This window comes from Drosophila hydei, unplaced genomic scaffold (genome assembly GCF_003285905.1).
Source record: "Drosophila hydei strain 15085-1641.00,03,60 unplaced genomic scaffold, DhydRS2 tig00000063-arrow-pilon, whole genome shotgun sequence".
NCBI lineage: Eukaryota > Metazoa > Arthropoda > Insecta > Diptera > Drosophilidae > Drosophila > Drosophila hydei.
The window spans coordinates 4,099,158-4,170,623 of record NW_022045657.1 but is presented as its reverse complement, the minus strand read 5'-3'; the positions used below and the strand labels follow the sequence as shown (position 1 = coordinate 4,170,623).

At 40.3% G+C, this 71,466-nt stretch overlaps 3 protein-coding genes across 4 annotated transcripts; 1 reads left to right on the top strand and 2 right to left on the bottom strand.

The window, feature by feature from the left end:
* Positions 1-40,738: 40,738 nt before the first annotated feature.
* LOC111600270 (succinate dehydrogenase cytochrome b560 subunit, mitochondrial) lies at positions 40,739-41,766 on the bottom strand. The gene is made up of 2 exons (XM_023316318.2): positions 41,642-41,766; positions 40,739-41,586 (listed from the first exon to the last, which is right to left on the bottom strand). Exons 1-2 carry the CDS (start codon positions 41,650-41,652, stop codon positions 40,797-40,799), a joined length of 801 nt encoding a protein of 266 aa, XP_023172086.1. The 5' UTR covers positions 41,653-41,766; the 3' UTR covers positions 40,739-40,796.
* A 12,251-nt stretch (positions 41,767-54,017) lies between these two features.
* On the bottom strand, positions 54,018-55,809 carry LOC111600256 (UDP-glucuronosyltransferase 2B13). Of its 2 annotated transcripts, none has more exons than XM_023316303.2 (2): positions 55,240-55,294; positions 54,018-55,172 (listed from the first exon to the last, which is right to left on the bottom strand). In XM_023316303.2, the coding sequence occupies exon 2, from the start codon at positions 55,151-55,153 to the stop codon at positions 54,155-54,157; it is 999 nt and encodes a 332-aa protein (XP_023172071.2). In that variant the 5' UTR covers positions 55,154-55,172; positions 55,240-55,294; the 3' UTR covers positions 54,018-54,154. The 2 variants fall into 2 exon arrangements, with proteins under 2 accessions (XP_023172071.2, XP_023172069.2); XM_023316301.2 differs by adding an exon at positions 55,534-55,809 and having other exon boundaries at positions 54,022-55,467.
* A 7,657-nt stretch (positions 55,810-63,466) lies between these two features.
* Positions 63,467-65,968, top strand: LOC111600276 (probable aconitate hydratase, mitochondrial). The gene has a single exon (XM_023316324.2). It carries the CDS (start codon positions 63,590-63,592, stop codon positions 65,951-65,953), a length of 2,364 nt encoding a protein of 787 aa, XP_023172092.2. The 5' UTR covers positions 63,467-63,589; the 3' UTR covers positions 65,954-65,968.
* Positions 65,969-71,466: the final 5,498 nt, after the last annotated feature.

Genomic DNA, 71,466 nt, shown 5'->3' with positions numbered 1-71,466 from the left:
ACGACGTCGACGTCGGAAAGGACAACTAGGACGAGTCGAAGGTAGTGCAGTCAGCTGCCAACAACCTACAGCCCCCATCTCCATCTGCAGCTGTAGAAAATGCCCCACAGTGATTTATTGTAGCACTCAGCGTTGCTGGCGAGAAAGCTGCTACTTCAAACGGAACGCTGCGGTCGCTTGCAACTACATCATCGCCATCATCAGCTGCTGCTGCCACTGCCACTTCTAACACTTCCATCATCATCAGCATAATCAGGAGCTGATGATGAGCCGCCTGCACTTCTCGAATCGATTGCTTGTTGTCAACACACAAATAAATGTTATAGCCAGAGACGTCTCAACATGCGAAGAGATGCTCACTGACACGGGCAGATGCCACAACAATAGCAAAATCATTTTGCGAGTGAAGCATAGCTTAACACTGACAATCATACAAATGTTTTACGTACTTTAAATGCAATTAGTATCATTTAACAAATCTTTCAATTGCAAGGCAATATTAGATTATTAGATTCAATAACGGTGGGCAAATCTATCAATAATAGTTCAAACATTCAGAATTTGTCATTATTTTCATATTCAGGTAACCATTCAGCATAGTTGTTATGCCAAAAGGAGCAATAAAGCCACAAAAGCAATCTCTTTTGTTCACTGGCTTCGCTTTCATAGTTGATTTTTTTAAATATTCCTTAAGCAACACAGTAAAATTATGGCCATTCCAGTTGGCATTTTATTGATTGGCTGCCAGAGCAACAATAAATAAAAGTGCACTGGCTTATTGTCAGGCATAGCAATGGGAAAAGTTGCGCTATTTTTTTCCATTTGCTTTTCCCTAGCAATCAATTCGTTTTTTTCGCCTGTTGTTGCTTTGCTTCTTTTTGCTACTTCTATCAGTCTTTTGTGTGCGCACGTCTTTCAAGTCTAATCAAAAGCATTTCATCAGCGCAAAGTTTAATTAAAATAAATTACAAGAACAGACCAAAAAATTCGCCCTCAGCCGGCCCCTGAAAAGGGTTTTTGTGCGCGCAGGACAAGCTAAATGCCAGCTAATCATATTTTAGGACTTAGCTCATGCTGGGTGCCAAAGCGAGGGAGTTGGGCGTGGTCTGAAGAAGACAACTTTAAGCTGCAGCTCGCCGGAATACTCTGTTATTAGCAATGTCATAATTTCATTACTGTCAACGGTCGCTCGTCGTCGCGACGTCCTCGTTCACGAGCTCCCTAAAGATGCTGGTCGGAGTCCCCTCTAAATTACACACGCGTGGCAGGTCTATTTATTACCGTTAGCGGTAATCCTAAGCCACGACGGCGCCAAGCTGAAACAAAAGCAATAAGCGAACAATGACGACAACTGTGTATAACAGACCAGTAGATACCCTATCAGAAGCTAAAAATAAGAAGGAGTGCCTATAGCAGTATGAACAGATTCAGAGCAAAATTCAAATCGATTGTTGTTTTATGACAGCTGATCTGAGAAGTGTTGTAACACTTCAAATATCCTTGTAGGCGTTCTTAAGCAAATGTTGCCAAATTATAAACAACCACCTCTGTATGATCTCATCAGCTTCTCACTCATATCTCAGCCATCATCCATCTCTAATGTCTGGTAAGCAGAGCCGCCATTAGGCGTACGGCAAAAATTGTTGCCGTGCTCTCCTCTTTCAGTGGCGGCTGTCGCGCATTTCTTTCACAGCCGATATATCATTATAATTTGCATTTCCAGCGCGGGCGCAATATTGAGTAAGTAGCTAGCAGAAGCCAGCCGGAACGGCCCAGCAAAGACGAGAGAATACCAAAAAAGAGGAAACTCTCCTTTGCTGGCAGCTGTTGCCTCACAAATGTCTCAAGTGGCAATCACGGCGCTTCCATTCAAATTTACGTCGCAACAAATTACCGAGCATTTGTCAAGTTGTCACGCCCTTCCTCCCACATCCGCCCTACAACACTAGCACCCCCTGCCTCATAAAAAAAGAGGAAGCTAATCCACTAGTGTGAAAAATCTATGCTTGCTGCAAATGTGCCGCGAAAAATGTTCCGGAATAACAGCAAAAAAAGAAAAGGGCACAACTCACGCACTTTGATAAATTTTTGTGAAATGCTTCAGCCAAAAAGTGTTGACAGTCGACTAATGTGCTTATTTACATCAGCCAGCGCGAAATTAGTTCATTTGCAACATCAATTTCAAGAGTCTCACCTAATTAAATGAGTCCAACAACGAGTCGACAGTTGTCAGAGAATGAGTCATACGGAATTTGTCTTCACGAATTTCTTTTCATTAGATATAAACCTTTAATATCAGATGCTGTGACCAGCAGTCGGAGTTGCTTTTGTTCCTGCAAATTCAATTAGTTTGACTGCTCAGTGCAACTTTGTTGCTCGCTGTATATAATCAAATTTTCATTGCAAATATTTTTGGAAAAACTGCGTGAAACGAAGGCAACTGAAACATCAGAAGCTGCAACAAACTTAACAATTCTGTGGTCGTAGCAACAACTATTTGGTGAACAGCACTTGGCGCTTGGCACAGTTGAGCGCCTTCCCTGTTTTAACAGAACCGCAAGAAGTGATCAAGAAGAAGCAGCAGCAGCTGAAATGCCAAGACGTGGGCAACAATATTGCTTACTGGCCAAACAAACGGTAATTTCTCACCTATTTATGGGCGTAATAAACGTTTATGATGATGCCTTAAACCGCCCTCTGGTGTACACCGTCCAGTTCTTACATGCCCTCCGCTGACAGCTAGACAGAAGCGGGCCAGTGTTAGATTATGCAAGTGTGTGTGTGTGCCTGTCTGTCTGTATCTATGTGAATAACAACAATGTTGGCAATCACTAAACTTTAAACATTTCAGCACAGCTGCTAAAAAGACCCAACAGCACAAACATTTTTCTTGGTTTCTCGGTTGATATAAGGTCAATGTTGGCAGCTCGTACTCATATGTACTTTGGTAACTTTCCACTTGAACTTTGGCCATTGAATGTTTGCCGTAAACCAACACATATGAGCACGAGCACAGGTCCCTAGAGAGTGCCGCTTCAAAGTAGGCAAAGAAGTGAGAAAAGCAACTAACATAATTAAAAGAGTTTTCAAGGAACACTACAAGAACGAACTACACTAATATTCAAAACCAAAAACGAAATCAGAGTCTTAAGTTTTTGTTTGTTGTAAACAAATGTATGAATCAATTCAGCAAACATTATCTATGTGATAATGAGCGAAAGAGGAAAGTCGGGAAACTAAGATGCAATTTCATGTCAATCGAAGTATGAAAAATGAATTCTATTATTTTATTTAATTAATTAACATACACGATTCAAGTTAGATAAACAACAACAAAGTCCAAACGAATTGAATTGAACTAAAATATTTTATCAAATTTATGAAAATCAAATTTCAATGCAATCGAATGCATCCACATTTACAAAAGACTATATCAGTGCCAACAAACAATTGCCACAGTTGCATGCAACACTTCAAACAAACGACACATAGAAACGTATTGTGTATGTGACTTACGCATGTATAAATTGCTTTGCATTCAGAGCAATAATTAATTAGTTATATTGTCTCTGTATATGGAACTGAACTGCTAACCGCTGTCTAATATAGGCTAACTTTAGTCTTGGTCAGCTGCAAGAACAATAGCAAGCGATAGCAAGACGAATAATCAGTTAGGATCATATTTATTAAAGAAAATTATGTGCATAGCCGCAGCTCACATTGTGCATGATTTGTGTCCAGGGACAAACAAGCTTTAATTAATTAAAATTCATTGTTTTGCAAGGGCAGAGCCGGGCATTAGGACAGGACAAGTCAAATCACAACATTCAAATGGCATATTAACTTACTTAGATAAGCACAAGCAGAGTGTGCAGAATACATGCAGGTTAACTGGTCTTCTGTCTCTGTGTGGGTAACATCTCTCAGTCTGTGTTTGTCAAGCCATGTATGGACTGCAATTGTTGGTTTATGCATTGATGGCTCTCATATTGTGCTGCTGGGCCGTCTACGTAAAACCCACAACCGTCTGGCCAACCGAGTGCCTAACTAATGTTTATGCATGCCATATTTGCTCAATCGCCGACAGGACAACAGCACTAACTGACCAGGGCAAACAGAGCCGAAGCTGGGCAAAATTTAGGTCCATCACATAGTGACAGCGCCTGCAGATACCTGATTATTTGCTTTGTATTAACTTGCAACAACTTGAAACAACTTGACCAGCATCCAGCTAGAGTTTGGACAAACCAAAAACAGGATTACAGGACAAGATTACAAAATACCATTCGATTTGCAAGTCACCAGCTATGCCCGAAACATGTGTGTATAGAATGTCGATAATGTTCTGCATTTTGAGTAAGTTTAAGTTAATTCATCCAAATTCAAAAAACGTCGCAGTGAAGCAAACAGTGAAACAAAATTAATTTGTAAAATTTGGCGATTTTGTTATTTTAATTTTACATTTATTTTCGTTTTCACATTTATTTACGCTGAAGCGTAAAATGACCCAAAAAGAAAAGCGAAACTAAATAAGCCCGATAGCCAGATTACAAAACCGAATTGGCTAAAAATAGTTTTATTTCCGCACTAATTTGAGCAAAATTTTAATGATGATTTCGACCTAGTGCCCTTTTCAAACTGGTTGTTATTGTTGTTGAAAGGCAAACAAAAACGATTTGCGAGCGTGTTTGTGATTTTTGACCGAAATTTTAATTATTCATGCAGCTGTTGTCCTGTTGCCCACACCATTAATCACATTCTGAGCAAATCTTTAGGCCCCATAACCACAATAGTTGGCAGCTCGAAAAATACTCGTACTCAACAGCCACTAACTCCAGTTGCAACTCTTAAATGAATTTTGTGCTGCCTTGAAACATAAATTGTGGCAGGCAAAGGTTTCCAGTTGGGCTGCGGTTAGCCTGATTGAAGTGGAAGGTGCAGGGTTAGGGGCTGCTACATTTATGAGCCATGTGCGACAACTGTCGAAAAAGCCAACAGGCGACGTGCCTCGCACCCGAGTCAAGTCAACGCTTGACATGTGATTGAAAACTTTGACTTTGCTGCATATGGCAGGCAGTACCAAAGAAGGCCACAAAAACAAAAAATATATATACGAATGTATGGGTGGGTTGCCAAGGCAGTCGGACCACCAGGTTGCCAGCCAACAAGTACACAAAATCATTCTGCGGTTCTGTGAGAAAACTTGATACAGTCTCCAGTTGTGTGTTTGTGTGTGACGTACGTGTGTGTAGTAAGCATTTTATATTAAAAATATTTTTTATAGCAAATACCTGAAAAAAATAGAAACTGTAAATGTATCAACTGTAAATAAAGAATTCTGTTACAGTTCGTTATATAGTTTGTACAAAATAAATAAAATGTGTGCAGCAAAAGCAAACTTTCCATAAGCTCACTACTGAAAATGAGTAAAAGATTTCTAATTAAAAATAAAATGAGTTCATTACATACGTGATCAGAATTATAAGATTCAAAATAGTTTAATAAAGTAACTTAAGATTCGGTTCTATACAGTTTAATCGGAGCTGATTTACTAGTTGATCAACAATAATTTAATATTATCTATTTTATTAATTGTTTTATTATTTTTTTTTGGTATTAAAATTTTGCCTTTTTATATACTTTGTTGTAACATCTGTAAAAATATTAGGATATATAAAACTATATTGTGTAATTAAATTTAAAAAAACTACCTCCATTAAAAAGGTTCATTAGTTTTTCGTATAACCTTCTCTTTTAAATATATAATAGAAAAAATGTACTATTTATTGATTTTTACTGCATAAAACATTATTGAAAATTGTAAAATTTTAATTACAATAATTTTGCTCTTCAATGTTATTCAATAAAAGTGAATATAAAAAATTAAAATAATATGTATTTCAACGCTTAAGACCTTAAACAATAATTGGCAATTAATACTCGTCCATAAATCATTCAATGGCTGACAATTTGTCTGCAACGATGTTTATTTTTATATAATTTTTTAAACTAAAGACCTGCAACAATAATAAATAAATATTGGGTAACATTCAGAAATTCGTGTCAGTGGCTTTAATCAAGTTGATTAAAACAAACAAAAGGAGATACAGATGCGCGCATATTAAAAATGATTACAACAAAATTATGCAATTACAATAAATGCGACATTTAACTGGAATGTTTATCGGGGCGCAATTACAATGACAACGATGTGTCCAACAGTCACAACAATACCAACAGCAACGTCACCAACAAAAACAACAAGAACAAAATGAGAGACGACATTGGCTGGGCAGGCGATTCGCAGTAATGCGCATAAATATGAAATCATGCGTTAAGATCAACAATTCAACAATTAAAACTTAATTGCATTAACATGAAATGTGCATCATCAACAATGGAGCCGCAGCCCAAAACGTTGACCGTTGCCATTCCCTCGCATATAGCGACAGGGTCCAGTTTGTCGTAGCTCTGCGAAAGGCAATCACTTGCAAAAAATTATGCGATAAGCTCGCGGGCAGACGCTTGGAAAGAAATTTTCAATTATGCAGCAAATGGAATATATTACGAGTCCATCTGTGCTGCTGGAGGCTGGGTGGTGCGTCGTGTCATAAAGCTGGTTCGTATATGTATACATATATGGGTCGGGCAACACTTTCGCTCTATTAGTTTAATTTATATAAAATTGTTTTGTGCGGCATTAAAGCCATAAAAAAGTTTGGCTCAAAAGGTAACACACACTCGGGTATATATTAAAAGGGATCAGGGATATAGCACATAGTCTCAAACATACACACACACAGACACACATGGAGTGTGCGCTATAAAATTGTGAGGTTATACTCGTAAAACCAAACACACGCCCACTGCCAGCCGTTCGCCCCTAAAGGTAAGCCAAGAAGGGCAACAGCAGCACAGCTCGTCGCAGCTGGCATCGCTGTCGCTGGCGGCGTAGCCAACCTCAAAATGCTTAAATGGCTTTTTTGTTACACGTACCAAAATACTTTGTTGTCTCTATGTATGTGTGCGGGTAGTGTGTGTGCGAGTGTGAGTGGGTGGATGGCTGGCGGCCCACTGCGCAGCGTTTGGCATTGGCGTGCTGGTGTGAATTTATATTACAAACTATTACTGTCAAAAAACACGTTTACATAGCACAAATACACACGCGCACGCATACGTTCACACACACACACCCACACTGTCTTACATGTCAGACAGTCGTGCGCGCCCTCTCATAGCCCCCTGGGACAGTCTCGAACCGAAGACCTGAACTGCAGACCGATGGCATGGCAGTGTGTGCCTGGGATTTGCTGTACTTGTAGAAGGTTGTAGTATCTTTGGTGGTAACAACAACAAGTAAAAATGTTGCGGCCAACAGATGTGAGAGACTCACACGTACCCTATGAGATAAAACTTCGAAACAGAAGATTGGATAATTTCTAATATTGTGATTTGACTACTTTAATTTAAGTTAAATTCCCAAAAGAAATACTAAGCTTTCCTTTTTGCAATTGTTTAAATCTAAATTTTTACTTTAAAAATTAATTCAATTTTGTGATTCCCTCACAGCTGATTTCTTTGTCTTAAGAGAGAAAGCTCTCACTACTTAGATATCAACGGCTCGAACTTCTCGAAGTTCTCTGTCGTCATATTTACCCAGTGACATCGTTTGGCTTAGTGCTGGGCATAAAAATTGCTTTGCTGACACAGTTTGTGGCAATGGCTCTGAGCTTTGGCATTAGGCAACGTGGACGTGGCTGCTACAAGGTGTTAACGGGCGGCCTTATGGACTTGTCCATAAGCTTCTGTCTAAGACTCTTTGTCACTCACACTGCCGAACTTCCGACATGCTGTCTCTGTGTCTCTCGCTCTCTCTCTCCCACTTTCTTTCCAGCTATTTGCTGTTTGCCTAGCCTGATCTAGCGCTCTCTCAGACGTAGCATCAGCATTAGTTTTAATGCGTCTTCTCGCTGGGGGCAATAAACTGCGCAGCAAATGCACACGTTACTGTTACCTCCAAAGCCAATCCAACCCACTCGCAGTATCTCCTCTTTAAGCCTACACTTGTGCCACGCCCACGCCCAGTTCGGTGGTCCGTAATAATTTACATAAATTTCATTAGCACAGCTGGCAATCTGCAATGCTTTCAGCCTCAGCATTCCATTCATACACATGTGAGTGTGTGTGGGTGTGCGTGTGTGAATATTAAATTTCATTTAATTTGCAAGTTGTTTAATTTATTGCATGTTTACAATTTGCAATTTGTACAATTCGATTTAAAACAAGGGTAAAATAAAAAACAGACGCACGACAAAGTTGCCAAATGAAATTAAATGTGAAACAGAACTCGGCCTGGCCAAAAAACATGGCAGGCTTAACTGTATCTTGTTATTGCTTAACAGTTGTTATTATGGTTGTTGCTGTTGTTGCTGCTGCTGCTGCTGCTGTTGCTGGTGTATTGCGTGTCAACGCTCAACGCTTTCACTTAACTGTCTGTGTCATTTGGGGTCACGCCCCCATTTAAAGCATTTCGCCTCTGTTTGGCACTTGACTCGCTGCTGCCTTTGGCTTGGCCATTGCCTGCGGCTGGCCTGACAAACAAACCAGTTTGCCCTACCCCTCCTCCCGCACCGACCAACTACACTACAAGCCCCACATTTATACACACTTTAACTAGTTTCTGTCTGTTTGCTTCGCTTGTTTGATCCACCCACCACTGGCCGCCCGCTGTCGTGCCTGTCTCTGTCGCATGCAATTTTTGTGCATGTCCTCTTTATGGTAGCAGGCGAATGTATTTACCTCATATTTAATTAAATTGCCAACGCAACTGAAATTTCAATGCTTTATTTGCATAGTTTAGCATTTGAGTGCGCATTTCGTGCGTCCTGCACGCTACACAACAGCAAGCAAATTTTACGAAATTTTACGAAGTCTACATAAAAGTATATTAAATAGAAAATTGGAATATATAAGAAATTAAAGCAAAAGAATTCACGAAACTAATTTTACTTTGCATAGTAAATTTAAAATTTAAAGGAAACACGTATATACAACAACAATGCCTGGAGATTTTTATAATATAATTAAATGAATGCGTTGTTATTAAAGCAACACAGATCCTTAAGTGGCCTGAATAATGTGTAGCTCATGTACAATTTTCTTGCAGCCGAATCGTTTCACACTTACATTTTGCCTCAAAATCTTCTGGTTTGGTTTGCTATTTCGCCGGGTTATTTGTTATTATTTGGCCTGGTCGTAAATTAAACATGTTGCTGCAGTGGGCGTGTCTCGGCCAAAGTGGAATTACTATACGAAAATGAAAAGAAAATAATGGGCGTGGCGCAGCGTGGGCGTTTAGCTGTGTAGCAGCCAGACTGACACATTGAAAAATTCGCTGCATACTTTTTGGCGCCGCCGCAAACTTGGCAAATAAGCCAAGAATTTCTATCTCATCGTAATTTGGCTAATTTAACGGCACATTCGGCACACAAATAGCTGACAATCAGAAGGCCTCTGACGCTCCACACTGTGTGAGCATTCGCTCTCTTAATTTACCCCTGACCCGAATTTGCTTTTGTTGCTTTATGCAGCATGAACTTTTGGCCCAAACAACAATTTATGTGCACGTATACGTAATTTATTTATTAACCCCTTGAACGCTGAGTCTATGGCCACATTACACTGTTCGCAGCAGAGTAACGGTAGGGGATCAGGGGCCTGGCAAACATAACAGATAGACCCGAAAAATGTTTTTCTGCCCGCCTCAGCATCTTGGCAAATTTACACGAATGAAATAAATTTAAATTAGTTTTAACACATTAAGCGTAAAAGGCAGGCCCCGAAAGTCAGAAATCGACATTGTTGTTTTACTGCTTGTTGTTATCTGTCTCTATCACACACACAAATACATACCCACACACGCACCTACTTAGGTGCATGGGTGTGCGTGGGACGGGTCGCTGTAAAACTGTTGAAACATACGCAAACATAAACTTTAATGAATTTCACCAAAATCCAAATTCACGCACACAGTCGAGACATACATGTGTATGTGCTGGTGTGTGTGTGTGCATGTGTGTTTGTATAGCTTTTGTTGCGCTCTCGCGGCGCGTATGAAGTTATTTTGCTAACCTTTTGCCACCATTTCGTTGCCATAGAGCTAAATATTTGCATGAAGCGCGCAAGAAAAAAGTATTCGCTGTTTGCTGCTACCACCAAAAATATTTTAGTTTGGCGAGAAAATTAAACCCACGCTCACACACCCCCACACACCCACACACACGCACGCACTCACACACATGCTTAGGCTAGACAGTTATATTTTCGGGCTGCCGTTGACTGCAACTTTTTGGCACTTTTGCTGCCGACGGCGACGTCCTTGGTGCCCTGTCTCTTCAAACTTGTAAGCCACAGCCGAAACTTTCCACAGAGGCGTGGTCGCTCAAAGGGGTGGCAGGTGGTAGTGCGCAGGGTGCCCGGGTGACGCCCTCACATTACGCATAAATTTTGCACTTTACAAATTTGCCACGCACACGTTTGCGGCATTTTATGTTACATTTACACAACGACACCAAGAGGAGAAGGAACTGAGGATTGGAATTAGTTACGGGACGCCAGTGGCACGGGGCAAGTGTACATATGTAAAACGTGCGCCATTTGTCAGAATACAAACGCACAAGGTGACAGCGTGCATACTTAGCTGTTGTAAGTTAGTGTGTGAACATCTGTGTGTGTATGTGTGTGTGTGTAAGAGTAAAACTCTTAAATACTAGTTGTAAAAGCTAAGCACATGACAGCAAAAATAATACTTTCATTTTAGCATGGCCAACAAAATAGCTAAGAGACTTACACTTGTGCGAAACAAACTTTAACTAGTCCAAAAGTCGGGTCAAAATAATAAAAAATAGTCTCTTAATATTCAAAGATGAGCAATGTTTGACGCTAACTTTCTTTAATAGATTCAATATATATTTAGCGGAAAACCTTGTTTCTTAACCCAGCGATCTTTAATAATTATAGCTAACTCATTCTAGTTTTGTTTAATAGAATCTTAGTAAACCTATCGTTAAACATATATATCTCACATACCTGTCATCGACATACAATAGATTCATTTTGAGCAAATATGGCTCCTGCAGATACACAAATGAATAGAGCAAATGTAAATCAGCCACAACAGTTTATTTTAAACAGGCAAAAGGTGTCCCTTATAAACCCTTCGAGCGTCGCGCTGCCAACAGCTCTCACAGCGGTTTGTAGCTATTTGAAAAGCGACTCGTAGCCAAGTCACACACACTCGCACACACACACATCTCACCTCAGTTTAAGTGTGTTGTGGGAAGGGGAACGCAGTTAAAATTTTGGCCTAATGCCCGTAAACAAATTAGAATCCGGGCGCCCCAACGCGGCGTATGCGTAATGTGTGTTGTTGCTTGTTGTTGGTTGTTGGTTGCTGCTTTCTTGTTGCTGGTTGTTGGTTGTTGTTGTTGGTTGTTGTTGTTGTTGGTGCTTGTAAGCTTGCCGCGCTGTCAAAATGTCAAATTTCGTATGGGCGCCAGCAGCCAGCGCTGCCACCGACCGGTAGGAGAAGCTAAAAAATTAAGCGAAAGTGTAATTGGGCGTCTCTGGGTTAATAGAGGTTGGAACGCGTTTTTCAACGCCCGCCACTTAGTTTTAATTAGTGGGTTAGATGGCGAAACCTACGGGCCGCCCCTCCTTGCAAAGATATGACGGAAATTGGTAAATCGGCAAGTTAAAGCAGCGCACACTGATTGGATTCGTGAGGGCAGCCAGGCAGGGGAATACAACGGGCTTACTAGCGCCATCATCCATAAATTATAAGTGCAAGCCCGCAACGCGGCGCCAAAAGTAATCAATTGCCCAATAAACCCGAAATGCAATTGCACTATTAATTTATTATTAGCTGCGATTGTGTTAGAGAGAGCGACCCGTACCAATCGACTCTCTACATCCCATTCCCCATTTGTTCTGGGACTTTGGTAAATTATGGCGCTTTGGCGCTTGGCCCGTTGCGTTTTTGAGCTGCGACCTAATTGGCAAAAATCCTGCAGCATTTCGAGGCTTACAAATGCGCAAGCGGCACTTCATCAATTTTTGGGTGCATTGCACCATTTATTAATAGCTTAAGCGTTTCAGGGTGATCATTAAGCAAGCGCTTTTAGCTACTTTATATCTGCCGAATTAGCTGTGTTTACATATGGTTTTTTTGGTTATGTGGCAAAAATCGATCACGTCTATCGTGAGAGTTTTTTATCAACGTCTACATCAAGTCCTGAAGTAACGAGTAACGAGTGCTCTAGTCGAGACGGCTCGACTATTACTTACCTTAAAACTGAACTCTGCGAAGCGGTGATATGCCAATTATTCATTGCTCAGCTAGCCATCCTGTTCAAGAATATATATACCTTATGGACTCTGCCACGCCTCCTTCAGCTTGTTACACACAGTTTTATAAAATCATTTTACCTCAAATTCCCATTTTCCGTGGGTTCAGGGTAGAGAAATCTCCTGCTTTGTAACAAGAACGAATCTCTCTTCTGCTTGGCAATGTAACATTTACTCCTTACTCTACTAAGCTCACATTATTTACACAATAATGTATTTCTATACATGTTTATATTGTTATCAAAAATTAATTTAACGAATTCAAACTTTTCGCCAGAAGAAGGAGATTTGTAAATATTTTTAGCAATTGCTTGTGAAATTGAAATTGAATTGAATATGCAGACATTCGCATGGTAACATTTCTTCTTCTTAACTTCTCTGTGAAGACGTGCGAAAAGATGATTTTAGTATTGCCCTCAGACGGTCTTTGTATAGTTCTAGTGAATGATATAAAAACACACATATTTACAATTCGTTTTCTGTTGCCCGGATACCAAGCTCTTGGCTCCTGGCACCTGACACATTGCAGCAATCAACTAAATAAAGCCTGATCTATATTATTCCCTACAAACTCGGGTACATTTGTAATTACAGGCATTTCAAGGAAATTATAAATACGCAGACATATGTACGTAAGCGTGTTTGTGGCAAAAAGCTGGTTTATTCAAACAGCAAGGACGTAGGATACCGGCGACCGCACTCTGGCAGCAAATGGCAGCTATTACTTACCAGCGGCAAATACGCCCCCGCCACACACGCCCAGGCCGACAATAGGCATTTAAATTGTCATGGCAGACAGCGTGTACAAGGACAACAGCGAGTAGCAAAAGGCGGCGCCTGGCGGTGCTAAGAAAAGGACTCGCTGAAGGAGTTGTTTGCTGCCTCATTTTTATTTACGCTTTGGCGGGTATAAAAAAATATTAAAGAACAGAACGTGTTTACACCTTGTTGCTGCCACATAGACATATGCTTAATGAGCGGCCGGATGTGGCAAGGCGGGCGCTGCGTGTGGTACATAATTTGTTGTTGCTGCTGAATTAACACGTTGCCAACTGTTGCTAGTTGTCGGCTGTAGACTGCTGTCTGCTGTCTGTGGGGGCTGTCGCAGGAAGTTGTCAACTCGGCGCCGTGGCATAAATTCAATTAGCAAAGTGTCCTCAAGCTGCAGCCATACGAAAGGCAATCGGAGATGCCAGCGCTGACCCGAGACGCTAGCTCCATAGATGGCCGAGATATATGCCATGGCTATGCGGCCGCATGTATTGGTGTTTGTATTTTGTTAGCCTTTTCGACTCACAATCAGCGCACTGAAGCGCACATCCTGTCAGCCCGAATGATTGTCGAGAGCTAGTAGCAGCCGTCAAAGAGGATAGGCAGCAGATATATATATATATACATATAGATATATAATAAATATATATATATATAAAGCTCTTGATTTAAACAGAAACTGAAATGCACACAAATGGAATTCGAGTTTGAGTGACGAGCGCCGACCCCGCCTCTGTTCTGGCTGCTTCTATTATTACGCCAGCATATTTATATGCGTTAGCAAACAGACGCTTCTGGCCTGATACGGATACCCTAGTCCTGTCAAATATAATGGCATGTCTGATGTTAAGCTACGTATTGCCAGCTTATATCAATTTGACGGATTCGCATTCACAGGGCATGTCCTGGTCGCATACTTCTCTTCCATTTTTTACACTGCTCACATTGTGCAAGTCAGTTTCGGTTTAGTTTGAAATGATTATGATTTGATCCGTGCCATTGCAAGCTAATGGACTCTCGCGGCGTTCCAAATTGTATTTTCTATATGCATATATTGCTGTTGTTGCGTCTGTTGCTGTTGCTGCTTTTAGCGCGACAACATCTTTCGATTAGCACCTGCAATTCACTGCATTCCCCGCGCTGAAATGTCACTAAATGTTCCGCATGCAAAACGCAATCCAAAAAAGTTTGCGTTGTAGCAATAATCAGGGCATCTAAGCACGACACAGTTCAAAGTTGGGCTTAGCTGGTCAGGCTAATAAATATGCTTCAAAGAAGTTAAGTTTAATAGTTATAGAAATATAGATTTATAGAAATATATATAATAATGTCTTATAAGTGCACCTGAAATTTATGATTATGAATGTCTTGCAACAATCTCTCCAGCATACAATTCTTTCAACTACTTTCACTTAATGCATATTCGGTCGTAGACTTCAGCCAACATCTCTGCCAATTTAGTTCAGATTGAAAGTTGAACGCTTTAAGAAATGCTTTGAAAACACATTTGTGTTACTCAGAGTATTTGGAGTTCGTCTATGCCCAAAGCGTGCTCCCATTCGCGAGTGTTATGCATTTGTAAAACGCGCTTAAGAAAGTGCAACCCACGGAGTTCTCGCAGTTATGGCATAGTCGAGCACTCGACTGTCGTGGCTTGTGGTAGTGCTGATGGTGGCCTTGCCTTGGAGTGCGACTACTTTGCTGTAATTGCCAACATTGTTGTTGCAGCTGGTGCTGTTGTTGCTGTTGCTGTTGCTGTTTCAGTTGTCGTTCTGGTGTTGCAGCCACCCGCAACCCGCTGTTGCGCCACTAAAAGCAACCGCAACACAAAACTATTTTGTTCACGCAATGCGAAAATGTTTCGCTATTGTTTTTGCTGTTGTTGCATGCTGCTGTTGACTCTCTTGGATCTGGCATTTGGCGTTACGTATACGCAACGTATGCCGGCGAGCAATTTGCATTTGTATGCACAATGTTGTTACAAGAGCGAATGGCTAGAAATGGCCACGTCGGGCTTTCATTTGGTCTCGTGTAATTGCTTTAAACGTCATCATCAGTGGCTCTGGTGTTGGCTTTGACTTGTTCCAGCATTATTGCTGTGTTGTCGCCCACTGTTAAGAGCTATGCGAGTTTATTAAATTTGTGAATATCATCACCTCTCCGGGCGTTGATTTTCAAATCAAAACTCTATTAAATTTTTGTAGTAGCTTCTAAAGGAATGTTCGATCCGTGGCTTGAATATGGCATCTTATACAAATCAAACCGTTCCAAAGATCAGAAATTCGACAAGATTAAGAAACGCATTAAAAAACAGAAGAACAAGTTCAAATATTATCAATTGGAGATAATCAAACTAAAAGACCGCATTCACATGAAACGATTACTGATTAAGCTGCTGGAAAAATACACGAAGAGTTTCAGACGCTGGCACTTCAAAAATGTTCATAAGCTTAAGAGGCGAATTGAGGTGTCGTAGTACCAATAGTTAAGGATGCTGTCAATGCTTATAGGGATAATGTCATGTTTGTTGGGACTTGCCCGACAGCACATTATCTTCTTATAAGCACAAAGGTAACTTAAAGGGAACCGAGTTAATCTGGAGTTAATAAATGTAATGTTGAACTGCCTATGCCCAGTCGAGGTCTTTTCGCTTTTATTTATCGGTTTTTCATTCGAATTGCCATAAAAATCAGGACAGCTTTCCAGCAGGCAGCCATCGAGCCCCAGCAACAAATCGCATCTACTTAAACCCGATAAAAAAAACTTTCACGGCAATAATAAATATTTACAGGCACATCGCGTTCTCATTGCTGTGCTGCGGGGCGTGGCTGGCAATGAAATCAAATCAAATATGCACGCTTACGCTTTATGTATATACATACATACGCAAGGCAACTGGCCAAGTGTCCCACAGTTTTGCCCATTTCCACTGTCCATTTGGCGTGCTCACAAGAATTTAAATCATGTGCTCACAGAGCTGACTTACATGCTACTTACAAGCCAAAGCGCCTATATGTATGCCCATAAAAGAGGCGACGGAGTAAGAGGGATGCGGCTGGCCGAAAATGAAATGGAATGGCCTCTGGTGGGCAGTTTCGGACACAGACTAGCATGGAATAGATAGATAGCCTTTCTCTGCTGCTTCTACTGCGTCTGCTACAACAACAAAGTTATTATTCGGACTGTTCCTCGCTCTTATGCACACGGAATTTTTATGAGTTAATTTAATTTATAGTTTTATTATTATGTTCAGCACATAATACGGCTGTCGCACCGTGACTTGAGCCATACCAAAATTGACTGTCTTTGTCGAATAGTCTTTGGACCTGGTTGCCCTCTGTCCATGCACTGCCTGCACTCTGTTTTAGCCCGCCTTCATGACCCGCAGCAATTGCATTTGACTGCTGCGCTCAAGTGCTGCCAACTTGTAAACAACTCGAAATGACGCATAAATTTAATTTAAACAGTCCGCGAGCCATTGTGGGTGGACGCGCAGTTGGCAATGGAGGTGGCGCTGGAAAGTATGCTACGATTTTTGTACTGTTGATTTATACGCTAATAAAAGCAATTTCACTGAATACCAAACGACAGCAACTACCCGGCATCGGGCGGTGAGTACAAAATGAGTGAGAGAGATGTTGAATGGGCAACTGGGTAAAGGGACGTGGCAGTGGGAGCCAAGCAGAAGGCAACCAGGCCTTTGACACAGTAGCCAATCGGTTCGAGTCCTGTTGTCGACTGTCAAGATGAGCAGACACGCAGTTGAGCAGCGGACATTTGAGCTGTGCCACTTGAACTTTTATTTACGCAGCAAATTTAATTATTTACTTTGGCTGTTGGCCTCCGACGGGCGCTTGGATGGAAGTTGAGTTCCGATTTGGTCGAGCATTCTATTACTTTGCTTTTTGGCTCTTTAAACTCTAAATACAATTAAAATAATAGCATTATTTACACAAATAAGTCTACAAATCATTCTCTTGCAAAATAATGCAATGCAAATTAAATAATCTGAATATTTATCAGATTTCATGCATTAACACGCATTCATCTCTAATGCTCTCTACCTCTCGCTGACTCTGTCTCTCGCTGGCTTTTCCCTCTCTATCTGTTTCGGCTGATGCATAATGCAATTAACTTTACAATAAAATTTTACATTTCGCTGGCACTTTGCATAATTCAATTGCAATTTTATGCAATGCTTAGAGTCTGCAAAGTATTTAAATAACATATATTTTACAATTTGTATCAATAAACCGCGCCACAACAACAGAAACAACATGAACAATAACAACAATAAGAACAATAAATAATTCGATAACAACACTAACAACACCTGCCCACACGGATGCAGAGAAACTCTCTCTATGTATTTGTATATTTAATATTCAATAATAAAATTCCCCATTTGTGGGCTAATTTGAAATGTGTTTTAAATAAATTGGTCAGCGCTTAAAGCCGCACAACAATGGCAACATCAGCAACAACAAATACACAAATAAAAGCAAATAAGCGGCAACAAAACAAGAAAAAAGAACTATAGACAGCGAGATCCAACACAATGAAAAAATGGGGCGGAGAGTTCGTTAATATTTTACCTGATACTCAAACACATACAAACACACCAAAAAGTCGCCAACACACATATGCACACCATTCTCTGGGTATTAAGCTTTAATGAAGCAATAAATTTAAAATACACCCTTTTTATTTCCAAGCATAAAGCAAATAAATAAAAGCAAATGAAGCTTTTGCGAAAAGTATAAATAAATGCATAGCCATAAAATACCCTGTTAAATGCAGAAAATGTTTTATATGATAATATATTATGTATTTCTGCAATCCTTAGTCCAGATACAGAAATAGTCTTGAGATCATTCATATTTTCTAGACAAACAATAATACGGAGTGTTACCTTATCATTAAATAAGTAATTTGGTTCATACGATCTTGTCTTAAACTTATGCTTACAGAGCATACACATACACTTTGATTTTTCTACGCTCTGTGTAGCTCCAATGTGTGTTTTTTCAGTGGATGTATCATCGTTCCGATCCCAGCTCGCTCTACGCCTAGCACACACACAGATGCGCACATGTTTCGCCTGTTCGTTTGTATAAATACATAAACCTTTTTAAGCTGTCAAGTGATATGTCAAAATTGATATCCGAGTCATTTAAAATGCATGCAAATATGGCGCATCGACAAGCAGGAACAAAATGAAAGTAACAACAGCAACGTCAGACCGGAGTTGTGCCAAAAAGCGGGCGGCGGCGAGTCGTTCTGCCAGTCAGTTAGTGGGCAGCAATCACAGCAACAACAACTCGTGGGAAGCAAAGTTCAGAGCGCATTTGCATAAATACGTTTATGTAATGTAAAATGTCAACGACAGCGTCAAGAACTCAATGTCGCCCCGCATGCACATACACACACACACTTACACAACCGCACAAATGTTGGAGTAGTTGTTGCTGCTGCCTTTGCAACTTTAGCAGTGATGCAAAAACGCATTCAATACTGCATCGTCAGCGTTGTTCATTGTTGTTTTTTTATACTTTTTACGTTATTGTTCTTTCTTTTTGTTGTCGCTGCAATTGCATTGAAATTCATAACACATCTGATGCATGAAGCGCCTGCAAGCAGACTATGCAAATTCCACGCATTTCATTCCTGCCACAGGGTGCCCCGGGCATCGACAGGGCGCACAGGTAGTTATAAACAATTCAATCATTTATAATGATCGATTTACTAATTATATTTTGACTGTCATAACTAATTCTTAATATGTACATAAATATATTAAAATCAATTAAAATACTTTTTGATGTTTGTCTCACTGAACCTGTTAAGCAAACAAATTTTCTCACAGTAAAGACACCTTTAATGTCATTCTCGTTTGTTGTTATATTTGTCTTCAGCTCAACTATTTGAATAAAAACTCTCATGAGTTTCGCTTTCGATTGCAGCGAGTTCTATTTTTCAGACATTGTAAGAACTGTATTACAAGACATTCGCTCAGTTTATGGACAATTTTTGGCAGGAAATTAGGCATTTAAAATGGTAGTCGGTTACTGAACTGTTAATCGTTTTTTATGATAATTAAATTGGGTAGTGCTAAAAGCAGTCATTCAAGCGTGCAACGTAGCGTATGCGTAATATATCTGTAAACCATATCTACTTACTGCCAAAAGACTATGATTTTACTTGCGATTCCATTAGGTTTCTCTTCTGAACACAGTCTTGCTCTGCGCGCTGTGCTCCATCTGTGTCAGCTTCTTTTTATTTGCAACAGACTTTTGGCTGCTGTTGCTTTGGCTGACTGGCTGCATACAATTTTGATGCATTACTTTCAACTTAACGCGTTGATTGTGAAATTCATAATGTGCTGCACACATACAGACTCACGCGCGCACTCTCGCTGCCAGTGCAGAATGTTGCTTATGAATTATTATGAGCCACGCACGCATTTTGCAACGTTAAATGGCACTAAATTTGTTGTTGTCTGCTGCGTCTATTTGCAAATTGCCACCGCCAAAAGTTTCTAAGCCCCACATTAGGGTTTGAGCAGAAGGAGAGACGATGCAGCGGGCTTACCACCCAAATATTTTGGCCCACTGGCCATATGTTCCGCTTGCCATTTATGAGTGATTTGCTGGCTGGTTTTGGTTATGGCTGCCGGTTTTATCTTCCTCTCTATCTCGCTCTCTGTCTCTCTCTATCTCTCTCCCTCTTTCTCTATATCGCTCTGGCAGCCACGTCGCTCCAATTTCGCATCGCTAAACTTATTACCAAGTGCATAATTCATTGTTTCGCCCACATTATTTTCCCTGTCATAAGTTGAAAAGCAGCTCCCGCGGCTACCTCCTGCTGCTGCTGTGGTTACTGCTGCTGCAGATGCAGTTAAAATTGGCTACAAGGCATATGAAATTAGTTCTGTTTGCCGACTTTAGACGCAACTTTGCGATTTGTCGCAACAACTTGTCAACGGGAAGGCAGCTCAACTGCACTTTTGCTGCATATTTAATTGAATTTATCGCTGCAAGCGCTGAACACAAGAAAAGTAGTGAAATGAATGAGAGTATCCTGATACACGTACACGTCGAAAACAAAAATATGACTAGATAGGAACATATTTTGCACAGAATCGACCTCTACGTATAAATGTCAAATGTTGATAGATTTTTATTTTTAAATGATTTTGAGATTGTTTTTTTTTAATTAAAACAGCTAATAGATGTACTAAGGTGTTAGTATTTTCTCTCTCTGTGTAATTGCCTACAATGCTATACCACAATTTGCGGCATGCAAAGCATTGAAAAGTTATGCCATTTGCCAGAAACGACTCGAAAGAGGACAACAGCTCTGACAATAGCCTCATTTGGCAGTTAGCTATTAAAGAAATGAAAAATCATATATGGGGAATTTCTTTTTTCTCTCTCTCTCTCTCTCTCTCTCTCCCTTTCTCTGGCAGCTTTAAGCGAAATCAAACTCGATTTGCACTCAAAACTAAATGTGTTTGCTTTTCACTTGCTGGCAAAAACTATTTACAAAACGACAGCAATGGAGTCTTCCTGGAAGCCAGAGGCATTGTTAGTTATTTACATTGAGTAGGTAGCCGCCTTTTGGATGGCCAGTGAATGCCAGGGCTTCGCGCTTCGCTTGCCCGGGAGCAACTATGCAATCCACTCAATTATCTACAATGTGCTGCATTTTGTGCACTTTTCGGCGCTTCGGGCCAAGTTACTTGACGTAGCAATACGTAGAAACAACAGAGCCAGCTTCAGCTGCTCCAGCATCAATCTCACACACACACTGAAAAACACTGATATAAATAACTTGCAGAAGATTGTTTCGAGTGCATCCCTACCTCGTGCACCTGTCTGCGAATTTCAATTGTTAGCAAACTAAAAATAAGTTTGGCCCAATCGAAACTTTTGTCTTGACTATCGCTCCCATTGTTCAGTCTTCAATTAAATCGATTAATTTAAAAGCAACAAAGTTCCTTATAAATGACAGACACTTCGCAAACAACGTTCGTTGTTTTAATCATTGCATTTTGTTGCGTTCGTCCATTTGTCGTTTGTCTATTTGATTCACAGCTCCACAACCCGCGGATGGAAAATTAATGAAAGTGAGGCATATATAGCTCAAACTGAACTCCTTATCTTTCTTAGTTCGCAAAACATTTAAGCAAGCTGTAATTTTAGAAGATTCTTACAATGAAATTTGCATATACCAATCAAATTTTAACAATATATATGCAATGTATATATATTTTTATATTTTATATATATATATATATTTTGTGAATTTTCTTTTTTACTTAAAGCTTATCAATCACATATTTTCATCTTTAATTCGATCGTTTGTGTTTTATTGTTCAAAATATTTGACCAAGTCAAATGTTTTGTGTGCTCAATAATATTTCTCGCAATTACCTCGAATGCAGGTCTTTCTTTATTTTCAATTCTACGCTTAAAATTCAATCTCAACGCATAAAAAACAAAAGATAAAACTTTCTTCGTACAGCAATAAATCGAATATTCTCAATTAAAACTGTGAGTACAGGAAGTTATGTTATGCAACTGCAAAAATGCGTTTTACTTTTTAATTTTAATTTCCCAAACGAAGAGTAAGAGTAACAACTGAGATACTGTTCCGACTAAGAAATACACTGGAAATATGCAAATTCGAGGAAAGTTACCTTTTTGAGCTCGAACTTCACAATCAGATCTCTCTCTATGAATATAGCTCTCCTATATCGCTTTTCTAATATCTAGTCTTGCAGTCAGTAGAATTTAAAAGAATTGTATAACCAAAGAATAGATTTCAATATATTCGTGCACATTCTACAAGAAATTATTCTTTGCTTGATTTACTAACATTAGGAATTAAACTACGCCTGCCTCTCTCTGTTACATACCTTTTAAGAAAATAATTATACCAAAATTCATAATTTCAACGGATTTAATATTTTTTATTGGCTATTCATTTCTCATATAGCCTTAATTAATTTGGGTTAACAATGTATATTGATTTACAATTTTTCATTTTTAATTTGTTGTAAAATCAGTTATCGTCATTTACCTTTCGCACCTTGAGGTATGTAAGACTTTTTGCCAATGTCTATAGTTCTATGAGTCATTCCATAAATACTCGAATTATTGGCAGACTTTTGGGCATGCACACGTCTGCTGCTATTGCATATTTTAGTGCTCTTATTGTACCATGCAAATAAATTAAGTCCAGTTGACATTGCAATTCATTGTTATGGCCGATTTGTTGTTGCTGTTGTGCACGTCAGTTGAATTGTGTGACACTCTGGCAATTTGTATAACCTAATCACACCAGAGCCAGACAGAGTGAAAGATGGAGAGAGAGATAGAAAATATAGAGAGGGAGACTATAATTATATGCCTGCCTACGCTTTACCTATATACTTAGGCGCATTACGTGCTTTCGGAGTCTATAAATCTATATATATGTGCGATTTAGTTCGTTGATCTCGTTCAGATGTGATCTACAAATTCGCAAAAATTATAAAATTGAAGGAAACATGGGAAAATCGCTGCTACTTGAGGAAATCTGTCTGAAAAGCTGACAGTTTAAGAAACAGGAAACATTTGCGTTAAAGCCATTAGATTGATAAACTGAACGTATTCGTCGGTTGATAGCTTTTTATTTATTATTATTATTTTATTTAAGCAAACAATTTAATTAAAATCTAGAATTTTTCGAGATTGTCCTAAAAAAAATTTCGAATTAAAATGATTACAAGGTAAAAAGAAAAGCCTGACCAAAATATACACATGCGCCTACCCACGCATACATTTCAATTTAATTGAATGGCAAAAACATTTCAACGTCAAATGTGGCTCCTAGCTGGGAAAGAAGCGAAAAAAATTAAAATTTGGAGCGCATGTGAACCCAAAAACGAGAGAAAACAAAATCAAGTAAGCAAGCAACAGAAAATCATGTAGCCCAACATAATTTCGCAACAAGCAAAAAGGCAGATGAACGAGTTTCTGACGTTGTTGATTTTGTTGCTTGTGCTATGCGTACAAGCACTAATCTCATATTTGACTGACAAATGGAAAAGAAATCGAGTTTCTGTTTGTTAATTCTTTTTCCTGCTGTTTTAGACTGAGGTCCGCTTAAGGCGAATTGAAAATACGCTACGTATTTTTGTCACAAATAAATTCTACGATTTCGATTTTTCATATTTCTCATTTCAAGTTAATGATAATGCATATTGGAAATATATATATATATATATATAGATATATATATATATATATAAACATGGATATAGCAATGTTCTAAAAATAACAATTATCAAATCAATACCAATGATATTTAATAGATCGACAAATGTTTTCACATCTCCAGCTGGCATACCAAAAGCAATGTCAAAATAAATCCTATTATTCTAACTTAAGCATACTAGCGAAACCAAAGAGCTCAACGGGCTTTTGAGGCATGTGCAAAAATATAAAGTTGGAGTTATTAAATCAGCTCGGTCGAAACAAGAACAGCCAGAAAATACAGAAGAGTCTAAGCAAATACGCATATTTATTTATGTGCGTGTGTGTGGATATGCACACGTGAATTTGTATATTTGCATATATACATATATATATATATTTGATTATGCTTTTGGGAGCCAAGAAAGGGACTAGATGCGGGGCAGAGGGAGTATGCAGTAAGCTACATAAAAGTCAACAAGAAATCAGCAAAACATATATGAAAGCATAACCCAACGCACATTACGAAGAAAAGGAGCGTAACAAAAAATCAGTTGCTACACATGTGGCCAGGCATCGGAGAGCAAAGTGCAAAGAGCAGAGAGTTGGAGGTGCGGGCAGCGGATGTAAAAGTAAAAGTAAAAACGGAAATCTTGCCACACACTACAAACTTAGTTGACCCAAAAACTAGAAGAACAAATGGCAGAAGCAGCAGGAGAAAGGGCAGTGGTCAGCTTTCTCACAGCAGAAGGACTTACGGGGCGGGTGCGATGTTGGCGTTCATATTTTATGCGCAGAGCGGCACATGTTTAAATTAACATAAAGCGAAATTGAGTCGCTGCCGGGGCGTGCCTTACGTTGACATCAGGCTGCATAAAATTCACACTCACACATACAGAGAGAAGCACAGATGGACTCAAAAATTCAGCACAAAAGTTGAATTTTATATGAAGTGAAGGGCAGGCAGTTGGGATTAGACGATTTGGCCAAGCCAAAAAGGATTTTTACGCGGCCTTTTTACATATTTTTGGGTCAGGCACATAACTGTGCATCGCATAATAATGATGCGTGCCCAGTTGGAAAGTGGGCGTGGTCCAGAAGGCAGACAACCGTCGCGACCACAGCACAGGCGGTCCAATAAAATAAAAAATATACGAAAGGCAACAAAAAAATATGTAAGGAAATCCAAATCAAGGCGTAACTTCAAATCAAGCTGAATTACAACAACGCAAAGGCGAGTGAAAGGAAATCCGATTGGTAGCGCATAGAACGCATAAATTCTAGAGTTGACCCCAGTTGACTTTATAAGTAGTCCTCATTGGCGTTCTACGTGATAAATTTTTGGTAACAGTTTTTACAACGTAAAAGTTTAAAGTCCGAAATCAATACTCAGTTGACTTTATTTCTGATAAAAGAAAGTTAAACCGAAGAACTAAAATAAAAATGAATGTTAATTACAAATCTTGTGACACCTTATGTATGTAGAATACTCAAATATTTTCATTCAACTGCTTAGCCAAAAAAAGAATTTATTATATATTTACCAATAATTCTGTGAGGCTTTGAGCGCGCTCTAATAGATTTTTTATTTGAAAATATTTCATACTGTAACTACCCATGCTTAATCCGAGCATTAAGTATATGTCTCTGGGAATTCATCTTTTGATTAGGTGCGCTTGAGCGCAGCCCAAATTGTGTGGCCGACAATTTCCTGATGCTGGGCTAAAAAGGACAGCGCATCAAATTTATGTGTCGTCCTTTTTAGCTTCTATAATGAGCACATTTCTGTCGATAATTCGCTTTCATTTCAGCATTTTCTCCTGTGTCCCCCTTTTTTGACGTTGCGCATCGCCGAACAGCCGAGCCCCACTCATCTGTAATTCACTTTAACTGTCTATTTGTGTATAGAAATATATACGCGATTTATCAGCAGGCGCTGGAAAAAAAATGAAATGCCAGCTCATTGGATTACTGAACGATGTGACTTTGATTTGCTTTAAGCAGTGAGCGGAACGACGACTTCGTCCATGGCTGGCAAAAAGAGAAAGAAAAACGATGAGAAATGCCATAAATGTTAATTGCAGTGCCACGCACCACACCAAACCACAACGGCCTACACAACACCAAAGCTTACGCTGACCGCCCACGGGCTGACAGCTGTACAGAATGAGTTTGACAATTATGTGTGCTCTCGCACACACGCGCGCACACATGTGATAATAACTGCCCCGAAGCCAGGGCTAAAGAATTTTTGGGCATCAAATTCATTAAGGCTCGCTTCAAAGTGCCAACGTGCAGAATGCTTTGGAGTGGAGCAGCAGCAGCAGTAGCTGCTCGATGGCTGCTCCTCACTGACTACTAGATGCTAACTGCTGACTGCTGACTGCTGTTCCTGCATGCAAAACGATGTTTTAATATGAAATTAGTTAAGTCCTTTGGTTTTTCGGCAACGTTGCGTGTCGAGTCTCGATTCTCGACTTTCGACGCTCCACAGTGTGTCGGCTTTGCAGAACTAAAACAAATACAAATTGCTTGCCATGTACTTATTTGGTCAACAAATGACAGGACATTTACAAACACACTCACCCACACACACACATGTATATTTGCGTCCATGTGGCGCAGAGATAGAGCCACAGGACAGTCGCAGGAACACACTGAGAAAACATATAGTCAACACTAACACAACATTGCGACTGTTGACTTACGCAACAGAAGCAGTTACGACTGCCAGCAAAATACCGTTATTCACACCACTCCTTCACTCGCCTCGCTAACGCTAGACCAGCTCAATATGGCCCAGACAGTCAATGAGTCTCTACTGCTTACCGCATCTTTTGTCTTTCCCTCTACGCTGCACAATTAAGACGCAGTGCAAATAAGTCGTGTTTCATTGGCTTTTTAACTGAACTGTGCTTTACGAGAGTTGAGGGGTTTAGATATTAGAAATTGCAATATACGATATCATAGAAACTGTGCCACAAAAAGTGCACATAGTGGCGCAACTTGCAAGCTGTTTTTCAACACTGTTTACCAGTGCGGCAGATTCCATTGCACCTGCTCCGCAGTTACTAGAAAAGGCCCTCTTTAGTTTATTCTGAGCTCTGGAAGCAACAGTATTTGTCATTAAGATAAGTTTTTCCCTAAATATAGAAAGACTTCTTAATTATTTATCTTTTACAAAAATTTAAGAATGAAGTAAAATACTCATAGTCGGTGCTGGGCCCATTCCCCAATCTAATCTTCAATTAAATTTTGGCTTATTTTAGTTGCAAAGAGCTTCCGTGTTAAGGCCTTTAATAACGCAACTTCTAATTACCTTTAAAGGCACATATATAAAAGAATATATTTCAGTACTTAATAAAATAATAATAATACTAATAGTAAACAGAAGTAAAAATCACAATTATTTTTCAGAAACGAGTTAATATACACCATATGTATGGAATCAGTGCTGAATTGAATAAATCATTAATCAGATGACGAAGCACAACAACAACGTCTTCCGTTGAAATTCTGAAACTATGTAAGTTTCACACAAAATATATCTGTGGCTTGACCTGAACCAGTTGACAGATGAAGAGTTAAGTGTTCACTTTTCAGGCAAACATTTGAATAAAAAGTCGACACGTATGTATTATGCTTCATGGACGTATTTAAAGCTGTTAATAAAACGAGAATATATAGTTTGCATTATAGTACAGTTGAATGAAATAAAATCGATAGATAACTTTTGCTTAATTCATATGCTCCACCACAGAATTGTATACTAACATAAACATGACGCACACACATAGATCTCATATCAAATGCCAGCCGGACTGAAGTTTTTCAGTTGTCAATTAAAAGCGAAACTAATTAAACTTTGCAAAAGCGCAAAGACGAGTAATTAATCGGCACATGAGAGACCTACAGAGAGAGTGAGAAAGTAGAGACGAATGTAACACGAAACTCTCGCGCATAAAGTTTAATTAAACTTTTGTGTAAACAGAAAGTGTTGGCGGCCAATGACGCTGATGATGACGACAATGGTTCATCAATTTCTGATTGAATGCAGTAGAAAAAAAGTGAGTTGAAGACTTCGAAGCCATAGGATTTAATCAAAGAGTAGCGCTTATAAATGTTATTGCTAAATGTCGCCGTCTTTCGGGCTGGGGACAAACGCATTGTCATGGCAGCAGTGGCACGAAATGACAAAAGCTCTAAAAACAATACGGCGTCACTTCCGGCTCGCATTAGCGCCATGGCGAAAGCCATTGTTGCTGTTTTGGGGGAACAGCTTAACGTGTCATTGTCAATGTACTGCATTGTTGTTGCCTCGCTTTGCGTTTGCCAATGGACAGTTCGTTGGAATCATCATCATTAACAGGCGGCGTGTGCAAAGTAATTTGATCGATGTACTTACACCTTGCAGTGTAACATCCATTTTAAATTCCGCTGGCTGTTAGCTGATAGCTGGTAGCTCGTAGCTGCTAGCTGGAATCTGGGCTGCCCACAAATTAGATTAATGACCTGGGTGCTACCCGGGAATCGAACCAAGCCCACACGAAAACACGAACGCTCATTATGCGCTGCACGAGTTCGATTTGATGCTCATTTAGTTGTTTGTCTGCCACGGATTCTGTTCTTCTTATTCTTTTTTCTTTACTACTCTCCTTTTTTTTCTTTTTTCTTTTGGTCACTTTTCTCTCCAGGCTCACCGCAATAATTGGAAAAGTTTTCATTTGAACGCCCATCAACGACACCAACAAGAACAATGGGGCGTGTGACTACTACAACAACAACGAGAACAACAACAACCACAACAGACGCTATCGTCCTGTTCGTCGTCGGCGGCGAAAAGTCATCAAAAGGCTACTAAAGGTTGACGCAGCTCGTCCTGGCCATTCTGTCCAGGACAAGTTTTTGCGGCCATTGCACGCTCATGGATTTGGTACGCAACGGACCACGAAAATGAAACGAAACGAAAACACTTTGCAGCTCCCACGGAGACAGCTAGCGAGAAAGAGAGCCAGCGAGAGAGGAAAGGAGTACCAGTGGAAGTGGGTGGAAAAGGCAAGTCTGAGCAGCTGGCTCAATTGCATTTTCCATGCACTATCTCCAAGATGGGTATTATGCGTATTATGACAGCAGGTGCAGCCACCCAGCGAACGCGTTCCGTCGTCAGATGTTTGAGAACAAAAAGAGCTTAAGATCGAACAAGATGCGAAGTGCAGCAAGGCACTTCATTTGAATGAAGACTTATGACTATCCTTTGAGGTGAATAAGATATCAAATTATTTTCTAGCAAATGCAAAATCTTTTTAGCATGTAGAACTTTGCTTTTATTGCTGCATTAAGTTTCATGTCCTTCCAAATGGAGTCTACAAAATTTCCGATATTAAAGAAAGTTACATAATAAGACGTTAACCAAAATCTTTTACCTTGATCATCTTTTATAATAGTTTTGGAATCAATAATTAATTTTTTTTTTACTTTTACAAAATAATTAATTATTACTTTTTAGCCAAACAAAAATAATTTAATGCACATTTTGATAAAATTTCTTGTTAACAGAGTATAGTATAGTCTGGGCCTCACAACGGATGAGGCATGCAGCTTGCCTACATTGATTTAAGTTTTCATTATCGGAGCTGCGTTGGGACAGCAAACTTCACATTTCCTTCTACAGCTCAGGCCTGCCTCTGCTCGTCTGCATGTGTGCAGTTAAATGTGAAAAGTTCCATTTCAATTGGATTACATCGTTTATCCAAGCAAACAGGCCGAGGCATGAACACATATTCCCACGAACTCATTCACACACTCACTCCCACACCTACCCACACAGATAGGGATAATGAAACGCTTGTGATCGCTGACGATGCCGTCAACCGCGATGTAAATGCGTTTTCGTCGCGCTTCAAGTGCGACGCCAGCAACCTATCGGCGCTCGACCAAGGATACCAATGAAAATGTTTTTCGGAGCTACACTGCGGACAGGTTGCCACGTGTAACCTGGTGTGTAGAGAGTGCAGCGGGCGGCCAGCTACGGTGGGCACATTTGTTGAAGCCAATGCTAACGAAAAGTTGCCCCGTTGCCAGGCTGCGACTGCTCGTTGTAGAAAAAAGAAGGAAAACGAACAAAAGTTTGCCATTTGAATTTGTGTCTCTGGCGACACATGCAGTGTGCTATGTGCTGACCTGCACCGCAGCTGGTCCATAGCTAATTTGAGCAGCAGTCGTGCCCAAATGGTTCCGTGCCATTCAGCAGCTGCTGATTAGCAACTTGACTAACTGGTCGGAGTGTGAGTGCGCTCCTAGCAACGAGCTTTTGTGGAAGCGCCGAGCGAAAACTGTAACGCAGTGCTCGAATTTGACAGACATGCACCAGGCCTTTAAACTAAAGACTCTTCGAAAGATGTGAAAATGCCAAAAAATATAGCATTGATAGTATTTTGAAGAGTTTTGCAAGCCATATCCCAATGCACTTATTTAAGTAACACTCAGTAGGAGCATGTAATGAATAATTCAATGAATATTATGTTTGCTGTTAACTATTTCAGCTGAGGTAAAAGTTCTTTGAAATAGAGGTAAGCTAGAAGAATTCTCTGAGCTTCTCATATCTGTTTTGGTTAACATCAAAAACATGTTGAAATGTGGTTTTGTAAATGATGTGGGAACTCTTCCCTCTCCTTATACAACATTATTGTGTATTATTTCACTTCCAAGTAATACGCTTTTATTTCCTCTGACTCAGTCAGGATGGGCCAGCCAGCCAGCTAGCTAGCCAGCTTTTGAGCTCTTGTTCACCTTTAAGCACCTACAATAACCAGGAATGAGTGTCGAATGCTGCTCTGTGGCCCAGTATTGCAAGCAAGCTCACACCATATTCATGGTGAACATTTTGTGGCAATAAAACAGCTCAACTCCTGAACTCCAGGGAACTGATGCGGATTTGCTTATGCACTGCAAGTGCAACTGCAACTGCAGCGGTAGTGGTCATGGCAACGGCAACGGCAATAGCAACTGCTGCAGCAGCGCTATGCAATTTAGTTGAATTACCAAGTGAAACAATGGCGTCTGTTAATTGGTTTCCTTTGTCCTCAGGACGGTACCGGATCCTTAGCTGGTGATGTTACCGTTACTGTTACTATTGTAGTTACAGCAACAGCTGGCAATTGCTGGTCAGGGGCCTGGAGCTATAGCTGCTGCTGCTACTGCTGCTGTTTGCGAATTGCTGGAAGAATTTGAAATTGTCTTTGCCCGACAAAATTTATTAAACAAACAAAGCCAAACCTAAGACTTAAGTTCAGCCAAGATTGTGTGACCCCAAGCCTTCGAGCCAGTGAAGTGCAGCTCCTGCTTCAACTCCAGTTGAGGCAACAGCAATTTGCATACTGCACTAACTAAGCGAAGGACATCTCAGTGCAAATCACAAGCGACAGGACAGCTGAAAGCTAAACGCTTGCCCAGTGCTAATGAATGACGAACCAGACCTGCCAAGAACAGAGCAGACCACACCACGTCCATGAGGACCACAGTTAGTTGCTTATCTTTATGAACTCGCATAACTAAATGGCCAATCAGTGCATCTGCTGCTGGCAAATGAATTGCTTGTCTTTCCTCTAAACCTGATCCGTTCACTTACAGCTGCAACTACACGAATTAAGTTCGAGATGCAAATTTGGTTTGCGGCATTCATGTCCATCAAATGCAGAAATCAATAACGTGTGTTGCTTAATTTTCGGTTCTCTTTGGAGCAATCAAATGTTTTTCTGATATTATACAATTTTCTATTCATCAGGATATATTTACAATGTATTGAACAGGCAGAAGGATGGGTGCTCAACTTCCATTCAAATGTATTTAGAGTGTGAAAGGACATTATGCAGTGTGCCATCGCGTGATTGCATCATTCCGACTTGATTGATTAGGTTCCAATTCTATAAAATAATATATTCTTGACGCTGCGGTTGTTTCAGCTCGATTTTCTGTTGGAAACTTAAGCGCAATTGCAACCCCTTAAACTGTTCTTTAATTTATGGTTAATTAATTATATTGTTAAATTGTAAATAAAATGAGTCCAACACTCGATTCTGAACGTCTTCTAGTTGGGTACTGCTGACTAGCACATTTTTACTTGTCAGCCTTAATTACCGCTTGCATCTCCAATCGACTTCAAACTTTTTTGTTGCCTTTTTTCTAGCTTTGTTAGATTCAATTCAATGCGCAACTCGACTCTGATTGCTGGTGAAGTTGTGACAAGTTCGTCTTTGTTTTTCTCTTTATTTTTTTAATCTTCATTTGACATCTATTTTCGCTCTCCCCTTTCATGCTGAGTTTTTCATCACTCAGCTCTGTTTTATTTCATTTCCATTTTATTATAAAGCTCGAATTGATACTCGCTCAACTTGCTCTTCACATTTTGCATTTCATCTTTATATATTTTATTCTTTGTTCTTCTTCGTTTGAAGCTTTCATAACGTTTCTTTTGGTTTCTTTCTTCTTAATAGTTTTCCACACAAATAAAGTTTATTGTGTTGCCTTTACTCATTGCAGTTTCCCTTTCATTCTTGCTCTCCTCGTTTCTATTCTTTGCCATCTCCCACTCGCCAAATGTCAGTTTCTTAGACGTTAGCTTATGCATGAGCAAAGCCTGACAAGTTCATCTAGGACATATCAATAATGCAATTGATTTTAAACTGTTGTTAAGCGCAGAGGACGACAAGTGGCAACAGACTCGAGTTGCAATTGTTAAAAGTTTTTGGGCTGTTGAAAATATTTGCATATTCCCGCATTACTCGACGCCTGCTCAGCAGCCGGCTTTGCCGGGAAAGGGAAACTTTTGGGTTTTGTGCGAAAGCCATTCTTCGCCGACTGCCAGCCACGGCTATAAGTCAATAACCGAGTGTTGAGTTGCAAAGCGGCACAAGTTTTGCATCGTATTCACTTCGTTTTTTTTTTCATTTTTCTCATCGCTTATTTTCGGGTGGGCTTTGTGGGGCAAGCTGGTTTTTGAAAAATGAACTCTGCCGTCAAGGCTGCGCGCGATGGCATAATTTGTCTGGCGAAAGTTTATTGCAGCGGATAAATCGGTTTTGCGGTTTAAGTGATGGATATTGGTCTTGGAATTGGAAGCTCCGATCTGCTCTGAATAGCACTGATGACAGACCGCTAACACCCAAACTCCGATTCAGCGATGCAAGCTGAGCAGTAAATCAATTATGATTAAAGCTCATTACTATTGCAGTGCACGCGTCCAATACTCGTACCAAATACAAACTTATTGCCAGCCAGGCCAGGCCACAAACATGTACGGAAATTGCTTTAGTCTTGCCTCCGTTTCCTCCCTATTCACATCTCTAACTATGCCTCAGTGTGTATGTGTGCGTGTGTGCGTGTCTGCATGTGTGTGTATTTATTGGGTGTGCGTGCGGTTACGCCCACGTAATGACAATGATTTGCTCTGCCATCGATTGTAAAAGCTTACAGTTCAGTTTGTAATGATGCTGCTTGCTGACTGCTGCCTCTCGCCTGTTTGCAATCCCAATGCGCATCCATACACCCACACACACACTCTCACTCTCTCGACATCATATACAAAAACACTACTTGAAACGCTTAGCAACGGACTGATGGACAGGAGGGGGAGAGTTCAGAGGATTTATAATTGAGAGAATAATTAGATGAGTATTGCGTCTTCTCTATGTCTATATATGTGAGTCTGTGTTTGCAACTGTGTCTGTGTCTGTATGTGTATAAGTTTGGGTGCGTATGTGCTTTAAGCTTTATTTGTATGCGCTTGCAAAATTTAATTGGGTTGTACTTAATGAAGAACTAAAGTCCTGAGAGTGGCATATAAATTGTCTTAATGGCTTAGAGCAGCAGCTGCGGCTGTATTTAAAAGGTCTCTGAAAAGCTAAAGTTAAAGGCTTAAGTCAAGTTGAAGAAAATTGAATAAATATTACAGGAAATGGTTATCATTATATCAACTCAACTCGTAACGAATGCCTGTATCAGCAATGTGAGTTCGTTCACCAAAAAATGAGTTGATTCTGAAACCGACCTCTGTTCGGTCAATGACTTTATTATATAACATACTTCGTGGTTAATCGATTGCCATAAGACAATTCATAGATCACATAGCAATTTTAATGGGTTTAATTCTTTATAGAACATTTTCAAAGCAGATTTTATTAATTAGCCAACTTTTGCTTCATGACAAACTGTAATAGACCTATTAAATCAAGAAACTCCAAGAAAAAAGTTTATTGAACAGGCTCGGTTTTTTCCCATTTTTTATTCGTTATTTTCTTTTGCATTATTTGGCCTGCGTTTTATTTCTTTTTCAATATTTGTTTTGGGTGGCAAAAGACAAACTTCGGGCGCAAACAAAACGCGACTCCAACTGTGACTGAGACGGAGACTGAAAGAATGAGAATAAGTCCGAGCCCAACTTGCTGACTGTCGACAAACGACTGGGTAAATGAATGTGTGCCATATACGCACCTATATATATATATGTGTGTGTATGTGAGTGCTTGTGTGCGTGTGTGTGGATACTGTCTTACGCTGTATATAAATGCCTACTTATAACGACATTTAATTTCAAGGCACGCGCACCCCAGACGAACTGAGGCCCATGCTGTTGTGTCTGCAATATTGAATATTGTTCATTCACATACATACACACACGAAGACACACGTACGTACGCACATACCGTGGCACATTTGCACCTATACATTGTAGGTCTGCTTATTTAGTGTCAGGTTGTGAGGCCCCATTGTTTGCTCGGCGCTCGCTGCCACAGACAGTCAATTGGTTTGCAGCACATGCAGCCAAGTCAGTACCACCATGCGAAAAGTTTCGTCTTTTCCTTAAATCCTTAATCCTGGCTGGCATTCAGACAGCAGCAGACGCGGACCCACCGCCGCTTATAAATCTCTCACGCACCACATAATTATCCAGTCAACAAACGCTAAATAGCCATCGAATGGTTGGCATTGGACACTCGCATTAGCCAGGGGCCAAGTGCTTAGTGGCCCAGGCCATGTGTGAAGTGCGTTGGCGTTATCTCGGATAAGAAATATAAAGTCTATCCACAGTTTCTTTTGAATATGCGCCTTAATGTCACAAAGTAAAACAACTCTGGCATCATTTCTACTATAATTGTGATTATTGTTTTATAAATATATATGCTATATGTACCTTTTTGTGGCAGACCCTGGCAAAGCACCTCTAGTTGAATTTACTAGAGCGGAAAATCACATAAACGCAAATGAAGTAAGTTTCATGCTTGCCAAATGCTTAAAAGCCTGCAAAAACCATCCAAACAACGAGTAAGCAAAGTGCTGCAGCAACAACAAACAGCACAACAGAAAAAAAAAATAAAACAACGAAAAACAAAACAATGCAACTACGGACACAAAACAATAAAAAAAACTAGCTTTGCAGTTTTAAGCTCACGGCTAAGCAATACACTATTTCCTTTCAATTAAAAACTGTGGTCTGATGCAACGAAATGCTTCAGTCTTAGAGCTGAATCTCTGTATCTGCATCATCATGATATAATGTTTGTTAATAGCTTTGATTGCCCTTAAATTGGTGTTAATCGGTAAGGATATATTATAATTTAACCTGAATTATAACATTTTTGTTACTAAATCAGAAATAGAACTGCTCTGATTTATGCTTCTTTTCTGACTTAAGTTTATATAAATGGAAATTATAAATATAGATAAATAACCATAGCTCTACTTACCAAGCTTATATATTTATTTAGATAATAAGCTTATAAAAAAAATAAATAGACACAATGTAAATAGACATTAGTCTATGTTGATCAAAGGCGCCGCAGCTGAACATTCTCTCTTGCAAACAAATACTTAAATTTATAATATATAATTTTAGATTTAAATTTAAAATTATAATATATAATTTAAAATTTATAATTTATATTTATCAAAGTATATAAAAATATATTGAATTTGCTCACAATTCACTGAGAAAAAGAGCTGAGCCACATGACATTAAAGAAAAAGTAATAAACTTTATTTCAATATTTTGCGTGTCTTGATATTCTCTGACAATTATTAATTAATTTCTATAAGCTAAGCTTTTGTTTAGTCAAATACAGTAAGTATTTGATATACCCCATTTATTCGACTTGATACAGAGTATTTAAATACAACAAAAAATACGAAATACACTGAGCGCAAGGTGAAGGCGGCAGAGTTTTTGCCATTGCCAAAGCAAATATGCAAATTGTTGATTACAAACTTTTGTTGCAGTTAGTGCTGCTGCTTCTGCTGCTGCTGTTCTTCATATAAATATTTAAGTATCTGCGCATTGTAGCTGCCAGTTTTTGCAACGAAATGGCAATTGCGAGGCAAAGCGATTCGCCCAAATGGGTGGCTGTCTAAATTAGACTTTGAGTATTTTGCATATTTAATTGAAATTGCATTTCTTAAATAAGTCACTGTCATTTGCACACACACATATATATAAATATATATATATAAGTAAATATATATCTATATATACATATAGAAAGCGCTAGATGAAGAGACGCCTTGCCGCCGGCATTTGCTTTTTATTTGTGCGCTTAACTACAGTTCTCTCCTTTTGTGTGTGTGCGTGTTTATTTATTTAGTTTTATAAGAGTTTATTCAAGTGCAAGTCTTACCCAAAGCATTGTATGTTTATTTGGACCTACAGCAGCAACAAAAACAGCAACAACAAAAAAGGCCCAAACTCATTTGCAATTTGTTTAATCAACACTCAACTCAGCACATCACACATACGCACAGAAATTACATATACGTCCTGTATGCCTCCGGCTTCTGCGCCTCTGAGTGGCGCAAAGTTTGCGCTCTTTCACTCGTACAGTCAAAGTCAAATAAACATGCTAATTAAAAGGCAGGCGGCCCCAAAAAAAAGAAACCAAAGCCAAAAATTTGACCCAATTTATAGACACAGCACAATGGGCGTGGCACAAAGCACGAAATAGGCGAGTTCTCTGAAAATTCTTTCATCAGCTTAACAATGTATAGTGCATACATATATAGTGCAACTATCTCATTCATCTTAAGTACTCGAGCGCTTAACTTGTGATAACAAACGTGTGATTGGTGTGCAGCAGAACAACCAACAGAGTCTGTCATTACCATACGAGCAAAAGCCACCTAAAGAGACCGTTTTGTGTATGACGAGCTACTTTAAAAGTGCGAACACTGTGACGTCCTCTATAAATACTTAAAGCCCTTTAGACAGTGCCTATAATGTATGTCAACATATTTGAAGAAATAAAGCAATGATGAAATGCAACGACTTGCTAATCCTATTTAGACATGTTAAGTAATAAAATAATAATATTTAATACACTAAAATACAAACTTACGATGCTTACAAATGAAATGCACTAAGTCCACTTGCAATACTTTTTGTTATAGAAGTTAAATAACTGCGAAAGGGATGCTTTCGTTTTCATTTTCTTTTCATTTTCATTTACGTTTTCAGTCTCAGCGATGGCAATCTAAATGTGGCTAATAAATGTCATTAATTCGACGGGAAATGCAATGCTACACCTGGGACTTGCAAGTCGATTGAAATCGGATTAATAAATTGGCGAGGCGCTGGAAAATTCAATTAGACACTGGCGTTGGGCTAGCAGTTTAACTACCAGCAATTTTTCTGGCTTAAATGCAATTACTTATTTTGGCCCATTTGGGGCCTGCTGGCTAGTGCTTGCTGACAAAACGGACACTTGCCTCAATGGGCAGTAAAAGCAGCTGCAGCTGCAGCTGCAGCTCATTTTTAAGACTGACGTGTTGTGGTTTTTGGAATTGGCATTGCCATCCGAGAACTATTGATTTATGTCTGCAGCAGTTGAATTGACATGTGAGCAGGGCTTCAGTACCAGCCACGACCAAAGTGGCCCAATGCAGTCCTTCAACGTATTTGCCCAAGTGCAACATGAGTGCACTGTTGTCCCCTTTAAGATAAGTACATCGTTTGAAAATTCTTGAAATAAAATGACTATTTGTAATTTAAACTCCAGAGACTGCTGCTTGACAAATACATTCAATGGAAACAGAAATTTTCAGTACTTGGGTACATATTATTGACTATAAGTGAAGTAAAAGAGTTGATCAGAAATAATTCGATAACAACTAGTAACCAAATTAACTAGATCTTATTTGATCTGCTATTCACATTAAATGCTCTTCACTATCATTAGCATATAATCAAATTTCTAAAAGCTTAGTTTAATCACGGATCATCGCTTATTAGTTGAGCCAATGAGCTGAAATAAAAAGTTTTCAAATCATATGCAATTGCTGCTATCAATTCTAGATCAGTTAGCTAATGAACCTGCTGCTTCCAAGTTTTGTAGAAGCTCGGCTTTATGCAGGTAGTGCCACAATGTAGCAGTCAACCAACTGAGTTCGGTATTAAGAAATTATCAGGCCAAAAAGTTGCACGTGCACGCCAGGCGAACAGGTAATTAGAGGCCATGCAAAACTAGGGCTGGTGGCAAAAATATGAAATGAAATTGTTCACAGAGCAGACTGTGCAAATATATAGAGCTGGCCACGCCTACAACCATTTTTCCACTTGACTGGGGCTGTGCGTGCAACAATTGTGGCTGCAACTTGGCCATGCTGCCAGCCGCCACACGCAATGCAGCCACAGGCAAAGCCACAGGCACAGCCACAGTTACTGCACCGGCAACGGCTACAGCAACAGAAAATGCTACGGCGCCTGCCAGGAAAAGAGTTCAAGGCTTCACTATAGCACTTTTTTTGCTATTCGCCTTTAATTATGAAACACTCAACGCCAGTCAAGTGTGCGGCAATTGTTGTGCCAATGCTGAGAATGTTGCTACTGTTGCTGCCACGGGCAATCAAAAGAGGGCGGCAGAAGTTTTTGGGCAAAGCCAAGACAGTGCCTTATTGCCCAGGCATTTGAGTTAATGCGCCACGTGGCGCAGCCCAGCCAAGAAGGGAAGCCAGGTAGCCAAAGCACAATATCTTTGCCAGACAGGCCCATTATGCAGCAAATGCGTGTTAATAGCCAAGTTAAAAGTTTTGTAGCTAATTATCGACATTTGCCAGAACACCCATTTGGATTTTGGCTTTGTATGTCTGCAGTGCTCAGGTTGCCACTCAAAAAGTTAAGCGTCGATTTTCGAGTTTAGAAAAATTAGAGGTAAGCATTCACTTATACACACACACACACACTCACCTTAATATATGCACACGTAGGTATGCTTGAAGTTTAAGGCGATTAAGCCAAATGCTTGCAGCGTATGCTGCAAATTTAGATTTTCGTATATTTTTGTATGCACCCCGTGGCCTATGCTTAATTTTATTAGTGTTTGTATAAAATGTGCACTGAACTGTTAAGGGGTTTATTTAATTAGTGCGTTGATAACTGAAAATAAAACCCGAAATTTCAGCATTAGCTAGGTCAAAAGTGTTAGTAAATTGGTTTTAGTTATATTATTTCAAAATAAAATAGAATTTTTAAAGAAAATCTCTTGTTGTTGCCTTTGTCAGAGGAATGAATAGTTTAATTAACCTCAGCGTATTAAAATACCGATAAATGATTTATATTCCTGTGTCTTTATCTTTTAATTAATTCTTAATGGGCCCACAGCAAAATCTATTAGCCATTCCGCAGCATTTTAAGTTTCTCACTTAATCGATTTATTTTTTTTTTTTCAGTTTTAATTCAATTTCGTTCTGCTACACTTTGATTAAGGATGGTAGAGCAATGCAGCCAAGTCTCTAGAAATGCTCATCATGTTGCTTTTTGGATCCAGCCACCTGCGGAATGGGGACTCCCACTATGAGACCACTAAATTTTTATGCAAAACGCTAAAGTGCTGAGCAAATAGCCGAGCAGCGATTTTAATTGAAAAATATTTGACTCACACTAAAAAGTTTGCCTCGTGTTTGACAACTTGACGCGAATTTTTCTGTTACACCGTGGAAAATTTGTGTGCGACAAAGGCGCAGCGAACTCTATTTAATTAGCCGCACAGCGGCCCGCCTTTGTCACTGTGTAAACTTCAATTAATATGCGAATGAAATCCGCTTAGACAAAAAGCTGAGAAAATCAGTGCCGGAGCAAGAAGCAAGACTGCCAATCAAGCGTGAAGAAGAGTGGAAGGCAGCCTAACCACTCCCCACAGGGCAGGCCCCTTGGTGATTTGCGACATTTTCTTACTTTCGCTGATGCTGCTGTTACTGTTACTGTTGCTGATGCTGATGCTGATGCTGATGTAAAGCCGACACTCGATTGAATGAGCTAACATTCAAGTACACTAATTAAGATCAAACGTTTCGCAGCCAAATGAGATTTTATCGGCTAACGGCATTGTTATACCCCACACACATACATACATATTTATTCATTTATATATACATTTCTATATATATATATATATATATATATATATATATATATATATATATATATATGTATTCATATTAAAATCGCATAATGAAGTGTCAGCAAAACTGACGTCGTCCGCGCGCTCTGTTATCAAAGATTAACGTCAAAACTTAAGAAGCGACTGTTCAATCAAAACCCTCTGCTCTCAGTTGGAGTACCTACCCTCCCAGCCACCATCACTCTGGACTCATTCCAGTTCCACTCTCAGGCTTTATTGTTGCCAGTTTTCGCATGGGGCCATCAAAAGGTAAGTAGTATCCTAAAGTGGCCGCTGGTTGCCCTGACAGCTCGTAATTAATGAAATGTAGACGCGTTCTACGTTTCGTTCCTGAGTTCCAGCTCTGTATAAACTAATTAAAGGTTCTTAATAAACTTAATGGCTTTCTCTACATAGCCGACTGTCTCTCGCCTGGCAAGCACTCCACTGTTCAGGTCCAATGAACCGTAGATTATGCACTACAATTGCCATACAACCTTCAGTTGTCTCATACAATCAAACGCATTTTTCGGATTGTTTCATTAAATTAAATATTTTTATTTAAGTTACTTTGATGATGTGCTTAAAACTACGTAGCGTGTTTTCATTTCAGTAACTTGATGCTTCTTCGCCACTGCTCACATTAATTTGGTCTCTTTGCCGCTCTTAGTTGTTCGCCTTAGTTGTGTTTTCATTATTTTAGGTGGAGTCTTTTGACGTACATGAAACATATACCCCACTTTAATTAAATGAAAGAAATTAAAAAATATATTTGCAATTTATTTACAATCAGTGTTTTTGGCCGATTTTCTAGTCAAGAGAAAAGTATTAAAATGATTTCTAAAAACTGATCACTTAGTGAATTTTGTGAGCCCTACATAGCACTCGTCGTTTGGTCATGTATATAAGGGTTGTGTCATATTTCGATTCCAAGCCTTGACGGTCATGGCTTATTCCAATTCTAGTCTTCACACAAACACCCTTTCTGAACCGGTTTAATATCTTCTTGAGTTTCGTCGCATTCGTCAAGGGCTTCGGGTACCATATCAGATTTGGTATCTTCCTCGAAAATTGGATATTCAGGGTCCTGCACTTGGCCGACTTCCTTAGGCTCAATCTGCTGTGGCTCAACACTAACTAAGGCTAAGCATGCTGCAAGAAGCAGTGACATTACCAAGGCTACATAGCCAGTTATATATATCTCTGGTTTGGTGAGGAACACGTTCAGATACCAGGCTAAGTGGCGTATTCCAGCCATCAAATGATAGCTAAACGGCAAAATTATTAAGAACTTGAGTACCGTGAACGTTGTCCCACTGAGATCAAGCGACTCAACCTTCTCTGCTAAGGCATTGATGTCCATTTTGGACAATAGCGCTGTCAAACCAATTATCCAAACTCCAAGGCCTAGAGCAGCTCCACTTATCCGCAGAAATATAGACATCACAGAGGTCAATTGCTTCCTATAGATACTCAAATGTGGGGAGAGCACACGACCTAATTTCATATTCCTCTCATCATAGTTTAACTTATTTGTAGTCGGTTGCACTACTCGCATCTGAACTGTACCGGCTGGTCCTGAGGGTATCTGATTGCCCCCTGGAGGCTTCTCGCTCTTACCATCGTGGCCTTTCGCCGTCGAGTAGTGCGCGATTTGTAATATTGAGAACCTGCCAAGGCTGTGCGAACGGCCACAGATATTATTGGCAATATAGGCACATCGTTTGACTGGGGAGAAAGTGCTAAGGTATCTGAAAGACTTATCTGATTATCTGATTCATAACTCAAATTGGAATAGCCACTTACTTGGCGTACATTCTGAAAAACTATGGTAATATATGTGTTAATTCACAAGTTTTGTTCTTTTCAAGAATTTTTCGTTAATTATGTCAGGGACTGTTTAACTAAACCTCAAATTCCCTTTTCCAGCACCCTTTGATTTTAAGAAATATTTCAACTGTAGTCTTGGGACGAAAGAGATAAATAACTAATTGAAGTGATCTAGTCGGGTATACTCGACCTCGACTCAGTGATATCCTAAGCATGGCGCTCAACTGCTGATTCTTCAGTCTAGCTAACACACATGCAGAAAATGCTATGAAATTGAATCACGTTGCATCTAGATGAATGAGGCTTAAATAAAGTCTCAGCTAATTGTCCAAAATAGGAAATATGAATAGTCTGTTCTTTCAATAGTCTACTCATTCCTATTTTGACCTTCAAATACACCCTGAAATATAGATTTATATGTAAAGTTTAAATTCTTTAGGCTTAATATGCTGTTAAGGATCAACTTGCTCGTTATCCTGATTAATAATACATGTTGACTCTAGAATAACCGCCACACTTTTTCCTACTGTGTCAATAAGCTAATATATTAAAAATATATAATATTTTTACATTTTCCTAACTTTGGCGAAGACGTCGACTTAATTGAAATGCCAGCTGATTTCGTCATTTATTGAGCATTCTATAAAATTAAAGTTTCAACTTTTGGGCTGGATGCTAAAATTGTTAGCAGTGCTTTCAAGTAGTTTGACTAGATAATTGAACCAGCTTTTTGGAGTTTATAAATTCTGTTAATTGCTATAATGAGGAAGGCAACGTTTTCGAGAAAATGTACAAGCCAAACTTATGTCGCATACCAAGCGCATGATCAAATATTCATGCAGCAAACTTTGTTAAGCGTTTCCGAAATTTATGAAGGACAGCAACTAAAATGCCGACACCAACAAACTAAAAAATTGGACGAAAACACAATGTTGAGTTTCCGCAACGCACAAATGTCAGCTTAAGTTTAGTCTTGCTCCACATATTTTCCACTAAGAGCCGGCCACCATATGCTAAAATATGTGTGTTTGCGGTTCACGTGTCTCTCTTCTATGGGAGATACCCTGTAATCCTCAAATATTCGTTGGGAACAGAAGAACAAGCTTTTAAGATTATACACCTCAGATACATATAGCTTATCCATTTGGGATCCGTCTCTCAACTCATATTTATAAAAACAAAACTTATTTTAATAGCTGCAACTTTTTGCAACTGTCTACAGGGTATCACCCTGCAAGCTCTTTCATTTCGAGTATTTTGGCTTGTACACATTTGCATATTTATTTTGGTATTGCGGCTCTTTTTTTTTAGTTGAAACGTTTATGACACATTCATTCAGGCGCCAGAAGGCTTCGCCAGAGAAAATAACAAATTGAGGAACATGCTGGGAAGCCAACACTACTTCACGCACAGATACACAAAGAAAAGTATGTGAGGTATGTGTACATGGGGCTATGTATGTCTGCATGTGTGAACGTATTTGTGTATGATGATGTGTTGCTGCTAACTGACAAAAAGGTTGAGCTCAAATTTAAACATACATAAATATATGAAAAGTTAATTTGAAAAAATCTCTTTTGACAGCGCTCGGTGGGCGGTGCAAGGGTTGTGCCAAAAGGCGCGGATGTGTGCGTTGCTGCTGTTGTTGCTGTTTTAGTTACTCCACTTGATGGTGATGTCGGTGCTATTGGTGCTGTTGCTGCTGCCAAGTCGCAGTCAGTCACTAGCACGATGCTGTCGAGCTGCAGCGTCCACAGTAAACGATGAAAAATGTGAGAATATTGTTCACACACACACATATCGCGCAGGATCAGGGACTGGGTGTGCAAGCAGCGAATAGGGGGCTACTGCTACCTGCTGTTTATATAGCCTGGCTACGTGTATAAATAACGGCAACATTTTAAATCAGTCGAGTGACTGCAGGAAACGCCAAAACTGGTGCCAACGCAGCAAAGCTCCTGACAACCCCTATTCCCAGTTACCAGCTACCAGCTACGAGCTACCCGTTACACGTTGCCATTTTCCATTTCCCAGCGTTCAGTTACCCAGCTCCCAATTCCCACGCTCTGCCAGCGTCTGCTTGCCTTGTTACTCTCCCTGACATTGATGTCCCTATGCGTGAGTGTGTGCATGTGTGTGTGTGTGTGTGTGCAAGTGTGTGTGAGCGTGTGTGTGTTTGTGCCGTGGCCACAAAATGTTCATTCCTCATACATTTCAGGGTAAAACGTTGGCTTGTCTCTTGCTTCACATGCACCAAACGATCCGACTCGTGTTTCAATATTTTTTGGTTTCTTTTTCTTTGACGTGCTCAACGCTGTTCATATTTTAGGCAAAATATATGACATTTACTTACCCAGTCTCCGATTGCTAGATACCATTTTAATTAAAATCAACACAAAGTTTTAACTGCCAGTGACAATCAACTTCAATCAAATTTGCAAAATTGATCGATTGAAAGGCGAGAATTTCTTTTATTTCTTTATGAGTAAAAATAGATAAATGTAATGGTTTTCTTACATTGAATTTGCCAGAAGCCTTACATTCCTAAACATTAATATAAATTGAATACCTATTCAGTTGTACATACTTGTACATTGCAGGGAAACTTCGCCGAGAGGTTTCGAGCTCGAATTTAAAGCAGCAGCTATTTGATTGGCTTGAATTGTGCTGCTAGGTGGAAAATTAGTTTCAGTTTCTCCTTCTACCCAGCGTTGCCAAGTAAAACTGGACAAGGCTTTTGCATATACTTCACATACCATAAAATGTTCAGCTCATGTTGTTGTTGCTGTTGTTGTGCCACATTCGAAATGCGATTGGTCCATAATGGAATTACCTGACTGCGACGAAGACAGGAGAGAAGAGAACCGGACAGAAGAAGCCAGTCCAGCAAAGGACAGAACAGGACAGAACTCAGCTCTAGCCACATTTGGCCTTTGCATATGTCATAAATTCATGCGACGATTGGCTGAGCTTATTTGATTTGATAGCCAGCATTACTTGCGGTCTCATTATTAGATTTCCACTTATGATTTCATTTCACCTCACAGCCTCAGCGCAACTAATTTAAATATGTATCGCTAAAAGCATATCCAAATGTCTGTCGGATTCGCTAGCAGCATTTTGTGTAGCCGAAATTTGATTTGTGGCTGCGTCTTTGCATTCATTTGCCTAAATAAATACGCACAGTGCGACACAGAGCCACACATTCAAAAAGTATATACGTACAAAGCCAAAGCGGAGAGGGAGTAGGAGACATCGCTTTCATTTCAATTTAATAAAATTCATTTCGGTTGAGCTTCTGTGGTTTTTATATTTAAACAACCTTTTTAGACTGAAGAGAGCTAACCTCTCACTCCAGGCTACGCATTTACTTTTCTATTTCTAACAATTTCTGGGCTATGCGTTGTAGATTTATTTCACTGTATTTCATTTGACAGCATAATTGAAACCACTTTAAACTTTTTTGACTGCATGCTTTACGCTCAATTACCAACTGAATCGTCAGGCACATAAAAGACAAACAATTAATCAATCAATAAATACACAAACAGTTCATAAATCACTCAGACTTCAAAAAATTAAATAAATAATAGAAATGAATCAAATAGTGAAGAAGCTTCACTCTAATCCTATATATATTCTTTATATATAGAAATGTAAGAGTTTTATAAAAATTAATTTTGCATAAAATGCATAAGGGCAACCTTTATACTTTCATCTAAAACGTGTAAGAATGAATTTCATGATTTTATAATCATTAATTAATTTTTTTACAGAATTTCTCTCACACTCTATAGAGAGCGAGAGATAAATAGAGAGACGGACAGGATATATCGACTTACAACAATATGACTTTTATACGCACACACCACAGCTTCATAAAAATGTTCAGTTGAAGAGGAAACTTGTAAGAGCTTTCATACATGTCCACCCACTCGACCCGCCCCATCAATTATACAGTGAGTCATAGTCAAACGATTGCTGCTTCCATTCAAGGAACTCAATATGCGTGTCTGTGTTTAATTAAGATTCAGTTGATGCGTGAGTGTGTGTGTAAGAAGGCGACAGACACTATGAATGTGACTGTATCTGAGTATGTGTGAGATATGTGCACTGTCCCTCACACACACTCAGGCGCACAAACACAGCGAGGCAAAGAGAGAGAGTGAGAAAAAGAGACTAGTATGAATATATGTATGAGCGCATGCATTTAATTTAATTTTCATTTCAATTGATTCGATGACTTTACGTTTCATTTCACGTCTCGGTGCGATTTCAATTACAATACTCACATAAAACCCGCGTCGAAGGGCAAATACGCACTGCTTAGCTGCTATTGAAGGTGCTTGTCAGTGGGCCAAGTGATTCGCAAGTTGACTCACGGATTTGCATACGTATTTATTTGCCTCATCATGCACATTCAGAGACGACAGAATGAAAGGCGGTAAAATAAACGGACAGGTCCAACCGTAGCCAACCGAATCAAGTGATACGCGAATTGATTAAATGCCTCGCAACTCTTTGACGGAGGACGTTGAACACCAGCATAGGGCAATACAACCGGTAAGTTTGGACTAAAAATCAATCAACCGAATATATTTAATTGAATATCGATATGATAAATTATTAATTTCGATTGAGCAGTATTAAAATGAAACTAGGTCTCCAAATACTCATTGCGGGACAGCTAAATGAATTTCCTTTTATTTCGTGAAATAAATTACAGCTAGAGGAGTTAAGCTTCGCTGCCTCGATTGCTGCAGTCTAACTGTTCATTAATACTTACATAATTATTAAATTTTCTTTAATCCGTAAAGTTATCTATCCATCACATAAATGCTTATCCATTTTAATTACTCTTTAAGAATTTTAGCTTTTATCTTTGCACGTTTTGCAGGTCTCTGGTAAACGATCCCTTAGTTTCACCTTTCATATTTGTTGGCTTTTACCCAGTTTCTGCTCAGGGTCAGATTTAAAAGTTTACCCACAACTTTCTATGCTAAGTCCGGACTACCACACGGGCAGCCACAAAAAGGCAACCGCACAGATTCCTCCCGCTCTAACGGACAAGAAGTGCATTCAGTATCGCCCACTTTTAGGCTCGCACTTAACTTTGCCGCCATTGTTACGCACTTTTTTTGCAGGATCTGTTTACTACGTTATTTGGCAGAACTTCTTTGGCGGCTGTGCTGCGGCACTATTAGTTTTTTTCTTGTTATTTGGCTTCCTTCTTTGGCAAGAGCGCCAACCCCGACATCATTTTTTTGTTACAAATGCAACGGAAAACCTATTTCCTTTGTGGGATATGAGAAGGAAAATGCTTGTTAGCGAAAAAGGACTGTGTGTGTGCGGATGTTTGCAAAATGACATTTGCATGGCAATATTTGCACAACCTTGAACTTGCTGCAGCTGGTCCAACGGCTGGCTCAGGGTTGGGTATAATTCCAGCTCGTTGTCACGTTAAGCTAACATGGCTAATTTCGACTGCAGCTGCAACTGACTCAAATGAGTACAGGGCCAACATTTTACACGTTTCACATTCTACAGCTGCTGTCAAATGACAATTACATGGGAAAGTGGACAAAACTTTTAATTGCGCATACGACAGGTGGCGCACATAGAAACAACTTGTAACAAATTAGTAGAAAAAAGAAACGTAACCACAAGCATTTCGTCTTGGCAATTAGTGAGCCCGAACATGTGGCAAACAAGTCAAACAGCAGAAAAGAAAGTAAAACAAAACGAACCGAACCGAACCGCTGCTGCAATTGACAAATTGTGAAATACGCTGTTAATTATAATTATTTAGCATGTGGTAGCTGCAAAAGTACGGCGAAGCCTGTGGCCAGTGCCTTGTCTATGCTGTCAGTTGTAAAATTGAATTTAAGCCCCGTTCTGTTTGGCTTGTGAAAGATTTATAACATGGCTCACATGGCATTGGCCCCATATCGATAAGCACAATGCCTGTTGGCCTTCCACTTTGCTGCTGCGGGTGTCACTGACAGTTATCGATACATACAAACACTCCCACACACACACATACACACATAACGAGCCACATAGAGCAGTGAAGGCTGGCGACAAACTTTTTAATCAAATTTTTTAACGCAATTTCTTTTGCATGCTTTTTGCTAGCTCACTCGTATACTGAGACACGCTGCTGTTGCATATGCATGCTCAATTGTGTTTGTATTGGCAAAGGACATGCTTTGTGATTTATACACACATCATACACACACACACACTCGTGCACGCCACGCGGAGAGTGGGCGCGCCTGTAAGCAAACAACAGCATTTTGATTTATGAGCGCTTTGGGTGCTGCCGACGAGAAAAGCAAGACGAATAAAAATAAAAGAAATACCAAAGAATCGAATCGACAGCAAAATATATTGAACTCTCAAGTTTTAAACAAGTTCAAACGTGGAAAATACTACCAAAAAAGAAGGTAACCCAGATGATAGATCACAGAAAGTCAAAGGCCCATAAAATATGCTCGCTATTAATGAGATACAGATCAAAATGAAACTGAATATATCAATATATTAAAAATGATAATTGCAACATTTCAACCAAAGAATATGTCGTGTCACTAATATAATATGACCTGATATTTTCTTAGAATTGGGATACTTGTTTGTCTCCTCCTGTTTCAGCAGTGCTGGTTGTACAGAGCTGTTGTGGAGGTATTATCAGAGTAACTTTGCATCTTGACTGTACACTAGTCAGTCCTAGCGTTCATCCCCTACTTATCATTACTTGAGATTAAGACAAAACTATCTGTTGCTTGCATTACGTGCGGGTCTGATATGATCATGAATGGACGAAAAGAGACGACTAGACAATGAGATTCGGAAAACTGACTTGGTTGTAAGACAGAGAAAAATACATTACTGGGCGCGGTAGTAGAAGTATAAATTTCAATGGAGGGGAGCCAAATGACTCAATCTCTGAAATTATTAAAGAAAACGTGGGGCCCGTGCATCAAGCCATAGCCATTTTATCTAAACACTTTTAGAGTATGAAGATTACTAATTTATTCACTCAAACTTAAAATTAAACTCACTAAGTGCTGCCGAATTTTATGTTTGAATTATTAGATACATGCATTCAAGCTATTCAATGAGCTTTAATTGCGATTGCATTTTATTGAATTTAATAAAGTTCCTTGTGATAAATTAACCAAATAGAATAAGAAATTTTTTGAATCAATTGAAGTAAAGTGAATTGAATTTGATGCTTTATTCTCAGCTGGAAGTCGATTGAAGCTGGCCACGAGCTATCCGACATCCATTTTATTAATACCCCGCTAACAGTGGAGAAATTTAATTTATATATAGCGAGAGCATGCATTTTAATTAAACAAGCCCGCAATCGCTGGCCCAGCTTACGGCTGAAGTGGGGTTAGGACTGGACTGGCTGTGGCTCTGGCATGCCATCGGACATATGAAATTTTGATTGATGGCCCCCCAACCAGCGAGTGCACTATGGCTTTATCTAACTATCGATTGTCGCTGTCATAAAAGCGCTAAAAAAGAGGGAATTCAGCCGGGGCTTATGCAAATCAAGACATGCTGCACACATCTCTTTGTTTCCCTGTCACTGCCCAGCCCTCTGAACTTGTCAAAACTTGTTGTGCGCGGGTCTATATATGTGTCTGTTGTTTTTGTTATATTTTCGTTTATGTTGAAGAAAGTCGTAGGAAAAAAATTTGACAGTGCATTCTGCTTTCCGTTGTTTGGCAGCCCAGCACTTGGGGCACTTGCCACACTTGCAACAGCCGAGTTGATTTTTGCATATTTCTGATACCGGCATTAGTCTCCAGTGAGCTGGCACATAAAAGCGCAGTTATGGACTGATTGTTGGCGCGCCACACACACAGTCTTACACTCTGGTGCACAAATTTGCCCAAATTCTCTATGTGTGCGACGGAAAGTGTTAGTATTTGAAACTTTTGCTCAATAAGATTTATATGACTGACAGTTTTGGGTATTCCAAACAACGAGCAACAAGGTTTGATTTCTGCTCGCTTATATTTTATATTTGCTTTCAGTCTATCGTTGAGCTGGCTTTATTACCATGGTTTCTCTCTATTTTGTGAGCTTACTCAAAGCCCACAAGCTCAGTTAAGCGTGTATATGGTGAATGTTCAGTACAAGTATATATGCAAAACTGTTTCCTTTATGGATTGAAGGACTTATCATTATGAACCCTTTACTTGAAAGTAAAGCAGAAGTGCGAGAGCTTGAGCTCATCTTTCAGCATTGTGTAACTATTAATTCCTTATTTCATTGTAAGCAACAAGGTATTTAGAGTATTAACCATTGAAGGTGATAATTGGGTGGAAGTTAGTAATTTAGTATGCAGCTGGCGCTCATCTACTCAACTACTTAGAAGTTTGCCAACAATGCTGCCGATAGGCAGATGCCCCCATTGTGTTGCGGGGGTTATTGAAACTACTCGACCGTCAGTTTGAGTGTCGAGAGACCAGAGCGTGTATTGTACAACCTGTGTACTGGTATAGATGTGGCTGTAGCTACAGCTGTAGGTATAGGTCTAAAATAATTGCCTGCACTTTAAGTGCGCCATTAGTACTAAATTACAGACAACCAGCCAGCCAGCCAACCAGGCAACCAGCAGATCCAGCGGTAGCTAACAGCGCGGTCTAATTACGCGGCAATGCTGCAGAGCGGGTAGCTTGGAATTCACCTGCCACCCGCTAGATACTTCACACTTTGCGCACCGACCACGCCCAATGGGCGTGCATGGCGGCAGCTGGGAGAAAGTAAAGTGCGCTAATGGCAATTAGAAGTTTACCGAGTGCAGTCAAAAATTGTTACGGCTGCCTGGCATAGCTCTGCTGCATTATTGAACATTTTGCTAATTGCCATATAATTATTGCAGTTAAAAAATTCAGAACAATTGTCGGCTGAGCGTTGGCGGCAGACAACGACGGTGGCAGCTGTTGCAAAAACTCATCCTTGACCGTGCACGCCCTTATTCCGAACATTTTGCAAAAGCAACACGACTAAACACAGAGTTGGGCAGACATGCGACAGACATTTAGCATATACATAGAGTACGGTGCGTATGAGCAATGCCACAAATATTTGCATTGAAGAAGCATTAGACTTCAGACAGAGCCTCGGCTTCAGCTCGAATCCATGAAAGCATTATGCACTCTCACTGACTACTACTAATGTAAATATTATGGCAAAATCTTATAATTAAGATAAACAGTTCGGTTGAGTGGTTTTAATGAAAATCAAACATTTGCCAAGAGAAATGCAAACCCAACTCCCACAGAAACACAAACTCAAATGGCTAGCGAGTCTATTGATATGACATTTGCCAATATGCCAAACCTCCACTGTCTGTGGCATAGGCACAACGAACTATCTTAATATTTAATTAATACTCAAACTAATGATTCTCGTCCTGCTCTGTGCTCTGTGGGCAACGCGTTAAGGAATTCCTTAGGCGTTAACTATTCAGTCGATGATATTGATGCGATAATGGTTGTAGCAGCAATTAAAATTTCCAAGTTGAGCAGTTTTAACTACATGCATATATATATATGTATCTATATACAATTTTTTTTTTATATGTATATATACAAAAATTTTTGTTGTATTTCAAAGTGAGATCAAATAAATCGTTAAGGGAAAGACTTAACTAATAAGAGACTACAGTAAGTTTATATTTCTATCAGAAACCCAAATAAATATGGAAAAAAATATCTATTATAGCAGAAGCAGTAACTAGGGATATATTTATAAAATGAAAATTTTGCTATTGAAATTTTTCCATTTTTCCCGCCTCGATTCGTTTTTGATACTGTTTTCAAAGTTAACCGATCAAAGTTAACCGATCACTTCCCGTGGTAAGAAGGCCGAATATCCGACAGCTTTCAGCTCTAATATCAGCTTATATTACCAAATTATATAGTTATATTACAAAACAATGTCTATATCAGACGCAAAAGCTGCAGACTTTTGCCAATTAATAGGAATTATTAATCGCATCAATTCACTTAGTAATGGCAATAGTGAAATGGGGTCGTTTTCAAAATATAATGCGAATCATGAACGTGTCGAAAGAATTGCTTAACCTGCCGCCGTGTTGCAATAATTGAGTAACTGCATCCAGCACTCGCCCCCCTTCAAAACTGTGTCACGGCAGAAAGTACGCGTCGTGGTTGATTCTCGGCTGCTTATAATTAAGCCTTAATTGAACGTTGCCTTCGTCCTTGCCGTCCTCGTCGTAGCTCACGTAAGCAAGTTAATGATGCAATCGTTTACAAGCCTTTGACACGGCATACTGAAGTCATGCGCTGCCACAAAACTCAATTTGCAATCAGTTTAAGTTTTGGGCTGCTTTTTCTACGCGCTTAGACTTGGACTTGACTGGCAATTAACAGCGTGTGCATAAACTGGCACAAGTTCATTAAAATACTTACCGAATAGGCAATTCACAATATATCCAAGCCTCCGCCCGCAAATTGTATTACTAACGAAATATATATGTTTTATAACAACAGTCGAAAAGTTGGGCATGCAATTTAGTGTGCATATTAACCCGCTGGTCCCTGTCCGCTGGCCCGCTGCCCATTGGCAAAGTTACCTTTTCGCCAACTATTTAGCATAACGACGGGCGCTCATTACGAGGCCAACTCGTACAGAAGGTGGCTCCACGGCCCAAGAGCCATGACAGCCGGCAACTTTATTTGTGCAGTGTATTTGGCCCGTCCGCTGCTGGAAGCCTGCCCAGAAACTGGACCCGAGTGTCGACCGAGCTACCAGTCGCCAGGCACGTAAAATATGCGCAGCAGTACACGCTCGGTATATGCCAGAGATCACTTGACTATAAACGAGATTAAAAATTCAATTACGTTGGAGTTGGAAGCTGAACCTGAAGCTGCATCGTGGAAAAAAGCGGACTCAAAAAAAAACAAAAGTTGACCGAACAAAAAGACAAACCTGGCCAGGCAAGCGGCACTCAAGTCAAAGCGCGCGATGTGAGCATAGGGTGCAGGGCGCCTGGACAGAAGAGGCCATCAGGCTATGGGGCGGAGAATCCGGCAGCAGCAGCAGAAGTGGTCAGTGCCGGCGACGTTGTCGCAGCCAACGGAAGTTGACAACAATTTATGTTCCTGAAACGGATACAATTTACAAGCCAGGCGCAGCGTACGTGTAGCTAGAAAGTCAAATCAGAGGAGGGGCCAGTCAGCTCAGTGTGCAAGTGTGCTGGCTATGCAGGTGTGGCCAGTGCAAGACTTCAAACGGAATTCGGTGTGAGTACTTAGTGCAAAGTGGCCACTGCGAGTTTTTTTGGAGCGCCCAGTTGTTAGGGGCACCACACACAAACGGACACAAAAGAGGTGGAGGAGCTAGAAAAAATACGAGTGCAGCATTTGAATTTCGTTCCAAGCTGAAGTTGATAAAACGGCCGAGATTTAGGACGTATACTGGCAGCAGCCACGGCCATCTGCAGCATTGGCAACCCAAAGTCAGCAAATGTTACACACTAAAAACAAAAATAAACATTGCCTTCAATTAAATCAAGGCATCGTTTAAATAATGAATTTTGCTTCAATCAGTAGAGGTGCAGTTTATAATAAAAATCGGCATAGCTTTATAGTGATCAGAAGAGACAAATCATTAGACCGACCTCTGAGGCTGGAAGTATAGACAACAGTAAGTCTCTGTCTCAGCCCAGTAGATTCATTTTAACTCTAAAGCTGTGCATAGAAATTAACATAAATACACTTTTGCTTTTCGGCTACAGATGTAACTACAAGTTAATAGATAGAAATATTGTGTGTGGGAGAGTAAGAAGACTTGAGTATGTTGAGCTGCTTGTGAGCCCTGAACGAGTTCATACATGTTTTTTACTATAATAATATATATTTGTGTCTTTCTGCCTCTTATTCTCCCTGTCTACAGAACTACAACAACACGGGCATTACATAGTCTACATATTGTATTGGTCTTGTGAACGAGTCACTTAATTTAAACAATTTTATCAGTTTCAAAGTCAATTCAATTAATATTACGTATACGTCATCAGCCATGCACTGAGTGAGTGCAGCATTTCGCTTGCTCTCTTCGGTTAAGTGTTAGATAAAAGTGTTAGGTTATCTGTGCAATGCATGTATAGACTTAAGATCTATATTTTTATTTTTAGTTCAATTAAGTGTAATAAAAAAATTAAGGAAGTTGCATATCAAGCATTATTTATAATCTGTAGACACGTAGCTCAAGTTCTCTTAAACGATATCACTCACAAAAGCTATTATATAATTATATATTAAAATGTATAAATTATTATATAATATAATCAAGGCATTACGTGTTTTAATTAAGCCATGTGTATATTAATTAATTACAATATACGTAAAGTTATTCTTTCAACAATACAATAGCCTAGCCACACAGTAGAAAAGTGTAACTTGTAAGAAACTTATCTTTTATCAATATATATCAGAGCTCTTAATGTCTTTTCTGTTTATCGACATGCTTTCGCTTATTACCAGAGATCAGGCGCAGTAGCCGACGGGTCAGCTTAAACAGCACATACAACACAATTAGAGGCAAGCCTAGAAGAACCGCCATGGTGTCCAAGCTGTGAAGCTGTATGAAGCTCATGTCCCGCGAGAGGGCACGCAGGTGAGAGAGGTCCTTGTGCCGAGTCAAGTACTCAGTCCACCAAATGGCGCGGTCCATAGCCGACTCTGGCTGATCGAGATAGCGTTCAGAGAGCAGTGCAGCAGCCTTTGCATAGCTTGGCGAACTTAAAAGTGTTTTTATCGTGTGCTCTAGCTCTGTCTGCTGCAGATTCATCAGATCTAAGCCCAGGCCAAAGCCCATGCTAGCAGCACGCTTTACATTCATGAACTGATCGTAGAAGACGGGCAATCCCAGTACAGGCTTTCCGAAGTAGATGCTCTCCATAGTGCTCAGCAAGCCGCCGTGTGTGATGAATAGTGTTACTTTCGGGTGGGCCAGAATGTCAGGTTGGGGAAACCATTTGCTGATAAACACATTGTCCGGCTTGCCTGGCAGCTGATCGTCCTCGAACTTCCAGAGCACACGTTGCTTGAGGTTACCAAATACTTTGAGCAGCGTATTCCGCGTTGCCACAGGCAAGTCTTTGCTCCTTACATTCGAACCCAGTGAAAAGTATATGACGCCATCGGTGGAAGTTTCAATAAACTGCTTAATGTCTTCGGGCAATGCTTTCGGCTTGTGCGAAATGTGGAGTCCACCCACTTCAATCATGTTGGGCATGTAGGGCCTAGGGTAGCTCAGCGTGAAATGTTGGCCCAGCAACATTAAAGTAAAGCTGTCCACGACCTCAGGCAGAGTTTTCGTTGCCTGAGGAAAATACTTAACGTACTGTTTCTCCATCTTGGGATAATGAAAGAACACGTGCACCAATTGCTCCACCCAAACCTCCCAATTATTCTCCAGACGCTCGACGAAGTTCATGGGGTTTGACCGGGGTGAGCTGATAAGCGGATTGTAGGCCATTGGTGAAATGTTGCCCATCAGTTCGTCTATATAAAAATCGTTACCATAGGTAGAGAAACCCATGAGCGTTGCATTGAAGTGCTGAGCAAAGCCAAACAAAGATTCCGTGTGCAGCACTTCGGCAATGACCAAATCGAATGTTTCGCCAGATCTCATCAGCTGTTGCACGGCCTCGCTCTCGAACAAGCACTCGCAGATGACTTCAAGCAGCCAACTGAAGTTCTTATGCTTTTGGATAAACGATGTCTCAAGCATCATTAGCTGCATCATTTCTGCAGTTGAGAGAGAATTCAGATATAAGTACGCTAAGTTAGTTTAATCAGGAGTTTATATTTTGCCTTGGTAGTGTTCGTGTATTTTGGGTGCTGTTAGAAATCTCATATTTGGCACTGGCTTGTTGTCGAAGGTGTTGATCACAGTGACCTCGTGGCCACGCGCTGCCAGTTCCTTCAAGTACGATTCGGCAAATATATACTGAGAGCGACCCGGAAATGCAAATGTAGCCAAGATCTTTGCACCTTCAATTTGCGGTGCTAGACTGACCAATGTTATCAGGGCCGCCAAAAGCAGCATAAAGCAATTCATATTGCGCAAATAGTTGTTAGTCGTCAGATCTCTCGCTATCAACTAAGCTTGTGTTTCTCACTGTATTCGCTTTTAAAGCGTTTTTCTCTCTCTCGCTCTTGGCAATTCTAACGTGTGTGCTTATCACTACTAAGCTTTTGAGTGTGTGGAGAAATAAAAGCGCTCAATCATCATGATGAGCTTCGAAGATCACGTTTGCTATGGCAATGGTGAACTCAGCTATTTTTCTTGCACACTAAAAACAACTTGCTAAATTTTATTTATTTATTTACCTCTTTATCAGTTGATAATTCTCAAGCTCCTTCTTCTTCTTTACGACGCATGTAATTAAAAAGCGATAACTGGAAGCTTGAGAAAGTTGAAAAAACTATGTTCAATAATACATCTTTTACAAGATATATAGCAGGGCTGAATTGAAACAACGTCGATTTCAAGGAAATTTGTATTAGAGTTTGCAGTTTCAATGGCATATTTTTATTTCCCATTCACCTCTATGACGAGCTTATAACAGCAAACTGTAGATTTTTGTGCAATGATAATTCTTATCAGAACAGAACCTACCCGAACACATATCTTACTGTCGCTTCTTATGGTTCATTTTAACAGCAAGCAGAATAATAAAAGCCGCGCGGCGTCTAATCCGAATCCCATAAATTGCAGAATTCTGCTGATAAACTTTCGGCAATATATTTAGATTGTCATAATTTCTACGCATACTGAGAAGCTCTACTACATGCCTCTTGCAGAAATGCTTTAAGTTAGTATTGGTCTTTAAAATGCAGACGAGTAGCTAAGACAGAGTGCTCGGCAAATTCCCAAAAGTGAGTGCGTGAGAAGTGCAGGCCAAACAAACGAAGGCTGGCAACTAAAAACAAAACGAACAACAGGAAGCGGAATGAAACGAAGACCGGCAGATAGAGATATGGAGAGTCAGCAAGAGAGGGAGCGAGGGAGAAAGAGAGAGAGAGTGTGTCGACAAGGAACAGTGCAGTAGGCGGAGGCCAGAGGGCGTGAAGCAGCGCAAGCATAAAAGCTGTGGCGCCCCGACGTTGCCTAAGAAAAGATATTATTTGCTTAAGCGACGGTAAAGGACCTTGTCCGGGTTTCCTTTTGCCGCCAACGCGACCGGGAACACAAAAAAAAAAACAAGATATATATGTATATATTTTTATTTACCATATACTATATTAAACTTTTATGGTTGCAAAATTTTTAAGTGAATGTCCGGCGGGAAAAATTGTTACTGTTAATTTATAAATAAGGTCGAGCAGCCGTGGGTCGCTGATGGGACCAGCCGGAACCCAACCTTGTCGCCCCAACTCAGGCTGCCCCTCTCCAAGGCGCTGCTGCTTTGCGGCAACATTTGTCCATTTGTTTGCACTTCAATTTTATTCGCCTTCTTGCGCGCATTTTCACTCGTCTTTGCCTTGTTGTGGGCCATGTTTTCCTATTGTATCCTCTTCTCGCTTTTAATGAACGCTCCCTATTTCTGCTCATACCCGCAACTTGATTCAATTAAGTTGCCTGATTATTTTCACCAATGAAAAATAAAGTACGCAAATAAATAAATACCGAAAATGTGGACTATCCTTTTGTGTTTGTTTGTTGCCGCTGTTCGGTTAACAATTTATACAACCTTTTTTACAGCAATCTCTGAAAAAGTTCGCAAAAATATTGCTTTCAGCTTCTCGTCTCTTTTGTTCACAGCTGTTATTCGTCATGGTTAGTCTTTTGTGTTTGCTTGACGGCGCATTTCAGTAACCTCAGAATATGGCTGAAGCCTTTTATCTAATTCAACTTGAAAGCATGTGCGGCCTCTGAACCGTAGATACCTTTACGGTAATAGTATGATCTAATATCGAATAACAAGCTTTACCAATTAGCAAGATTATTTTATATTAAATTCATAAAGTCTTTAACAGCAGGAATATACGAAATGAAAAACATCACACGATACAAATTATTGTTCAAAGGTTGCCTTTAGTTCTCCTATTCTCTCTATACTTACTCAAAATCAACGGGCATTTGTTAGGTATCATACTGACTATTCATATGTGTTTAAATGAAAATACGCTTTGCTAGAAGTGCTGCAGGCCACGTTTTAATGATTAATCCAGTTTGCCTAGTTGTTTTCTACTTCAATTTTTGCATACGACATGAAGCCAAAGGTGTAGCACGAACAGGTGGCACGTTGACAACGCTTTAAGAGCAAATGCAATTTGTTTTCAACAAGCACCTGCTGCAAATGTCCAGCCAACAACAGTTGTAGCAAAATTGGACCTGGCTCGGCTGCTGGGATTGGGATTGGGATGGGAACAATTTGCGCATAAGTAAAAATCATTTTTCATTTGTTTTCATTTCCGTTTTATGATGCATTTTGATTTCTGCAGAGCTGAAACACTATTGCCTCTCTCTCTCATACACCACTCAGCAAGTTAAGCTGAGTGTGTGCGTGTGTGTCGAAGAATGTAGGTGGGAGTATGCTCAGTCGACGCCTGACAAAATGGTAAGTGACATCTGGATGCTGCATGGTCTTCAGCTGCAGCTGCTAGTCCAGGTGAAGAGCTGCATGCCAGCAAATCGTTCAGCCAAGGCGAGCGCAGCAAGCTGTAGATGCAATGTTGAAAATTTCTGGTAGCTCGAAAAAAGCTGTTGTTATTGCAGCACAACAACAACAACAATAACTACTACAACGACAACAAACGAAAAGGAATGTCAGGCAACGCTGACAATTGACTTTTATTGCCGTTGACAGGGCGGGCGTAAAAGGAACTTGGCGACAGGTTCAGATCCCGATACAGGTTCAGATTCAGATTCCCAGAAGCGACTTTGTCAATTCCCAGCTATTACGTTTTACTTAACATCTCAGCAAATTACGCACTATTGTCTAAAGGCAGAGCATAGAACTTGCCTGCTCTCAGTTTTTCGACATTTCCTTCATTTATTTTGTTCGACTTGCATTCACTTTTTTGAAGAAGCAATACTGCAATGGACGAGGGCCCGTCCATTTGCGCCAATAGCAATTGCATAAGCACAATTTCCGGCTTCCACAAAAATATGAAAAACTAAGCAATAGGAATTGGACATATGACATTTGGCATGTGATGCTGACAGTCTGAGATTCTCTTTCTTGCCTGTATAAAATAAGACAATCATATAATTATTCAAAGGCAACCCATCCTTAATATCCTTATAATTGTTTTTTAATTATGCAATTTTCAATTTATGGTATTAGAATCTATACTTGAAAATGGAATATATATTGCTACCTGTTCGAACTCCGGTCTAGTTAATGATACGTAAATATCCTTGATTAGATTCAATCGAAGTTCTCAGTTCATATACCATAAGTTCATATACAAGGCGCGTTTATACCCTTCGTTGCAGCGTTTTCATTTCTATGGTAAAATAGCTACACTGCGAGGTGTCTAAGAATATTTCTGCTCCATACATTGCAGCAAGAACAGGAAATTAGTGTCTTCAGAGAGGTCTACGTCGAAGTCTCTCTGTATGTGGATGAGTGTGTAATGAACGCATTGCCACACAGGCCATAAGTATTCAACACCTTACGAAAGGGCGAAAGGTATTTGAAAACGAGAAGGAGATGAAAAAAGACCCAAGCAGCTATTGCACAAACAGACATTTACTTGGCTTTAAACAAGTATTTGCCAAAGCTCAATTTCCAACCCACAGATTCTTATTCTTTGTTTCATGTCCATTTTGTTTCGCATGAGTGCGTTCTCGTCCAGCTTCTGGTCTGGTATTGGCCTCAGCTGAGGGAGTTCAACGGCAAAGCTGGAGCATTTTTTACGCCCGTTCGTTTTGTATGGCACTTCCACTGCGCCAAGTTCACGCTATAATCCATCGGGGGAATAATTATTGTGTACATATTATGATAGTGGCATAAAAACGAAGAGTTTATCGTTACACTGATGGACAGAAGCCGTCGCTCTATCAGCATCCCGGCTGGGTTTTCCTCCTTATTCAACTCCTTGCCATGAAACGAAAGCAAATGAAAGATGAGCGATAAATTTGCGTATTTTTAAGTGCTGTTCACTGAAAGGTTATTTACGTTGGAAAGTAAGTAGGGAAATGGAAGAACATTCGGCTTGGGTAGCTGCGGCCCAATAAACAGGAGTAAATCGCTAGCCAAAGTGCCCGAAGGACCCTCAACTCCCCACTTTTCAGCCTGCTTTAATGCCCATAGATCAACATGAAATGGCTTATAATTTCCATGCAGCTGCAGTGCCACTAAATAGAGCCATTTCACAACAAAGTTCATTTCGTGCATTAAACGTGCATGCGCAGCGCCTGTGGCCCAAACGGGGCAGGTAATATGGAAAACTGCAAATTAAATCTAATTATGTGCGGCCAACAGCTTCCAGTCACAACAACAGCTACAACAGGCAGTTGCCTTGTCCGGGCCAGAGGCACAGGTCAGGCCTCCCTGTTAGCCCGGAGCTGGTCCACTCTCTGCTTTCTTTGTGCCCAACTGACCCGCACAAATGCGTCTATTGACGGAAACAATGCGCACAAAAGCGGAGCTCCATGCAGCCCAACAGCGCTACAGCCCAACTGGCAGATATGGTGCAGGTGCGCCAGGTCCACGTTGGCCACCAACTGGCCTTAATGCAACGTCATCAGAGCGCAGCGATGGCAGTAAGTGAAAATAAAAAGAGCTTAGTGAATACAGAACAAAAAGGAAAAAGGAGCAAGAAAATGTAAAATAAAAATTAAATGTAAGCATCTGGGTAGGGTGGGGAGCCTAGCTTCAAACTATGCCAGAGTTATGGTCCCTAGTTAGACGCACTAGCAAAACAAGGAAATCCATATTTTTACACACACAAACACAGTTTCATTATGGTGATGCAGCTGACTGGGCGTGGCCGCCGGCTCAGTTACTAACGCCTCAATGAAGCTAGAACTCATGTGCCGCAATTGCGGTAAAATATGTTTGCACAAAAGGAAATCGCCAAAGCCACGTGTGCGGGAAATGCTGAATTTGTCTGCCGGGCGCACTAAAACAAAGCTGGACTTGTGGGCGGATATGCCACGTCCTCTATCCGCCAGCAAGGCCTCCTCTTAGCCAATTTCATAAATTCCACAAAGCAGAATCGACACCATTTCTTAAGCCAATCGCTACAGATCTATTATGAAATATAGCAAAAAGTCTTTATATAAAACATGAATTGAATAATTTGAATTAAATTCAAAAATCAAAGGACTTCTTTTTATGTTAACTTGCATTGTTTACTCTTTGTTTTCAATTTCACTCTTTGGTTTTACCTCTTTGCTATGTATTTTTCTTCACTATAGAAAAGATTTTAATTTTTTGAAAGCAGCTTATTTTAAAAGTCTCTTTGTTTTGCTTTTCATTTCAGACTTGAACGTGGAAAAAATTAAATTATTATTCAGTAAAAATAACTGAAAAGTAGTTGAAACAATTCGCAGTTAATGTTTTAATTGGTAAAAGAAACTTTATCGAATTTGCACTTATTTCCTATGCAGAAATTTATATAGCATATTGCATAAAGGAGCTGAAAAGTTACTAACAGCAAGCTTACCTACACACAGTGAAAACTTTTAATTCATTTTATCCCCTTAAAGTATCTTCGAGTTTAAATCGATTATGCACTGGCAGCTTGCAGTTAATTCTACTGAGTTTCAAACAGAATTTAATTAGCTGGGAATCAGGCGAGAAATCGGCTTTCGGAATACATATAAATGAGCATTCACTCTGCTCTTGCTGGGTATTGTCGCAATATGGTTGCCCGCCCGAGTGCCAAAAACTATGCTATATGTCTAACTATGGCGGCATTTCCGTTGCCGTTCGCTGTCTCTTGTCGTCGTGCTCAACCTTTTCGTTTTCGTTGTCGTCGACTCCGACGTCTGTGCTGGACTTTTGGGAATATTATTGAAAAGTTCTACCACAAGCTGTGCTGAGGCTGCAGCCATGGTGCACTGACAGCAAAAACAAACGTATTGTCCGCTGCCTGCTGCAAAAACGAGGATTAACAATTTCTTTTTCGTTATTCTTTTTTAATTTTTTTTGCTCAGTTTAAAGTTTCAGTTTTGTTGCAACTTTGGCCACAGACACCGACACCACATGGCCACTATGCCACACCCAGCTCTATCCAGCTGCCCACACTTAACTGAGGGGTAGTACATAAATTTTCTCAGCAATTTTCAGGCAGTTTGCTGCCGCAGTTGCATCTACTTGGCCCCCGATCAGACAACAAGTCGTCCAACTAGAAACTGCCAAAGAGAAAACTCATACGAAGCCGTAATCCGCTGCGTAGCAAAACTAAATTTGTATCTAGTTAAATATATAATCAACTATTTTAACCAGAAATCATTTTACATATGGCTTACATTGTGTACCGCACGCCCCAAGTAATTTTCAAGCATAGGTGCTTGTTACTGCTTTACCTTGCCTTTTTCTCATTTTGTTTTTTATTTGCAGTCAGCTCAACTGAAGGCAATAAGTTTATCATTATTTATTGGGAAAGTTCTTAAGCGCTTTTATTTAACTGTATGAGAAGCATGGAGAACAGTTTGCCACTCGATTGCTTACGCTGACTGCTACCGATGACTCAAAAAAAAACAGGAAAATATATTCAATTTAAGTGCACGTTGCTCCTTTGTTTACAAAAAAATCTAAACGAAGGCAAGTGTTTTATGTGATTAAAATTTGTATTAGGAATAAAGTGTATTGAGAGAGAACATAATAAAAAGACAATTGTCTTCTTTCGAAATACTCAATGGAATGGCAAAGGATCAAGTTGTGAGCACAAATGGAATCCATCAATTTTAGAAAATCATAGTCAACGTTGTGTCAAGCTGACAACTTAGTAGGCCATATGGAAAAGCTTTGTGGGTGGGCTTATGGGTCAAGTAGTTGCCAATCAATTTTTGGCATTGTTACGGCCACTGCGTGCTGATGCCACGCCCCAGCCTGGTGACCGACCGAGCCATCATCAACGGTTTTGTGGCAAACAGGCACGTCGATTTCAATTGAATGTGGTGCAGCCAACTACCGGTCTGGTCTGGCTGACCGTAGTCCAGTTTGTCCAGTGTTTCCAGTGTCTGCGTTGTCGCTGTGTGTCCCGCTGCCATCGCTGTGACACTCGGCACACTGTGGCAAACACAATCAGAGGATGCAGCCACGTTGCTCATCGGCCACCTGCCTTGCAGTTGACACTTTGGTCCCCATAGCTACCCCACTCCTCTTCGTCTCACTCAAGTAAATGACGTGTTGTCCATCTGTTTGCAATTTGCATTGTAGTTACTATTCAGATGGCCTATGGCAGGAATGACTCTCGTCAGCTCTCGAGTCGCCTGTGTGCCGCATAGTTTTATGTGCATCACTTGACTCACTTTATTGCAACATCAGGCTCGGTGGCCTGACTGCCCCACACTCTACAGCTCCTGTACTTTGCACCTTGTGTCTTGTATTCCTCATCAAATATGCACAGACTAACTAGCAGCTCTACACATAAGTTACCTATTTATGCAGGCGTATTCATATGTTACTCGACTGAGATCCGTAGGAAATTAAAGTTCGATTATTGTAACATGATTCCCAAAGGCTTCTCAATTATAATTGTTGTGTAAGTAGTATCAAAATAGCGCACTTACTGTTTAAAACCTGTCAAAAATAAGTTGTATAATTGAAAAAATCATATATTTATTGTCAAAAACCCGTTGAACTATTTTATTACATGTACAAAATTTTTAGAAATTACATTTGTTTATATCTATTTATATATTTAGTTGTAGATTGACCATAAAACTTGTAAGCAATATATCATGACTAAGCGTAGAATTGCACAGACTGCAGAGGTGCTGCGTAAGCTTTGCAGAAGAGCGGTGAGACCCTTAACTAATCAATGGTACGTTTCCATGAGCTCTAAGCCCGCCGATGTCGCCATGTCCAAGTTTGAGCCGAAACAACCTCTGCCTTATAAGCTTCTAAGCGAGAAATTGGACTGCGTAACACATCGCCTGAAGCGTCCGTTGACTTTGTCGGAGAAGGTGCTCTATTCTCATTTGCATAATGCGAAAGATCAGGAAATTAAGCGAGGCGAGTCCTACTTGTTATTGCGTCCGGATCGTGTGGCCATGCAAGATGCGACCGCCCAAATGGCTCTACTGCAGTTCATTTCGTCCGGATTGAGCAAGGTGGCAGTGCCATCGACTGTGCATTGCGATCATTTAATCGAGGCACAGGTTAGCGGCGAGAAGGATCTGAAGCGCGCCAAGGATTTGAACAAGGAGGTGTATGAGTTCTTGTCCTCTACCAGCGCCAAGTATGGTCTGGGCTTCTGGAAGCCAGGCAGCGGCATCATTCACCAAATTATACTAGAGAACTACGCCTTTCCCGGCCTGCTCATGATTGGCACAGACTCGCACACGCCCAACGGCGGTGGTCTGGGCGGCCTTTGTATAGGTGTGGGCGGGGCAGATGCTGTCGATGTTATGGCAGACATGCCCTGGGAGCTTAAGTGTCCTAATGTGATTGGCGTCGAGCTGACTGGCAAGATCAGCGGCTGGACCTCAGCAAAGGACGTTATCCTCAAAGTGGCCGACATCCTAACCGTCAAGGGGGGCACAGGCGCCATCATTGAGTATCATGGGCCGGGTGTCGAATCCATTTCATGTACAGGCCAGGCGACCATTTGCAATATGGGGGCAGAAATCGGGGCAACTACCTCGTTGTTTCCTCTAAATGAGCGAATGGTTGCCTATCTTTGCGCCACGGGTCGAGGAGAAATTGCTGCAGAAGCTTCGAAGTACAAAGCGAAGCTCCTGACACCAGACAAAGACTGCAAGTATGACAAGCTAATCAAGATCAACCTGGACGAGCTGGAACCATTAGTGAATGGGCCGTACACACCCGACCTGGCGCACCCCATAAGCAAACTGGGAGAGAACTCCAAGAAGAACGGCTATCCCATGGATATCAAAGTGGGTCTGATTGGGTCATGCACTAACTCTTCGTACGAGGACATGGGTCGCTGTATCAGTATCGTAAAAGACGCCATCGAACATGGTCTTACTTCCAAAGTACCATTTAATGTCACGCCCGGCTCGGAGCAAATCCGAGCCACCATTGACCGTGACGGCATGATCGCGACATTCAACAAATTTGGCGCCACTGTGCTGGCCAATGCTTGCGGGCCATGCATCGGCCAGTGGGATCGCAAGGATGTCAAGAAGGGCGAGAAGAACACCATTGTCACCTCATACAATCGCAACTTTACGGGGCGTAACGATGCCAATCCAGCAACCCATTGCTTTGTGACCAGTCCCGAGATGGTAACTGCGCTATCCATTGTAGGACGTCTTGACTTTAATCCATTGAAAGATGAGATTACTGATTCCAACGGAAAGTGCTTCAAGCTGAAAGAACCTCAGGGTGCGGAGCTGCCCGCGAAGGGCTTCGATCCCGGGCAAGACACCTACTCTGCTCCTCCAGCTGACGGCAGCAAAGTCAAGGTTGCTGTAGATCCCAAATCTAAGCGTCTGCAGATTCTTGAGCCCTTTGCGAAGTGGGACGGCAAAGATCTTACAGATCTAACCGTCCTCATCAAAGTCAAAGGCAAGTGTACCACCGATCACATTTCCGCTGCCGGGCCCTGGCTAAAGTATCGCGGTCACTTGGACAACATCTCAAATAACATGTTTATCGGGGCCGTCAATGCCGAGAACAACGAGATGAACAAGATCAAGAATCAGCGCTCAAATAATTTTGCTGCCGTTCCAGAGGTGGCCCGTGACTATAAGGCCAACAAGATCAGGTGGGTGGCCGTAGGTGAAGATAATTACGGCGAGGGCTCCTCTCGCGAGCATGCCGCCCTCGAGCCACGACATCTGGGTGGAGTTGCCATCATTGTCAAGTCATTTGCCCGCATCCACGAGACTAACCTTAAGAAGCAGGGCCTACTGGCGCTGACCTTCGCCAATCCCAGCGACTACGACAAGGTTCAACCCACCAGCAAAATATCGCTGCTCAACCTGAAAGATATGGCCCCCGGCAAACCCATCGATTGCGAGATCAAGAACGGCGGCAGCGCTGACAAGATCCAGCTCAAGCACACCTTCAATGCGGAGCAAATTGAATGGTTCAAGGCTGGCAGTGCTCTTAATCGCATGAAGGAGAAATTGAAGTAAATGTAATCAAAATATTTATTTCTCACTAATGTAACCTTTTTTTAAATGTATAATATATAATATAATAACATTAAAACACATGAAACTCAGCTCAGTCAAAGCGTGCCAAATTTAATAATGTGTCCACTACAACCACATGGAGTATGACCCCAACTCGAATTCCATTTTAACAATAAGCAACGCTTATCAGTAACGCAGCTAACCAGAGTTGTAAAACTGGCATGCACAGACAGAAGCAGATAGAGGGAGTGAGAAAGCTAGCCAAATTTAGCAGTTGCGACACTATGAGTTGGCATAGAGAATTATTTGCTACTTTTAATTAGTGCCAAAAAGTCATTCAGAACATCCAGAGAGTGAACAAAAAGCCACTGCCAGGGGCACCAACACCACGAACCACAGCATAAGTTCACCAAGCATTTCTATATATATATATAGACAGATATATGTATACAGATATATGTATATATACGTGTATAAGCCAAAATGTAGCTGCTGCTTTTTGTGGAAATATTTGCACAATATCAAACGCCCAATGTCCGACATTCAACTCATGGTGGCCTGTGCTAAATCGTTGCAATTTGTACTGACTTTGCCGAAAATGTTCAATTATTAACTCATGATAGGCTGCTGGGCACGTGAAGACAGCTGTAGAAGCAACAGCAGTTGCTCGGTGGCCAACAGTGCTGAACGCGTGTCGAACTGAAAGGTGCATAAGGACGATAGTTATAAGCAGAAACTATGGGACGATGGAAGCAACTATTTGAAAAACAATCAAATAACATGTGAATTCCCTGGCAAGAAGTGTATGCCACTTGCTTTATTGTAGCGACAACTTAGATGAGATCGATGATCAATCGAGTTGAAATGAATTAGGATGTTCCAAGATGTAAGTATTATAAAAACATAAACTTTAGTTGTCCAGCAAGAAATATTGTCTCTAGCATCTCTGATAAGTTTGGTTAAACTGCTTGTTGGACTGTATTGCTGTCAAAGCTATCAAGTAAAAATTTTCACAAAAATTGCTTTCAGTTCAGTCACAGAGAGGCCCACACACACACTCATCGTTCTCTGCAGCAAATGTCACACATGAATTTCAATTTGACTAAACCATATTGAAGAATATTTCTCAGCTGGAGGGAGGTGATGGTAGGCCAGAAATTTTACATTTTTCGTTTGCATCGTGTTTAGCATTGACTTTTTAATTGCAATCTGAAAAAGTTTATGGAGAATTGAAAATTGTGATTTCAATTACGTTGAACTACAATTTTAAATGCTTTCAGGTTGAACATCTTGTGAATAGCCAAGAACTATAATTGTGATCTGCTCGACATTGTATTATAATGCAGTTTGAATTTGTAAAGAACTTTCATTTAAATTAATGACTTTTATTTTACAATGATCTCGACGTTGTTTATGTAAGATCAAGACAAGTCTGTATATGTGCTCTATTGCCCTCGAAGTGTTTCAATGTTGAGTATCTTTCTGTATAAACATCTTAAAATGGATTTTGTTATCAACAGCTGCTCGATTAGGCTAAACCCTTTTGTGTAAATATTGATATTTCTTTTTCTGCGCTAAGTGAAGCAGCTGTTAAACAGGGGCCATGTCATCGAGTATCAACAATAATATCGATAAGCTGACAAGCAACGCAAATTACACACTTGGTTCCACCGATAAGCGTAAATCACGCAAATGACAAGTGGCAATAACATCGAGGCACCATAAAATGAAATCCGAGCGCAGTATAAAAAAGAAGTCAGAGTCAAAAGCAAAAATCCAAACGCTCAACACTTGGCAAACGCACATAAATTGCATTTTGGCCGCTGGCGAGGTAAACAGCCGCAAATGCCACAAAATGAGAGAAGAACCTCGTTGAGGGGAGAGAAAATAAGCCAAAACTCAACAATAATCGAACAATTTTATCCACACTCACATAAACAGTTTGTGCGGTTGTGTTTGCTAGTATGTGTGTGTGTCTCTGTGTGTGTGTGAGGGTAAATCAAAGAAACAAATAAAATGGGCAAATACAAGCGGAAAATCCATAGCACACACACACACACACATATGCGCAAGGAGAGCTTGGGGTGAAATGAAAGAACATTTTGAACAGCTCGAATTAAGCTAAGCACTTTTATTTATTATTAAAAAAGTTTCGAGCTGCCAGCGTGCAAAAATCTGTGTGGGTAGAGAAATCAGCAAAATCTGCGCATAATGCAAAGAAAATCCTAAATTTATCGTATCACTTAGATGGAGTGTCATATGGGGGACTGGCACATAGTGCCAAAAGGGGTTAAAATGCGCATTATGAACACATCGCATGTGCGACTGTTTCTGTATGGCTGATTGTGATTGTGTGTGTGTGTATCTGTGTGCATTCATAATATAACTGTTGATTATTGCGCTAACACGCACTCACTGTAAGTGAAGCAGCAGCAGCAGCAGCAGCAGGAACGACATCATCCAAAGAACTTGGGTGCTCGGCGCACAGAGCGTATGCGCAATATTATTAGATATTGAAAGCAGCCATCGATGGCAACGTCGACAACGCCCGGTGCTGAGAGCAATTGAAAGCAGCAGCAATACCAACATATGAATTTTTCTTTTAAGAGCTTCGCTGTAACAGCTTCAGCACCCAACAGCAACATATATAAACGAATGCCATAAGCGAGACCCGAATATACGCAAGCTATACCCTGCAGATCTATATCAAATTCTAACTGTATAACGATAGCATAATCTACAAGCTGCTCAGAGGAGCTCAGCAAACAAATTTCATTTTGCTCCTCTCTGACGATTTGATAGTTTCTTTCTAATTTTCAAACTAGAGCCAGAGTTTGTAGTCTCAAAATTCGCATGTCAGTCTTAGCTATCAATATTCTTTTGCATTTTATGAGTACAGGGTATAAAGAGCAAAAATCGTGGCTTATCTTCTCAGAAGAGTTGGGTGTTAGCTCTAACAGTGCGCGTCTCTTGCCATCCGCAACTACTGCGGCGCTGAATGGAATCGATGGCAGCTTGATAAATTATGGCATATTATTTATTAGTGTAATGGCTTTAAATTGCAATTGCTAGAAGTTGGTCGAATTTCGGTTAAATGAGTTCTTAAATAATTAAATATTTGGCGGCAGTGTTAAGCCAGTCACGAATTGAGAAAATACTAGCATTTGATGCGAAGAGTTGCGTACAGCAGAGACTAGATAAAAACATTATAATTTACCAAAGTAACTCAGTACTTAGTTGGAACTAGCTGAAGCCAATATTTCACATGCAACATTCCTTGGTAAAAAACAGATTTCCTTCTGTAGCCTCAGCATTCTTTCAGCACATGTTAAAGTTTGGCATGCTAACTGAAGATATGTAGTTAGATAAATTCCGAGTCTCGTCATGATATCTCATGCACTCCATCTGTTGTACTCTCCCTTATTGCCCCGCTCGCATCTTAACATATCATGTCTCTTACCCACTGCCTCTGCGACTTTTGCAACCATTCACTTATCGTCCGGCCAATTTCAAAATCAAATCTCACAAATTCACAGCCAACACGATGAAAAAATAGAAAATATTCAACAAAAAAGGAAAGGAAAGGGCGAAAATGCAACGAAATTGCCAGCGCCAAGCGAAAATCTAATAAAAGAATAGCTCAAAATCGGTGTGTAAAAATCAAATAAACGCAGCAACTGCAATGCTGGGTTTTTCTTTTCAAAAGTTTGTTTTTCTCTGCTCTTTTTTTGTGTGCTTGCCTGACGCTAACTTTTGTGCGTTTTTAAATGGCAGAGCCGTTGGCGCAAAAACCATTGGAAACACTTGTCCAGCAAACACAGAATGAGTATTGAGCCACAGAAGGAGGAGGGACAGACGAGACGATGGGATCTGAAAGGATGGCAAGGAGCAGCAGCAATGTTTGTGCACGTTGGTTTGTTGGTTCTTGGTATTTTTGGCCATTACATTAAGTTTGCTATCTTTTAGTATGTGTGTTAGTGTGTGTGTATGTGTGAAGTTGTCTCTTTCCTTCTTGGTATTTGTTTTTTGCCTCTCACTTGCCACATTCATACATATCAGCATTAAGTGGTGGCTCTTACTACTGTGTGTGTGTGTGAATCTGTATCCTTAACTGTGTTTGCGTTAGTGCTTGCTCTTGCTAACTGGCAGCTTGCAGCGCCTGGCCAACGGCTGCCTCTAATGGCCAGCGATTCGTAATATTTTTAATATTTGCTCAATAAAATGTCTGGCAATTTTTGTCGTTGGCACTTAAACTCATTACATTTATTTGTTTGTTCGCCTCCTTGGCTTGACCAGATAATCCGATTTGTTCAGAGAGCGAAACCAAGCGAAAAAGTTCTCTTTGCATACATGTGCATCAAGTCACATTGATACCCTGTTAACAATTCTAATCGCTAACACTTCCAAATTCTATATATTTTTTTGTAATTTCACTTTTCTGATTTAAGTTAATTTTTTATATTTTTTGAAAATATATCTAGTTAAAATTTTAATATAAGACAGTAAAGTAAAGATATTTATATTTAAATATATAAAGAGTATTGAAAACGATATACGCCATAAAGCTTTCTTTAGACCTCATATACTCGGTTGTGAGTGGAGTGCGGTGTAACAAAGTAGTTGGGTATAACAATAACGTGAATCCTCGCATTATTCTTCATATGGCATGTGGTAATCCTTTTTGTAGTTGCCGCAAATCCTGTTGCTCTGGCTGTTTGGCTCTGTGGCAAGTCATAAAGTTTAATTTAGTTTTAAGCTTTTGAACTGGAAAATTGCATGACCGAGCTGAGATCTGCGGAGAGCTGGAGCTCACTTACTTTTTAGCACACACACACACACTCACTCTCACACATATTACATATATATACATGCACACGTTGTAGTGTGTGTACTTGAGGCAAACGCGACAACAACAACAGCCACAGCAATGATGACCACAAATGTCAGTCAGGGCCGTCTCAGAATGACGTTTCATGCGCCATTTGAACGGGACGCGTTGGACACCATTCGTGCAATGAAAATTGACAGCGCCTTTGTGAGAACGCACAGCAATAGCCGCAGAATGCCAGCGGAATGGAGAGGGAGACAGATAGTGCGCGAGAGCGAATGAGATGGCAGCATAGCTGCTGGCTGCTCTAAAATTAACACACGTTTAATATGCAAGTCGTGCATAAATTTTCGTGCTGCCATTTTGTGCTCAGTGCATGCAGTTTGCTTGTCCGAGAGCTTTATGCTTTTTAATTTACCGTCAGACGTCAGCACGACAAGGACCACGACATTGCGGGCGACATGTCAACGCCACAGAAGCGCCCGCGTAGTCGCAGTCAGCTCCAGAGTCTGAGGCAATCATGGACATTGGACATTGGCTGCCCTTCTTTCACTCATTCCATTTCCATCTCTCTCTCTTTCTTCTCTTCTATATTTTTCAACGGATTTTTTGCTGAGACTTTCTACCCTGCCCTGTGTCTGCGGCTTTGTTGTTGCTGGCATGGCTGCAATGCAATGGCTGGCGG

Bases quoted from the DNA above. Each gene is read 5' to 3' on its own strand.
- LOC111600276 (XM_023316324.2), top strand. From the start codon at position 63,590: ATGACTAAGCGTAGAATTGCACAGACTGCAGAGGTGCTGCGTAAGCTT.
- LOC111600256 (XM_023316301.2), bottom strand. From the start codon at position 55,780: ATGAATTGCTTTATGCTGCTTTTGGCGGCCCTGATAACATTGGTCAGT. The intron at 55,468-55,533 runs GCAAAATATAAA...TCTCAACTGCAG, and splicing joins AATACACGAACACTACCAAG to AAATGATGCAGCTAATGATG.